The sequence below is a fragment of the Anabrus simplex genome, chromosome 6, assembly GCF_040414725.1.
Source record: "Anabrus simplex isolate iqAnaSimp1 chromosome 6, ASM4041472v1, whole genome shotgun sequence".
In the NCBI taxonomy this organism is placed as follows: Eukaryota; Metazoa; Arthropoda; class Insecta; order Orthoptera; family Tettigoniidae; genus Anabrus; species Anabrus simplex.
The window spans coordinates 82,365,307-82,437,395 of record NC_090270.1 but is presented as its reverse complement, the minus strand read 5'-3'; positions in this window follow the sequence as shown (position 1 = coordinate 82,437,395).

The window sequence follows — 72,089 nt, the reverse complement described above, 5'->3', positions numbered from 1 at the left end:
GAGATTTTCATTGAGGACTCGGAAGAGAAAATCTAGGCAGGAAGTCGATCTTTCTACAGCTTAAAACAACTACATCGCTCTAAAGGTCTCTCAAAAAAGTTCAAGATTCGGCTGTACAAGACCCTAATCCAGCCCATTGTACTATATGGCTGTGAAACGTTGAGTATCCAAAAGCAGGACTTTCATGAACTCCTCGTTTTTGACGCAGACATAGTGAATGGAGGATCTGACACAATCGTGAGCTGGAGGCTCTGTGCCAAGATGCCAACATAGCAGGGAACATCAGAAGCAAGCGACTGCAGTGGGCTGGACATGTGGCTAGCATGGAAGACCACAGATGGCCGCGGAAGCTCTTGGATTTCATCCCCACAGGAAGGAGACCCCTGGGTACGCCAAGGAAGAGGTGAAGCGATGGTCTCCATGAGGACTCCGACAGTCAGCGATAGATATAGATTGATGGCGATTGGCAGCGATGGGTAGACCCGATGAAGAAGCAGACTAGTAGTGGTGCGCAGTCCGTTGGGCCTTATCATGTAAAATAAATAAATAAATAAATAAATAAATAAATAAATAAATAAATAAATAAATAAATAAATAAATAAATAGGCCCACAAAACACAGCAGAAGGTTGGAGATTACGAAGTAATGCTGAAATATATAAAAAATAGAAAATATATCAGATGTAATGAGGAAAAGGAGACTTATGTTTTTTGGACATTTATATCGAATGCAAGATAGTAGATTAACCAGTAAGATTTTCAGATATTTGTGGGGTAAGAAATCAACGACAAGCTGGGTCAATGAAGTAAGAAAGGATTTAGAAAAAAACAATATAACAACAGAAGAAATAAATAATAGAGAAGGCTTTCGGGAAAAAGTATTGAAAATAGAAGGATTCCAAGGTAGGAAAGTAAAAAAGACTGGTTCAAAGTGGTCTGAAGACAGAAAGAAGAAACATAGTGAACAGATGAAAGCGTACTGGAAGAAAAGGAAAGAACGAAGAAGAAGGAATTGAAATTGGCACGTGGTCCTCTGGTGGCCCATTCGAAAGAATAATAAATAAATAAATAAATAAATAAATAAATAAATAAATAAATAAATAAATAAATAAATAAATAAATAAATAAATAAATAAATAAATAAATAAATAAATAAATAAATCATTTTAACGTGAACAGCAGAAGAGTAACTGACAAATATTAATTTTAGCAATGCATTGTAATAATAAACAATCACAGTTAATCGACAGACATTTATAACTCCTTTTGTTATAAATGAGTTTTTAACACACTAATTTGTGACCACTTGAGCCGTTTATATTTCCTGTAATGGAAATATTGCAAAAAACGTAATATTTGCCACGAAAAGGTCGGAATGGACTGTATGTCAAAGATAACATGCGTGTTGCCTTGTCAAAGACAATTCTTCGGTTTCATATTCGTATTCATGCCAATAAACAATAACAATTCCAACTCTGTAGGGCTTCTCAGTCGTTAAATTACCAGCATCACGAGCCAGTGTGACAGTGGGCTCGTCAGTTGGATTGCCACACCTTTCCAAGATGCTGACAGTTTGTACACTAGAGCGTGAATGTTTTAACATTATTGCACTCGATGAAACTAAATTATGGTTCCCATTGAATGACCTTTAGAACTTATTTAAATATTGTTTCGTTTTGTTCACTTAATGATTGTATTATTATTATTATTATCATCATCATCATCATCTGTTTACCCTCCAGGTTCGGTTTTTCCCTCGGACTGAGCGAGGGATCCCACCTCTACCGCCTCAAAGGCAGTGTCCTGGAGCTTCAGACTCTTGGTCTGGGATACAACTGGGGAGTATGACCAGTACCTCGCCCAGGCGGCCTCACCTGCTATGCTGAACAGGGGCCTTGTGGAGGGATGGGAAGATTGGAAGGGATAGGCAAGGAAGAGGGAAGGAAGCGGCCGTGGCCTTAAGTTAGGTACCATCCCGGCATTCGCCTGGAGAAGAAGTGGGAAACCACGGAAAACCACTTCCAGGATGGCTGAGGTGGGAATCGAACCCACCTCTACTCAGTTGACCTCCCGAGGCTGAGTGGACCCCGTTCCAGCCCTCGTACCACTTTTCAAATTTCGTGGCAGAGCCGGGAATCGAACCCGAGCCTCCGGGGGTGGCAGCTAATCACGCTAACCACTACACCACAGAGGCGGACTATTATTATTATTATTATTATTATTATTATTATTATTATTATTATTATTATTATTATTATTATTTAAAGTTGGCTTTACGTCGCACCAACACAGATAGGTCTTACGGTGACGATGAGATAGGAAAGGACTAGGAGTGGGAAGGAAGCGACCGTGGCCTTAATTTAGGTGGTTCGAAAATGGGAAACCACGGAAAACCATCTTCACGGCTGCAGAGAGTGGTGTTCGAACCTACTATTTCTCGAATGCAAACTCACAAACCGCACGACCAACCCGCTCTACCCTTGTCTTTAATTTTTGCATGCTCAAGACTGAAAAAATTTAATTTTGATTTAAGAAACCTTACTTTATTTATACTTCGCGTATGCTATACGCTGTATGGGGCAGTCAGTTTTCAATAAAGTATATGCATTGCCTGCAAAGTTGTGTTCATGCGCTTATGTTCATTTTGATGGGGATGGGACCCGTAAGCTTAATCGGATTTTCAAATATGTCCACAATTTCAAATTAAGAACCCCTCTTCCATATGCCATTATTTTCACCTATTACCACGTTCCATTAAGAAGGAAACTTACAGTGCTCCCTGATGTGTTTTATATGTCGTAAGCTGTAACAGTCATACTTTTGTACTCACAGTCAGTAAATTACACCCATGGCACAGAAGAGCTTATACGTCTCCGTCTGAGGCATTGACCATAAAACGCTCATTAGCTTTAATAGCCTGCTATTATTCAGCATTAAAGCACAATGATATCTGGAAAGTAATGTCATTTTGGAATGACGCAACATAGACTTCCGTGCAATTCAGAAGAACCCGAAAATACTGATGTCAGCTTTTCATTGGTACATATTATTATCATCTTCTTTTCTGGCTGATTTATGGCTGTTGTTGGATGGGAAAGGGATAGTTCTGGGAAGATTTTGTCCTTAATTAAAATAAAGTCGCAGTATTTGTCTTGCGTAACTATGAGCTTTCATTCGTCAGATGGTGGGCTCGAATCCCAGCACTGAAAATGGTTTTTCATGGTTTCCCATTATCACACCAGGCAAATGTTGAGGATGTACCTTAATTAATGCCACGGCTGCTTGCTTCCCACTCCTAGCCCTTTCCTGCCCCATCGTCGCCATAAGACCTATCGGTGTCGGTGCGACGCAAAAAAACAAAAACAAAAAAAAAAAACCGAGGGGACGTGATTGCCAAGTGACATTGTTACTGAATTCTCACCAATGTGGTCAGGATTTAAATCCCGACCAGTATACGTGGAAATTTAACATGCATGTCCCTGTGGTTGGGTTTCTACCTAAAACTGGACGTCTCGAGGCTATAAGCACTGTATCAATAGTCACATAGAATTACAGCTTGCTTTCTCATGTAATAATTAACATTCCAAGTATCTTGTACGAAATGCCTTCACAACAACAAAACATCAACCCCACAAATAAAGCATAATTTAAATTTTTCAGCTCACTTTTTTTTCCTACCCAGATTAATGCATTTCTTATACATACAATCCCTATGATGAATGGTATAACAGTGTCATTCGCAGAGTTTGTCAGTGCATATTGGTTAGAAGAGGAAATAAGTACGTCTTTCGATGGGCTTGGAATATAGATACGTAATAGTATCTTCTGATCTTTCGAGGAAAGCAACAGGAAAGTATTTCACTCCCAATTTCTCCTGTACGTCCCTCCACTGGCACTTGAGCTCTCTGTATATAACATATTATGTTGGATATTTTGGCGATTCAATCAGCCTTCGTGCTGATAAATCTATAATCAAATATACAGTAGTTACTCTCAGATGGAGGAAGTACTTCAGAATATAAATTGCTGAGTTCGATACCGGTGGTATTTGAAAGTGCTCAGATAGGTCAACCTCGTGTCAATACATGCACGGAAATGTAAAAGAACTACTTCGGGACAAAATTTCTACACGTTAATGGGCCTCACTGTGTCCCATGAAAACATCGCCCAGATCAACACGCCGTTGCATGACCATGCAACTGCGTGCCATAGCGTCCGATGGAAATAGGCGTACATGTGCTCGGCCGTCGCCGTGGTGGATCAGGAACGTGGATTCATCAGGCCAGGCGAGCTTTTTTCCAGTTATCCACAGTCCAGTGGCGGTAATTTTCTGCCCACCTCAATGCGCTGCTTTCGGTTGTCGACTCCGCAGTTTCATGTGAAGCACTGTTCTCGGAAACACTGGCCGGCCCACCACCGTTGTACTTGCTGGCGATTTCTCGAACTATGGCCTCGCGGTCGCTCTGAAAAATGCGCGATGGCCTCTGGAATCAATGAGCCACCGTCGACACACGGCTGGACAACGTGTCGTTATTTGCCCAACGTTGCACCACGTTTGATACGTGCTCACAACCGCGGCACGAGAACAGCCTGCAAGCCACGCCGTGTCAGAGATCCTGGTACCAAGGAGCCGTGGCATCACTATTTGTGCTCTATCAAACGCGGAGACATCGGTCGCTTTTCCCATTCTGTCGCCGGAGATACTACTAACAGCAAACCTGTAGACCTGCGCTGTATACACCACGGTAACCAGCATGCCACATGTTATTCTCTCCGCTCCAGGCGAGCTAAATGTTCTTGGGTCGGTTTGGTCATAACGCAATGGTACATGTGTTTTTTTTACTGAAACATATAATTGTTTACACAAATCATCAATACAAGTTCATTTTTAACAAACTCAGCAAATTAAATGAAATACACATTTGTGTGAAAAATATGCACATTAATTAATTACAGATAAACACAGTAGTTCACTAACTCCGCAATTTTTTGTGTTGTTTTGGTTTTTACATAATGCAATTCAGTTCAATGATTCAAGAAATATTGTAAGTGTATAGAACTTGAGGTAACTATCTGTGTTTTAAGTTGGTCAGTATAATTTCATGTTCCCAACAACCTTCAGGGTCACTCGCACACGCTCACTGTATGGGATATACTTGGTAACATTAATGCATTTTCACTGAAAACCTAGAACTGATGTTCAGAATTGATTGAGACACCTATCAAAGGCCGGGATTAAACGTTTACTTTGTATCAAGGACCAGCGTTCCCGCCTGATATAAGAGAGGAATCCAGTGACTGTTGTCTGTGTGGGCTGGTTCCTCTGATGAAAGATGTAGTACACACTTGCTGCTGTCATCCATACTATGGTGTTGTTTGTGGTGCTGGGGGTAAAGGAAAAGTCCAACGTCAGGATCCGTTCTTGTAAGGTTGGTTGCGGTGTGATGTGCAATAGACGACAGATCCTTGAAAAAGTCCATCTCCATACATCTGCGGCTCTGGTGCAGGATGTGATGCGATGATAGAGGGTATCCGTTTGTGTGCAGTATTCGCAGACGTTGGTGTTAGCTCGCCCAAGTCGATATAGTTTGTCCCGAGTGGGCTGTATTTCATTGACTAAGAAATATAATGTCTCCTTCCAGTGCAAGGGTAGCCACTTGTTATGCACGTTACGCCATATCATATTCCATCGCCGTAAGGGGTACTTAGCCTTATAGCAGGTGGCCTTGTGTGTTGGGTCATTACGTATGCGTATAATTCCCTCGTTGTTTCTGATTCGCAAGCCTGGTGGTTGTTTGAAGGAAGTCCTTCTATGAAGGCGATAATTCGTCTGAGAGGCGCCGTTGTTTGACCAGCATTATCATTATCACTCAGGATCAAAGTCAAGACTGATTTTGCGTAGTTATTGCTGGGTGATGTCTTGCATAGAATTAAGTTGCGTGCTAGTAAGGCAGTGCATTTAGATTCGATGCAGACAAGACCTAGTCCGCCTTGCAAGTTCTCTAGGTATAGTTGCGTTCTTGCTATTCTGTAGGGTTGTTCTTTCCATAAATAATACCCCATACTCAACGTCATTTGCTTCAAAATAACCGTGGGTGCTGGAAGAATTTGAGCGAGGTACCACAATTTACTGAGTATGAAGGTGTTAATAACCCACACCTTTTGTATTACATTTAGATGTCGGAGATGGTATGCATTTATCGCCGTCCGCACTATGTGTAGCTGTCTGCTCCAATTCTCCGTGATCATGACTTGGAAGTTGTTGCAAAAAGTAATGCCTAGTATTTTGATCCTGTCGACGGTGGGTATCCATGTTGTTACTCGTGGCCAGGCGGCAAATGGCAACAGTGCTGATTTTCGCACATTTAACTGGGCACAAGAGTATAGTTCATAAGTATGGATGCTATTTTTTAGTGTGTCGATCTGAGATGCGGTACTTAGTATAACGGATACGTCATCTGCATACACTTGTGCACTGATCTTTGACTGTCCTAGCTGTATTCCTGGAAGTTGATCCACTAGTTGTCGTATGAAGGGTTCGATGCTTAGTGCAAATAAAATGGTTAACAGCGGACATCCTTGTCGTATGGAGTTCTTAATTTGTATCGGTTTGGTTAAGTAACCATTTACTTGTATTCTAGAAGTAGCTCCTTGATACAGACTTTGCAGTGTTGCTGTTAGTCTGAGGGGGAAGGCGAATTTGTGGAGTACTGACCACAAGTATTTATGTGAAACTCTATGAAATGCCTGGGCGAAGTCTAAGTTGAGAAGCGCGGCTTGTGTTGTAGGTTCTATGCCCATGTGTAAGATGAAATTCCGTAGATTGTTAAGCCCAGTGACAATGTTAGATTTCTCCATGACGCTGTGTTGCTCAGGACCCAGAATGTTCGGTAGTACTGCTTTGATGCGCATGGCTAATATTTTTGTAAGAAGCTTATAGTCTGTATTAATAAGAGTGAGTGGTCTGTAGTCGGATAGGGATTTAGGGAATTTAATTTTTGGCATCATGACGACGATTCCCTGTGCGAATTCCAAACACTGAATATCTCTCGTAAACAGTTCCTGAAAAAGCGATAGCAAATCAGTAGATCATAATACTGTTTATAAAATTCAAATGATACCCCATCTGGACCTGAGGATTTTTATTTCTACTGGCTGCGAAAACTAAGTGCCGCAATTCTTCTTCTGTGATATCAGCTTCTAGACGCTCGGCGTCTTGGAGGCTAAGGTGTAGATGGATAGCTTTGAGAAAAGGGGAAGTGTCGGCTGGGGGCGACTCGTTATTCTGGGCGAAGATATTTGTATAGTGGGTAGTAACTTCGCGAAGGATTTGTGTTGTTCCACTGACAATCCCACTTGCTGTTTGTAATTGAACAATGAATTTCTTTTTATGGCAGTTGGCGTCTTTGGCGATATGGTAGAGAGATGTGCGTTCTTCATCGGTGATCGATGGGTGTTGTGTTCGGATTTTAATACCTTCTAGTATCTGTTGCTGTTTTGTGCAGATGATATGTTTGATTTCTGTCAGTCGGTGATGGACAACGTGGCCTTGTTGTTGTAGTCGACTGTAATTGTGTAACGCTTATTGGTAGAACTGCGATGTGTATCGTTGTTCTTCTGACTTGGTGAATGATAAGTTGCGGAAAAACTGACGTATACCGGGTTTTGCTGCTTGGATCCACCACTGCAAGAGTGTTGGATAGTAGTTTTTCCGCCTGGTTATTTGGGCCCATTTTCGGGGAAATTCTTCCATTGCTTCTGGCGAGGTAATAAGTCTGTTATTCAGTTTCCAGTAACCTCGTCCCAGTAATGGGATAGACGTGTGAGATTTTAGTGTGAGGACGACCATGTGATGGTCCGTAAAAGGAACAGGAAGAACACTAATAGTATGAGTACTGGAGTATAAAGTTTGAGAAAGGTATACCCTATCCAGTCTGGATGCAGATGTGGATCTATGAAATGTAAATTCGACGTAGTCTTTGTGTTTGCATTCCCATGCGTCTACCATATGCAAGCGTTTGACTATCTCGGATAGTGTTGGAGACAAGTTGGGTGTTTGTCCTTGTTGGTCTTTCAGGTGTAACACACAATTGAAATCACCACCTAATACTACATCGGTTCCACGTGTAAAATGGATAGTTAGTTCCTCCATAAAAAAATTCTCTCTCTCCGTTCGGTTTTGTGAGCCTGAAGGACTGTAGACATTAATGTAAACTGTATTGTCACATAAGGCTGAAATGACTCGACCACTGGGGTTCGCTATGAATTCAGTCATTGTTAATCCTGGTCGGTAAACGATCGCTGTTCCCCTTGGGACCTGCCCTATGTTAACAAAATACTCATATGTATGGAGGATATCCAAATTTGTTAAACAAACCTCTTGTAAGAAAAGTATGTCTATGTCATTCTCGTTTATAAACTTCTTAAGGAGGGTTAACTTGCTAGGACTGGTTATTCCATTTATATTAGCTGTAGAAATAGTGCGTAAAGGCATAAGTATGTACAGTAGTAGATACAGTCCCCACTGTAGCAAGAGATGATGATTCCAGATTATCATGTTTGGGATATAGCATATGGGGGTAAGGCGTCCCTATTAAAACATCTATAAATTCCTGTGAGCTGTTTTCATAAATTGTAATTTAGTTCCTTCAGTACAGATATTAACTGCGTTTCGAACATCTGTAGAGATTCTGGTGAATGTGTGTTGTACTTGGCACGCATGATATTTAGAAATTCAGGAACGTACTAATGCAATTCTGTTCGATGGCACGCCCTCAGAACAGAGAAAATCGGGCCATGGCTGGGCGCTGTGTTCATGTGGCAGAGATCGTTCATTATTCGACGAACTTCTTCACCATTGGCATCCTGTAGTTGGACCTGATCACAGGTCGCAGTCTTTTGGGTTCTCGATCTAGAGTCCTTGGCACTGTTTGTAGTCTGAGACTGTTTACGTGTTTTAGTGCGTTTCTTGGGGTGTTGTGTCAAACTTTCCGGAGCTGATGACGTATCAGAGTCCTCGGCTGAGGGACTGATCATTTCTTGAATGTCTTTTTCAGACAGTTTCGGTTTCTTACGGTTAGCAATTTGGCTCGTGTCTGTGCTGCCAGTTATGGGCAAGTTCGGTCCTGATGTACTAAGAACCTGTTGTTCACTTGCTACGTCATCTGGTGTAGTGTTTTCCTGCACGGGCACGGAAGCGGGTGGTACACTCGACTGGCCTTGGCCTTCGTCGCTGCTAGGGTTAGTCTGCCTTGCTAGGGGCGGGTACTCCGCATTGTACTGTAGCTGTTGTACTTCTGGCGTGTTTACGGCTGGCTGTTCGCCGGGCTCTGTGCCGATATTGGTCTGTAGCGACGCGGACAATCAATTCTGAGATGGTCACTAGAATTACAAACAGCGCAGGTTTTTTCTTGACCGTCATATACAACTTGTCCCTTAAACCCTTCTATGACGATAAAAGATGGAATTTGATTTTGGAGGTCTATTTGTATTTGCCTAATCCCGTTTGCAACTGGTAACTTATAATAATGTGACCAGTATTCATTCGTAACCGATTTAACGGTACCATATTTTGCGAAGTATGTCCGTATTCTTTCATCTGGTACTTCCGGGGGAATGTTAAATAGCCTTACTCTTGTTGCCTCAATGCCAGCTGCGGTAATTTCGACTGGGATGCGTTCGCCAGTAAATAGCGTGACACAGTTTTGTCCAGAAAAGTCAGTCAATAGCTTATCAAAAATATTGCGTGAAATTACCTTAATGTAGACAGAATTCGTTGAGGCGTCTAGCTGCAGGGCTTCCAATTGGTACAAAGTGATCTTCAATATGTCTGCTACCCATGTGTGGATTTCAGCGGCTGAGGGTCGAGTTGTATTTCGTTGGAAGGAGCACTTCAAGGTATTTTTCCTGGTATGTTGCATGTTTCTTTCTTGTGTTTCCTTAATTACTGATACATAAACACAGCACTTTAAAAGTGAGCGGCGCACTTAACTGGATTTACCGTTGGTTAATTTCACTAAACACGTTCAGTAAGCGAGTGAGCTGTATCGGACAACCTTCTCCGGCCGGTGCTTGGACGGAACTGTAAAGTTTAGGAACAGCACATAATAATAATAATAATAATAATAATAATAATAATAATAATAATAATAATAATAATAATAATAATAATATACCCAGGAATGCAAAGTTAAGGCATTACAAGACTGTAATCAAGCCTGAAACACTATATGCATCTGAAACACTGATCATTGGGAGCAGGTCATTGATTCAAGATGTAGAAAAGCAAGAAAGAAAAATCTTAAGGAAACTTTTTGGACCAGTCTATATAGGGGGAAGCTGAATGACGAGGAAATAGCATGACCTGTACCAACACCCAGAGAAAATCTCAGACACATTTAGGAAAAGACGTTTGATATTTTATGTACATATTCTCAGAATGAGTAATCAGAGATTGACTAAACGAATTCTGAACCTTGCCCTATCAATAAAAAAAATGCAATTGGCTGCTCGAAGTTGGAAAATATCTTCAGGAAATAGGCATCACAGATGACATTGTGTTAGACAGATCTAAGATCAGAAAATTAGTCTACAATAACCGCTTTAAACACCATCTAAGCACTTCTTATTCTTATTTTCCTACCGCTTTTTCCCACACCTGTTGGGTGTCGGGTGCGAACTGCGTCGCACATATGAATTTGGCCCTGTTTTACGGCCGGATGCCCTTCCTGATGCCAACCCTATATGGAGGGATGTAATCACTATTGCGTGTTTCTGTGGTGGTTGGTAGTGTAGACACACCATCCAAGCACTACCACCAGTAAAACCTAGTCAGAAAATCGCAGGAAAAACCACAGCGAGAAGATGAAGAGATTTTGGGGGAAGAAAAAGGCAACGACATCAGTTAAGTAATTTCAATAGCGCTCCTTAGTCGGGCATAACGAAATAATAATAATAATAATAATAATAATAATAATAATAATAATAATAATAATAATAATAAATATAATAATAATAATAATAATACTTTTACGATGCACTAACTACTTTTGGCGGTTTCTGGAGATGCCGGAATTTTGTCCCGCAGGAGTTCTTTTACGTGCCAATAAATCTACCGATACGAGGCTGACGTACTTGAGCACCTTCAAATACCACCGGACTGAGCCAGGATCGTACCTACCAAGTTGGAGTCAGAAGGCCAGCACCTCAACTGTTTGAACCACACAACCAGGCTAGGGAAGAAATAATTTATATAACTATCTTATTTAATGCATTTTCAACCTTTAATATGAAAGACGCGATGAACCTGAACCACCCATTTATTTGTCGTCTCTATAGCTTTTATAGGTTTTCAGCCTTGCGTCCTGCGTTTGATTCTTTCTCGGATCGAAGGAATTTAATCGTGAGCAGTTAATTCCCTTGGCTAGCGGACAGTGCGTTTGTGGTATACCGGCAGACGTCACCCAGCCTCGTCGCAGAGTCTGCCTTGCAGGGGCCGCGTCATGCTAGAAATAGCCTCAGCAATTACCTGTTTATTATTATTACTATTATGTAATACAGTCCATTCCATTGGTATATGAATTTATTGTTGAGTATTCTTAAAATTCAATGCGATTTCTTCGGATAACAAAGCAGTGGAGTGCACCGGCGTTTAAATTAATTGTTTTGTAAGATTTTTCTTTTACAAGCTGCTTTACGTCGCCCCGACACAGTAGGTCTTATGGCGACGATGGGATAGGAGGGGCCTAGGAATGGGAAGGACGTGGCCGTGGCCTTAATTAAGGTACAGCCCCAGCATTTGCCTGGTATGAAAATGGGAAACCACGGAAAACCATCTTCAGGGCTGCCGACAGTGGGGTTCGAACCCATAATCTCCCTAATACTGGATACTGGCCGCACTTAAGCGACTGCAGCTATCGAGCTGTTTTGTAAGAACAGTGAAAATCACACTTAGTGACTTATGTATCTACTCTGACAAAACTGGGCAGGAATACCGGATTAACGGTGTCGAGTAAAGGAGATACATTATCTTCACACACATTCTTCCAGATATCTTCTCCATTTGAATTGCTCTATCGTGAATTTATTTATTTCCCCCCTCTTCTTTACTCTCTGTTTTTTCTTCCTTAATTTCTATCAGCACCGAAATATATTTCCTCTTCATTTTATTTGAGAACTTAAACATGTTTTACTACTGCTTTAAAGTAATTTACAATTGCTCTTTTAATTGGCGGAGTCTGTGGTCCCTTTACGTTCATCACTCGGGGCTATTTCTTGTTTTCTTTCTTGTCAGGGACAAAGGAAGCCCTGAACGCAATTATCTCGTTATTTTCTCTCTTTCCCTTTGAGGAGTTATATGTCGGAATTACGAAGCAAAGTGTTTCCGGCTTGGATGGATATTTGCTTTTCATAATGTTATTTCCCTCTAATTTAAACTCCTCAGCAACGGAATGTCAAATAACTTCACAATTTATTAGAGAGACAGACTAAATTACCGAGCAAGTGTCTGCACAGTTTGGGTCACCTGGATGGCAGATTGCATTGGAGAGATAGTCAGTTCAATCCCCACCGCCGGCAGTTCTGAATATGTTTTTCCGTGGTTTCCCAGATATGCGGATATAGGGAGATACCAGTTGAAATAATAGAAAAAATAGACAAGACTCAATCCTTTGAATTTTAAAGGAAATCAGAAAGAAGAAAGAAGGAACCGCGAGGTATACGTTTTGAAAAAGTAATTTCTAGGAATATTTTTATTTATTTCAGACGAATACTTGTTTGAGATGAAATGATGTAGGATTTACTCTCGTTGTATGTATTATGTTCCGATGGAGAAATATGCATTTATCTTATGTATGTTTAGAACGTAGGCCTATGTCAAAATAATATTGAATGTTAATGTATTCACCATATTATTCTCTTTTCTACCATGATGTACATCCATAAATTATAGTCTTTAGGAAGACGAACACTTTTCTGATCCACTGTATTCTGTACTTTGAATAGGGTCTCCAAAATATAGGGACATTATTTTATCTATTCAGGGGATTCTCATTCGCCCGGTCGCCTGCGCTGCGAGCTTGTCTCTCGCCAAGCACTTTGTCGTAATGCGGTTCTCGGCGCCACGAGCTCCTCTTCTATGCAGTCTGCTGAGAGCTTTATCAGCATAAGGTTCAGTTTAGTCAAGTGTTCACGCGTTTAGTTATCAGTGTGTTGTTCCAATGCCATTTTCATTACGTGAGTGTGTGTATATACTTAATACTTCCATAAAGTACAGGAAATCTTGTGCGAAAACTCACGCTGGCCGCATTACGGCAAAGTGCTTGGCGGGAGACAGATTCACAGTGCAGGCGACCGGGCGGGTGAGAATCCCCCGAATAGATAAAATAACGTCCCTGTATATACTGTTGCAATGGCTTACATTATAATACACAATAGGTTGTTTGTTATGTAATACTGTCGGTACTTCGTTTGTCATTTGTTTAGTGGACCTCTTTTGACAGTTTGAAAAGCATGATAGTCGATCTGGGATGTTTAATGGAAATGTTGCGAAATAATCGTGTTAATAAGTGAAGTTTGTTACTGGTGTAATTTTCCAGTTAGAGTGAAAATGAAAGAGTTACATGTTTTGTAAATTATCGAGAAACATGCAGTGCATGATTCCAAACGCCAGGTATATGGTGGGTATTGCAATGACATTTAATTGGTCTTTATATGGTTTAGTAATACTACACTTAAAGTCGAGTCGTATTTGACAATATTACCTAAAAGAACGTCAAATGAGGATGCTTGGCGGTGAATGTGCATGGCACCAATAGTAAAAAAAGTGAAGGAAGCGAGGCACGTTGTTTCGAGTCCGACGGATCCGGTGGTCATAGAAATTTGTTGCGCAGACGTTGCACATGTGCGTATTCAACTATCAAGCTGGAATAACGCCAAGAAAGATATATAAGGGAATGTTTTGAAACATGAAAGTTGGTTCTGTTTAAGACATATAGAGGATTATTCTTATTTTTGTACCCATTGATTCCCTGACCTTGTGTAATCTGTATTCATTATTTACTTTTAATGGTTTGTTATTCACATGTGACTCTCAAAATGCAAAAATGGCCTTCCCTATCAGGTTGCTTGTCTTTATGAATCATTCGAGATTTATAATATCTGAATTGCATTCATTTGTGCAAGTTGCTCCATGTTAATACACACTGTTTACTTTTCAGTGTTTGGGATCCTATTAACTGTCATGATCCCCGCTTGGGGATTCCTTTGTTGCAGAAATATGGAAGCAGTTTGGTTTGCAGTGTTGATTTTTTTCTTTCCGTTGTTGCCCACCAACAACATGAACAACTTGTTCTAGCCTGTGCATGAAGCAATTGTTGAATTGTTTAAAACATGTTAGTTTTGGAGTGTTACTTGTAGGAAGAACACAGCTCTTTTTAAGTTGTCTTCCTAAAAATACTGTTAAGTTTAATTATAGACTGTTAAAACAATGATATAAGGATATTATTTTGTTTCTTGTAGGTTATAGGTTACATCTAATACCGTAGTATTTTCTTTTCGCATCTGGTTTCCCATTGTTATGTTGAGGTACATGATCATTGATCCCATTGTTATGTTGAGGTACATGATCATTGATCCCATTGTTATGTTGAGGTACATGATCATTGATCCCATTGTTATGTTGAGGTACATGATCATTGATCCCATTGTTATGTTGAGGTACATGATCATTGATTCCATTGTTATGTTGAGGTACATGATCATTGATCCCATTGCGGATCTCGCGATAATGGTAGTTATTCAAAGTGTGTACTTGGTGTACTTAGGAAACTTAGGAAACAAGTTAAACAAGTTAAATTTCAGAAATAAAATTTGCACTTAATGAGTTAATAGTATGCACGCTGTTCAAATTTGTCTTAAATGTAAATAAATAAATAAATAAATAAATAAATAAATAAATAAATAAATAAATAAATAAATAAATAAATAAATAAATAAATAAATATACATATTTCTACAATTACATTCAGTTTGATCTTCAATTTAATTTATATTCTTCCACTCTGTTTGTAAGAGCATCTCTCCCAAATTGTACTTGAGTCATACCTTGTTTCATTTTTCCAGGTCCTCGGCTTGGGCCCGGGCGTTCTGTGTTACAGCCAGCCCTAAGTTGTACAGACCTGTATAATCACTTTCGGTCCCGGACTTACGGTAAGTGCTCAGTTTTGTTCAATAATTTCTCTTGTTAATATTAAGCTGATTTCTAGATACTAATACTGTGGAATACAAAGTGAAAATATGAAACTAAATACTCAACTAAACAAACATAGTACGAAAGTTTAATACAGCAAAATAAAATTTCGTAAGAAATCATTTAGATCAAATCTCTCAAGAAGTTACGAGCAAAATCAACTTACAGGTATATAAAAACAACTAATATGTCAACGTCTGACTGAGCATGGTCTATGATTTGTACACTTACAGCATTCCAGTGAATAAAAACACAATTCCTTAAATTTTCTGCTGTAGATTTTGCGTTGATATTTTCCTATACAGAGGGCTGTGAGCATCAGATATTTAATACTGAAAAATACTAGAGAGAAATAGACAGGTATGCTTCTGTTTCGTAGATCTAGGAAGGATGTGTGGCAGAATGGTAACGGAAAGTATTTTTGGTCGTATTTAGACATTATGAGGGAGGAGGTGGAAGCGACAGCTTGTTACAGTCAGTTAAGTTCATCTATAATGGCTATCAAGCAGAAATGAGAACTGAAATTAGAAGGAGTTCTCGGTTCAATGCAGTTGCTGAGGATAGACAGTACTGTAATATTTTACACTTATTGTTCAAATTTAAACGGAGTTTCTTGAGAAAGAAAAAATGGCTGCGAGGTATTCAGTTTGATGGAAATGTATTCAGCAGTTTGGCCTACGCTGGCGACTTGATGCTGAAAGATGTGGTTCGGATCCTACTGGTGTTTAGTTGGCCATTTTTGTTCTGAACTTAATTATTTTTATTATGTACTTGACACGACCTGTTAGCTGAAAGCCCATTTTGCAATGCTCGTATATATCCTAAACGAAATAGATAGTAACGAATGCATTTAGCAAAAACTATAATATTAATGATATTATTATTATTATTATTATTATTATTATTATTATTATTATTATTATTATTATTATTATTATTATTATTATACAACACGTCATCTCTGGCTGCCCACACTTGGCCAACGCCGATTATAAGCACCGACATGATCAAGTAGCTAAAATCATTCACCTGAAACTTTCTGTAAAATGTGGCTTTCTTCAGTCATCAAGTGAATACTGGAAATATACACCACCCGCTCTCGAAAACTCTTCATACATGCTACTATGGGACCGACAAGTCATAAACGATGTCACGCTCAGCAACAATAGGCCAGATATTATTCTAATCGATAAACCAAAAACATCCGCATCTCTTAATAGAAACTGCTTGTCCAACCACCTTCAATCTGCAAACAACAATACCCACAAAGATATCAAAATACACAGAACTGGCAATAGCAATTCAACGCATGCGGAAACTAGAATCAGTCCCCACAGTTCCAGTAGTAATATCGTGTATCGGTGTTATACCTGCCACATTGTGAGAAAGTTTCTAGGAACGACTTTTCCTCTGACTTACGCCAAACAGCATGAAGTTCCAGGCCGCAGTTCCAGTAATACTGAAGAACAGATTCCCAAAACGGGGGGATAAGAAGTTGTTTAGCGACATCGTCTGTGCATATTTATTGTATAAATGTGTATGTTGTAATTATTTGTGTTGTAAATATTTGTAAATATGTGTACCTATAGCATCATAATCAAGATGGTGACTCCTTGTTTAGGCCTAGTCAGCCCATTATGTTACCAGCACAAGCCGAGCCTTCCTAAATTGATGTAATAATAATAAACGAAGCAAGTAGTTGTGTGGTTTGGTTCACATAGCTATCTGCTTGTATTCGGGAGATAGTTGGCTCGAACCCCACTGTCGGCAGCCCTGAAGATGGTTTTCTGTGGTTTCACGCCAGGCAAATGCTACAGCTGTACCTTAATTAAGGCTACGGCCGCTTCCTTCCCACTCCTAATCCTTTCCTGTCCCATCGTCGCCGTAAGACCTAGCTGTGTCGGTGCGACGTAAAGCAAATTGTAAAAAGAACAACAACTTTGATTTGAAAGGCTGCGCGTCCCGTTTTAGGAGACGCTGATGTACCAGAATTGTATCCCCGGAAATTGTTTCACAAGCTAGTACAGTAAATCTACCGACATGATGTTGGCTTATTTGAGCACCTTTAAGTACTGTCAGGCTCAGCCAGGATCGAACCTGTCATCTGAGTTACTTAACCGGGCTTTATTATAACAAGACTGTTTACATCCCCAGTTGTTGCTATGTAATGTGTAGCCTACGATAAACAAATACATAATGGCTTTTTATTTGGTTGCTTCTGGAATCGGATTATTAACCCCTAGATGCATGGCGTACCTCATTTATACCATGAGTTAATACTAATGTGTACACCACCGGAGATAATTTTGAGAACTAATATTAGTTTAGAAAATTCAGCAAGATGTTTTTTAGAACTTCGTATGTCATTGGTAGTCCATCAGTTAGAGCGTTGCGAACTTACAGGTGTGTACCGAAGTTGATGAGCGGGATGTGGCCGCACCATTTTGTATTGAGCTGAAGTTTGCATTTGATTTTGCACTATTTAAAGCTAATTTTCAACGAAAGAATTATAACTACTAAGCAAGCTATTTCGTGACATATTTATGAAAATTGTGTGCATATACATGATGTATATGCTATAAAAGAAAAGTCTTCTCCGTACAGGCCATGAAGGCCCTTGGAGGGGTGGAAGGTAAAGGCTTCCACTATCCGTAACCTCAGCACATGATGGAGTAAAGTGGTTAGCTCTACGCCCGGCCGCCTTTGCCCCCAGAAATTAACCGGGTACTCATTTTTACTGTAGGCTGAGTGAACCTCAGGGCCATATGCACCTCGGAAGTGGAAATCTCATTTCTTAAATGTTACGGCTTCCTGACGGGGATTCGAACCCACGTCCTTCCGGGCGAACCGAGCATGCCTTTACCACCTCGGCCAGGCAGCCCCTGATGTACACTGACTTAGCAAATGTCATGGGATAGTCACCTGATAGCGTGTGGGGTCTCCTCTGGCCCTGCGAACTGCAGTGAGACGCCGTGGAAGTAAGTCGACAAGTCCCTGGTAGTCCTCTGGACGCAGCTGACACCAAATCGTTTGCAGAGTGGCCGCCAATGCTGGTCTGTTCGTGGGTGCAGAATCCATGGTACGGAGCCTGCGTTGCAGGACATCCCAGGTATGCTCGATAGGGTTCATATCGGGGCTCCTGGGTGGCCATGGCAGTCGTTGGACCTCCGCTGCATGTTCCTGGATCCATTCCCGGGCGACGTGAGAGCGATGTGGCGGCGCGTTATCATCTTGAAACATCGCAGAACCGTCTGGGCACTGGATAGCCAAAAATGGGTGGAGATGGTCTCTGAGCAGCTCAACATACCGCGTACCATTCAAAGTCTCTTCCAGAACAACTAGGGGGCCCATTCCATACCAGGAAAATGCACCCCAGACCATAACAGAGACACCAGCGCCCTGGACCACACCTTCGAGGCAGGCGGGATCCATCGCTTCATGTGGTCTGCACCATACACGGTGCCTCCCATCGGCATGGTGCAGTTGAAATCGTGATTCGTCCGACCATATCACGTTACGCCATTGTTCCAGTGTCCATCCCTGGTGACTGGCGACAAATGCGCTTCGTTGTGCCCGATGACGTTGGGTTAACAGTGGCACCCCTGTGCGGTGCCGGCTCCCATACCCCATAGAACCCATGTTCCTACGGATTGTCCACTGGGAGACGTGTCTAGCACGGCCTGTGTTGAATTGAGCCGTGATTTGTTGCACGGTTGCCCGTTTGTCACTATTGACAATCCGTCTCAGATGTCGCCGGTCACGGTCATCGAAGGTGGCTGGACGGCCGGTCGTTCGTCTGTTGTGGACGGTGACACCCGCATTAAACCATTCACGATACACCCTGGACACGGTTGATCGTGTGAAGCCGAATTCCCGCACCACTTCCGAAATCGCACTTCCCATCCGTCGGGCACCGACCACCATACCCCGTTCGAACGGTGTCAGCTCATGACGACGTTCCATGTTACACCTGTCACATGCACAGCCACTGCTTACAAGGTCTCCTATACAAGTGCCGCTGGCACAGGGGGCGTGTAGTGCGCAGACAACACACCTGCGCATCAGTGCTCCGCTATCCCATGACATTTGCTCAGTCAGTGTATATGCTATAGGCAACATACAGAAACATAAAGAACTATTAATAAGGAATTATTTAATTTTTGCATTCCTGGAAAACTTCAACAGAATTAAAAATACGATACTGAAATTTTAAAAGTCAGTAACCTTGAAGGTTTTACTTACTTAGGAAACAAAATAAAAACTGATAGCAGAATTTTTTTTTACAATGGGCTTTACGTCGCACCGAAACAGATGTCTTATGGCGACAATGCAACAGGAAATGGCTCGGAGTGGGAAGGAAGCAGCCATGGCCTTGACTAATGTACAGCCCCGGCGTTCGCCTGGTGTGAAAATGGCATACCACGGAAAACCATCTTCTGGGCTGCCGGCAATGGGTTTAGAAGCCACTATTTCCCGAATGCAGGCTCACAGCTTTGCGCTCCTAACCGCACGGCCATCTCGTTGGATGTTAGAAGAACTGATGATGATGATGATGCTTGTTGTTTAAAGGGGCTTAACATCTAAGGTCATCGGCCCGCTAGCAAAAGTTAACCCAAATAAAGTCGTCCTTCAAAACGAAAGTTAAGCTCTTTACGTCTAACATCAACTCGAGGCTACGGTAACAAATGCTCAAGACATTTGTGGAGCGTGTTACTCTATGGAAATGAGACCTGGACACTAGACGTAACAGGCAGAAGAAGGGTCGAATCATTCGAGTTACGGTGTAACACAAGAATGCTCAAGATATCCTGGACAGACAGAGTTAACAACCAAGAATTCTTGAGAAGAATAGGAGAGGTGCAGTGAACACGAGGAAAAGAAGGAACATCTTGTTTGGACACATAATCAGGCATCAGTTTTGATTTAAAAAACACTCATGGGGCGATGGGTAATATTCTGATCGGCGTTAGGAGTCCATTCATCAGAAGGTCTTCAATGAGCCTGTGTTTTCCTCACTTCAGCATCTACATGCCATCAATGATGGAGAGCTCAGCTAGTCTGCAAATAAATTTGAAATATCTAATCTCGTTACCTGATTATCATCAGAGAACCAGGTTTAACAATGTATTCGAGAAAATCTTTGCATCTACGGTGGAGAGCTACTAATCAGTTTTTGTTTCCAGGCCATATCGATATGGTAGTTATATCTGCTAGGTCCTTAGCTGTCCTGTTTCGAGGTTTTCGAAGCGAACAACCAAAGCCTAAAAGGTAAAGGCAGCCATATATTCCTCGTGATCTCCTGTCTTAATGACGTTACTGTGAACACAACGCAGCGTAGCAGATCACTAGTTACAATAACAGTCGGCAGAGTTGGAGTAAGATTTCCTCAGAGTAAATTACATTATAGCGAAGATAAACGAATGGAAATCTTACTTGTAGAGCAGTGATGTGCACATCATGAATGCGAGTGACCCGCCAACCTACCCAAGAAGTATAGGCTATTTACTTTTATAATAATCAAGCATGATCTTCCATATTTCCTGCGGCTGCTACCACTGTCATTGGGTGGAATTTTTTCAATATAATGTCACTGTCGGAAAGAGAACTAGATGTCGTTAACAAATAGCGCGCAAGAAAATATTCTAAACAATATGGGCAAGTGGCTGATTCGAAACTGAACCTCGCATTGCGGGAGCTCATTTCCTTCGTGGGGCTTTCTCCGAAACACTCCCAACGTGTTAGACCGATGGTTTTTGTCACTAGCGAGGACGTGCGCAGACCAATGAAGAAAAGCTGCTGATGAAGACACAATCATAAACTAGGTGGGCAATTGGCTGACGCGAAACAGAACCCCGTTACGGGGAGCTCACATACTTCGAATGTTGGAACAATGGTCTTTTGTCACTAGCTAGGATGTGCGCAGATCAGTAAAGAATACCTGTGCCATACATTATAGTACTGTAAATAGTCTGGCAGTGATCAGATAGTACTGAAGTCGGAAGCTTGCGACCACCACCATCTTATGTCACTACACTCTTTCGATGCATTAATGTAAAATCACAGCCGATATACGCCGGCCCCGTGATGTAGGGGTAGCGTGCCTGCCTCTTACCTGGAGGCCCCGGGTTCGATTCCCGGCCAGGTCAGGGATTTTTACCTGGACCTGAGGGCTGGTCCGAGGTCCACTCAGCCTACGTTATTAGAATTGAGGAGCTATCTGACGGTGAGATAGCGGCCCTGGTCTAGAAAGTCAAGAATAACAGCCGAGAGGATTCATTGTGCTGACCACACGACACCTCGTAATCTGCAGGCCTTCGGGATGAGCAGCGGTCGCTTGGCAGGCCAAGGCCCTTCAAGGGCTGTAGTGCCATGGGGGTTTTGGTACAGCCGATATACGAACATTGGACGGAAAATAATGAAATACACTTCTAAATTAGAGCAATAATACTGATTATAGAGTCTCTGTTCGGGCAATGCTCTTCCTATCCATTATTTTCCTTGAGACTAGTCACGCCTCCCAGCCATATATGGATATTTAGTCCATCAGAACAATATTCGTTGCGTTCATTTTCCTATGCTTACGTGTAAAAGAAGATGAACCTTACCGTACCGCACTCTAGGAATGTATGTTTGCATGACATACGCACTCTTACAGTATAATGTAGGTACTAAAGGTTCATTTTCCTTTACACGTTAGCATACGAAAATGTACACAACGAACATTGTTGTGATGGAATGCATATCAATATGTGGTTGGGAGGCGTGACCAGTCTTAAGGAAAATAATGGAAAGGAAGAGCATTGTGAGATATGACCTTCTTCCCGAACAGCGACGATATATGTCAATTATGCCTTGTATCTTAAAATAATATTTAGAAAACGCGACTGATACATCAATGCACAAATGCTTTAAAATAGCTAGGCCTAACCTGTTGACCGATCTACAGTGACATCTGTTTCATCTCTCCAACAGGATGATTCACACGAATTTTCTATGTCACTGGTGAAATTACGTTAATAAGGCGATAAATGTGTATGTCCATTGAGCTTATACCTAGGGCATGAGTGGTAAAACTTAAAAGGATACCGGTATCTATTTCATACAGTTGAAGTGTGACTTTAGTAGTTATGTTATGTTTCATGCCTGCTCTTAAACCACATCTTCTCTCTGAAATACATCTCACAAGAGGACTTCAGGTAGATGGGTCTCATACAGTTTTTCATTTTCATAGTAACCGTACGTGAAAGTGATTTTGGTATATAAATGTCCCAAAGGTATTGGGCCAGATATTCAGGCAATCTCCAGAAAATCGGCTTTGACATATTTCAAGTGCCTTAAATCAACTAAACTTTAGCAAAGTGGCACAAGAGTACGTTAATTAGTGAAATCGTATGTGAACGCTACAGGTGGAGCATCTATGAACTATCAACAACAGCCAGTGGGGCATCTAAGAATTATCGACTGAAAACGATGATTTGCATGCGCTTTAGGTGGAAGGTCTAGCAACTAGCCTGAGAGATCGCTATTCCACCAGTGATCAGTCTATTTTAGTGATGATGTGGAATTGTTTCGTGCAGGTGTAATTAATGATTTTACCAGAAGAAGTGAATGAAGTCGTTCTAAAGAATACTATATCATTGTTTGAAATGTCAATAGTGTATTTTATTATTTTAGTGAATATAGAAACGAAAGTAATGCTGTGGGGAATGGATAGAGTTGAAATGTTGATCTCTAATACAGATGAAGCTAATTGGAAGGAAGTGTACTAGACCTGGAGGACAGTTTTTAAATCCCACACGCAATGAATTAGAGTATAATGAAATTAAATTAAATTGACTTAAAAATAAATGAGACTCGTATACGAAGGAATTTTATCTCTTTTAATTCTAAAATCCGGTCGCAATCCAACGAATGGAATATGCAGAATTAGTGCCGGCCTACCAGATTAAAAATACAATAACTGAAATCTCCTCCGAGAACTGGTGCAGCAAACACAGTGTGGGCACAGTTCGGCTCAGTGAGCTGCGTTCCAGTTCAGGCTGGTAGAGGAGCACAGTATGCGCTCTGATGGAAGGTACAGCCTAGCAGCTGCTTGCACGGATCTCAGTTACAACTAGTGAAGAGGCGCGAGTAGATTTAAACTTTTAACAGTTTTTGCCTAATGTCTCATTCTATTCAAGTATATTAGATTATGATGAGGAAACAAAATAGGTCGAATAGAATATGACCTCTAAGAGAAGGTGACTGTGGTGGTGATTGCATTAAAGAGAATACACCAGATATTCATCCTCTTTCAGTTGTTAATCAGAGGAGACTGAGCAAGATATCCGCCACTTAGGAGAAATAAATGGAAGGCGTGAACATATGAAACTCCTAAATGTTTGACAAACCCTGTGTTCCGTGATCATCTCAAAATGACAAAGCTGTACTTAAAATACGGTGCTGATGGTACCCAATAAAATAACGAAATAAAAAACACAATCCACATCAGCAAAACTCGCATTCCTTTGTTAGAACCTGTATTAGAAAATTATATACGACCATTAGTTATACATTATTTATTTGAATTATGGTGCAGCATACCTGAACATAGCAGGACATGTTATTGCGAGTCGGCGTTTCTATCGTCATGTTTGTAAGTGGCACGTGATTGTAATTAATTTAATAGTTTTACAGGATTTTTTTGTGGCAAGAAATATTTGCATAATTTTACGAAAGTTTAATTCTAATTCATAATTACCTTTAAAACATTTTTCCATGTCTTTTTAGCCAGGTACGTTGCTGTGGCTTTGCTTGCGCCTTGACACCGTATATCGCCATCTAGTTTTTACAGCACAAACTATTAGAATTCAGCTGCTCTCGGCTCTTCCTCGCAGTCATGCCGTTAGCTCAAGGAGCGGAGCTCTCTCATTGCCCACTTATGGTGCAGATCAGAGGTGCTCACGCTGCCCATTTCGTCCCGCGGGCACACAGCACTGTAAGCGGGCGGGCTGGCAGGCGGTGAGCGTATGTTATTCAAGGTTATGTGAACGAATGTGATTCACGAAATGTCACTGTAATATTTGTCTCAAACGGAAGATAATAATTGCTCTCACTCAAACAAAATCTAAAATATGAGTTAAATAAACAAATACTGTCGTTACTAGAGAAATCTCTAGAGAAATATGTATACGTACTTAGGGGCTGTAGACAGGGCTCCATTATGTTGCATTCCGCTGCTCGCGCCTTCTTTTGTTTCTTTCTTGAGGTTCAGGGCTAGCATCAACTAATGGGAGTGGTATGTCTGTGAATTATCATTATCCTTGTCCACATTACTTGCGTGGGCAGTTCAAGCAGAAAACTAGCACGATCCCTGGACCAATAAATATATTACTATTATGTTGAAAGGAAAATAGCATGATCCCTGGACCAATAATAATTAATGAGTTAGGGCACAAAACGAATGAGCAACATGAAGAAAACAACACCTAATTAATTCAAACAACTTCACTGAGCAAAGACATTACACACGGCAGTGTTAGACAAACAAAACACTTACGGAAGTGCTGCGACGTGGCAGAAATAGTAGTTGTAAGACAGTGAAGTGTGTATTCTCTACAAATAAAATATTTCGTATTTTTTCTTAATTTACCTCTTTTTTAGACTTTATTTGAGTAAAAGCAATTATTATCTTCCATTTGGGACAAATAACACCGTGACATTTCGTGGATCAGGTTCGTTCACATAACCGCTATTCAAACACAGAGACGTTGTGGCTACGTCGCATACCGTGAAGTTCTCCCATTCACTCCCGATCACTGCGGTGATACCCGAGTTTGAAATGGAGGCAGAGAATAATGAAAGAAAGAGGGCAGAAATCCACATCACTTTCAATTTACGTTGTAAAAAATAAGTTATTTATGTTCATTGCAGTTTATGTACTTAGACCGGATACAATAAGGAGTTAGGCCAACAACCTCAAATATTTTTGTACTGTACGTAATAAATTACAATATTCAATATTATATTTTAAGAGGTGCGAAAAGTGTAACACAAAAATTATAACGTGTCAGTTTTCATTGAATGTATACATATAAGAAAATACAGTTGATTGTTTATATCAAGGGAAGTATAAATGAAACCGGAATATATTGAAAAGGTAGGTTTTCTTTCGGTTATAGCGTTTTATTTATTTTTAATACTGTACCTGTATCAACATTTCGATAAGTAGTGGAGGAGAGCTTCGTAGTCACAATCCAACGACACTGCTTCATTTCCCTGCCAAGTGTGTTCACTCTCCCACTTCACTGTGACGTATGCATGCTACGTAAGCTGCCCGCATTTACGTCATGCCCGCCCGGCCGCACTGGGCTAGCCTCAACGGGCGCCCAGCTCAGCACCTCTGGTGTAGACACTGTGTTCCATACATGCCATGGAAGGAATTTAAATATCTTTTTGTCCGGCCGTGCTGAGTTACTCAGACGGTTGAAGTGCTCGCCTTTCGAATCCAAGTTGTCTGGTTCGATCCCGGCTCATTCTGGTTGTATTTGAATGTGTTGACATACACTATCCTCGTGTCAGTAGGCCTACTGTCACGTTAAACAACTCCTACGGGACAAAATACAGGCACATCGGCGTATACGAAAACCATACAAGTAGTTAATGGTTAACGTTCGTGACGCTGGGTGGGAAAAGGTTAGAACTGGAAACGGAGCGAGAGTTATCTTAATTAAAGTACAGACCAAGTATTTGCCTCGCGTGAAAACGAGAAACCAAGGAAAGTAATCTCACGATTGCAAATTTGCTGCTACATGCCTCGCACTCGCTCAGGGAAATTAAACCTTCTCGTCATCTGGTTAATATACTAATGGAATGTTTCGGAATCGATCACGCAAACTTCTGCACGGTGATGCGGGCGGCTAACCCTACGTCACTCAACTGGCCAAAGAGAGCAAGTAAGACTGAAGTTTCGGAAGATTATGCGACACAACTCCTTAGATAAATGGTCAATGTAGCGAACTTAAATTCAGAGGATCCCAGGTTCGATTCCTGGTCGGGCCAGAAATTTTAGTCGCGGCTGATTAATTCTTCTGGCTCGAGGGAGTGGAAGTTCGTATTTGTACAGAGGTGTGAAAATAATTAGACTCAAAGGACAAGATACAAATTGAAACTGCTCTGGTTTTAAATTTTGCCTTCACTTGTCCTAATTTGTACGAAGGACCTCCGTCTTTCAGTAATATACTAATCCGACTGAATAAAATTTGTGAAATACTGCATTATTCATAATTTTTAAAAATATTACGTTGAGATTATATCTTTCTGTTTGGTCTATTGACAATTGTACATATTTTTTCCGAGAATTTTGATGGTAAATAGAATAAAGCACAGTGAATCGTATCAGCACTGAAGTAAAGGAAAATATCACACAACCATCTCATATGATTCCATTTTATCTAATTACACTCAAAAGAGGAATTAAAAATCCTCAGTATTGGACTTTAATATTGACTAGCAAATGTGCCCGTGCTTCGCTACGTTTTTTTTACATCGTATACGGAATTCTAAATAAATTACTTTACACGCCGTAATTCAGATTTCATTAAATTGATTAAAGTGCAGACCTCTACTTCGATATTCACTACTCCTAAACGGTACATGATATTAACAAACGGTTTGCGCCACCAGATGTCTCTTTTTTTGCTCTATATGTTTGTTCGTAAACCATTTCCTCGTATCTCACAAATTTAGGGGGTAAATTGAGTTCGAAAATTCGAGTAGGGCGAAATTTGGGTACAGTTTTAATTAACGCTTTACATTATTTTTTTTGCATATGTATAAGCCAGAATCATGAAACTTGGTCCACGTATGGCTTTTGATCATGCCAATGTGTGTACCAAGCTTGATGATCCTATCTTTCCTATAAGTGTGTCAAACAATGAAATAAACTTGTAAAAATCACCAAATTTACGAACAGTCCAGAAATACGGCCAAATCCAACGTATACGGGAGAGAGATACGACAAAAAGTCATAGGAACAAAGTTTTAGATGACTCCAAATTGAACGGAGACTGTTCCATCCGTTTTGTGATACGACTTACCGTTTAGCCAAAAAAAAATGCCTCAAAAGGAATGTCTGCGCAGTCATTAAAATTGCCTCCATATTTCGATATTTTGGGGTGTAAAAAGTGAAAAATTTGAACATCATGGAATTTTTTCGTCGGTTACAGGCTAAAGGCTATAATTTTATACCTCGTCTGGCAGGTTGTGCCACCATCTTGATTTGGAGGGACGGGGGATAAAAATTAGGAAATTCCTGAAAATTTTTAAGCTCACGAAACCTATAGGTTGTCGCTTTGGATAAATTATACGACTGTGTTCTTATGCTGAGCCCAAAATTTGCGGCCCCCCCAGCATGCCCCCTTCAGGGAATTTTGAGAATTTTCGATTTTTCTAGGAATCCTTGAGTCATCAGCTTTTCCCGTACCAAGTTTCAAATTTCTGAGATTTTTGGAAGTGCCTCATTAATTCACGTCTATTTTCATTTTTAAATATTTATATATACATCGCTCCAGACCGACTTGCTTTTATATATATATACAGTTACAGGAATATAAACTGGCTATAAATCATCACTAATGTAATTTGAAGAAAACATAACTTGTTTTCTATAATGTATTTGAAACAGACAAATAATACGTAAAAATAGTCCCTCTGCAGCAGAAAAAGGTTTACGTTGCTTTTTTATGGGCAGGTAGTAATAAGTTATGCGACAACGTAAAGAATAAAAAATAGTGTTGAGTATAATAATATTCACACTTCTGTATTACAACACGCGAGTCCATATATACACGGAACATCACACTACCAACCACCTCAGAGGCGTAATAATGAATACATCCCTCCACATAGGATTGACATCAAGAAGGGCATCTGGTCGTAACATTGAGCCAAGCTGTCATCATACCAACCGCAAATAAATATACTGGCCGAAAAATATCCAAACACCATGAAATAAGGAATGTAGAAAGCGGAAATTTTGGCAATATATTTGTCGAGGTAACATATTTAATTGATTAGAGGTACAAGTCTACACGTTAATATCCGCGCGAGAAAAGCCATCGCAAATGTGCCATGTTGGTTCATTAATAACCAGTGTAATCGCCTGACTGTTGAATTCAGGCATGCAAACGTGCATGCACTGTGTCATACAGGTGCCGTATGTCACCTTGTGGGATGGAGTTCCATGCCTGTTGCACTTGGTCGGTCAATACAGGGACGGTTAATGCCGGTTGTGGATAACGCTGGAGTTGTCGTCCGATGATGTCCCATACGTGCTCGATTAGGGACAGATCGGGGGGATCGAGCAGGCCAAGGTAACATGCCGAAACTCTGTAGATCACGTTGGGTTACAATATCGGCGTGGGGGCGTGCATTATCCTGTTGGAAAACACCCCCGGGTATGCTGTTCATGAATGGAAGCACAACAGGTCGAATCACCAGACGGACGTACACATCTGCAGTCAAGGTTCGTAGGATAACCACGAGAGTGCTCCCCATACCGGAACTTCCGGTGTAGGTCCAGTGTGTCGGCGCCGCAGGCAGACTGAATGCAGGCGCTCACCTGGCCTCCTCCTATCCAACATACGGCCATCACTGGCACCAAGGCAGACCTGGCTTTCATCGGAAAACACAACGGACCTCCACTCAATCCTCCAATGAGCTCTCGTTTGACACCAGTGAAGTTGTAGACGGCGGTGATTTGGAGTAAGTGGAATGCACGCCGCAGGGCGTCTGGTTCAGCGCTGTAACCGATTTCGAACAGTTCCTTGTGTCACTGTGGTGCCAACTGCCGCTCAAATTGCTGCTGCAGACGCAGTCTGCCGCGTCACAGCCATACGGCGAATACGATGGACTTCCCTCTCGGTGGTGGCACGGCGACGTCCGGAGCCCGTTCTTCCGAGCGTAACTTCTCGCGCCCACTGCTGCCAGCACGCATGTACAGTGGATACATTCCTGCCAAGTCGTTCTGCAATAGTGCGGAAGGAAATTCCATCTTCACGTAGTTCTTTATACGGCCTCGTTCAACCGCAGAGAGCTGTTGATACTGGTCTGTTCGTCGTCCTAAACGCATTCTTGACCCACTCACAGTCACTCGTCCAATCTCACAGGTAACTAACGCTCTCACACAGTACAGCCTGTATTTAAAACAAACCTGATGTGTAACGTCATGGGGCCGCTACTACCGCCACGCTAAAGCGATTTGCGGGAAATTTGTATCAGCGTAATCTTTCAGATGTATAAACACGCCTACTAACGTTCTTTAAACTAGCACAACCCCTTCTTGGTGTTTGAATTTTTTCCGCCAGTGTAATTGGGAAATGACGAGGAAAAAAAGAAACAAGAATAAGTCGTTTTAAAAGACTGTAAATAATGTGACTGTTAGCCACGGGATTTCTATTTTCACGCGGAATCCAAGTAAAAGGGACTGTGTAGGAATTTCCATTTCATATTGATTGGTCCGAATCGAACTTCAGTCCATCTGGTAAGCTTACTTCGGTCGCATCCTCGGCAATGAGTTAATAATAATTCACAGCCTGTTTCGAGTCATTCGACCGCGTCAGGAATGGAATGAATGAAACCCTCATCTAGAAGCGAGGATCAAGGGAAATGTTCGATAAATTTTCAAGTTCTTTGAAAACACTTAAGAAAAGGCTAGGTAGACGATTGATATGGAATCTGCTACCTGGGCGACTGCTCTAAATGCAGATCATTGATGACTTGTACTATCTGTGCCGGCTGCCGAAGCCTGTTGCACCCCTGGGGCAATGATTAGTGACTGGCGGATGAAATGATATTGGAGAGTGTTGTCGGAATGAAAGATGACAGAGAAAAACGGAGTCCCGCAGAAAATCCTGTCCCGTTTCCGCTTTTTCCAGCGCAAATCTCACATGGAGTGGCCGGGATTTGAACCACAGAATCTGGCGGTGAGAGGCCGACGCACTACTGCCTCAGTCAAGGAGGCTCAAGAATAATAGTAATACAAATTTGAAGTAAGCGCAAAGACATTGCTTGTTGCGACGGGGAATGAAGGAGGCATTTACTTCGTTAACAGAGGCTTGAGGACTGAACTGTAGGCCTCTAGGGATAGCGAGCCTGCCTCTCTGGTGGAGCGGAGTTAGATTTACAACTAGGTTGTATATTTTTACTTGGGTCTAAGGTCTAGTGTGTCACGTGATCATCTCAATATGACAAAGCTGTACTTAAAATACGGTGCTAATGGTACCCAATACAATAACGAAATAAAAAAAACCACAATCCACATCAGCAAAAATCGCATTCCTTTGTTAGAACCTGCATTAGAAAATTGTACACCACCATTAGTTATACATTATTTCTTTGAATTGTGGTACAGCATACCTGAAAATAGCAGGACATGTTATTGCGAGTCGGCGTTTCCATCGTCATGTTTTTAAACGGCACGTGATTTAAATGCCATGTTAGAATTTTAAATATAATATTTTCAGCTATTAATTAATAGTTTTACAGGATGTTTTTTGTGCCAAGAAATATTTGCATATTTTTCCGAAAGTTTAATTCTAATTCATTTCCATGTCTTTTTCGATTCCATTCACATTATGGTTATTATTATAGATGTATTTTGCAAATGCGGAACATTTATTGTATTGAACGGCTTTTAAATGTTCTGAACATCGCTGAGGTAATGTCCGGTCGTCCGCCTCTGTGGTTTAGTGGTTAGTGTGATTAACTGCCACCTTCAGAGGCCAGGTTTCGATTCCTGTCTCTACCACGAAATTTGAAAAGTGGTACGAGGACTGGAACGGGGTCTACTCAGCCTCGGGAAATTAACTGACTAGAGGGGGGTTCGATTCCTGCGCAAGCCATCCTCGAGGTGGTTTTCCGTTGCTTCTTCCTTTCGGCCCTCTACATTACATTACTAGCGTGAAGAAGATTGTTCTCACTGACCGGCAACGGCACAGAGCATACTCGGTGCCGGTTTGCTGCCGGCCATTGCCACTGCAGATGCTCCGCTTCCGGGCCGTTCCAAGGAGACCGTAGGGTACGTGACCTTATGCACGCTTTTACACAGAGTGACTTTTGTCGGTCGTCCAGTACCCCAGCGCACTCGCCCAGTTAAGTTTTTTGTGTTCGTGTGTTGTGTTTTGTACTTTCGTTTTATAATGGCAGACGACATTGACAATGACGTTTTTATTTCTTTAGCGATGACCAGACCTATATTATGAGATAAAACTCTTGATTATTGTATTCAAAGACGCAGTCGCAGCTAGAAATGCTTGACAGAAAACAGCCCCTTGCCTTAGCATCAACACCCCGCGAGTCAAACAATTCTCCACCACGTTATAAATATTCAAACTCCACTTATTTAGAATCTCCACAATCGTCCATTTATAACCACATGGACGTTGCTAATTTATAATGCAGTAATTACTGCCCAGTGTTTGTGTCACAAGTAAAGAATTTAAGTTCTATTTAGTTCACTTTTTCTCTAGTTGTTATCATTTCAGTGGTAAGAGAATAGTAGTCAAGTGTGTTTATAACATATTTAGCTATTATTCCATTAGGTGTGGATAATGATAACATATTATCAAGATTTTTCTATTTTAGAAATAAACATCAAGTTCACGTTGTAACCGAAGCATTTATTAACATTCTTTTTTTACTGACCTTTAATGTCACAGCTAAAATTTCAACAGTTGGATGCAGTTTCACATCTTCGTATTCTGAAGTTGAAAAAATCCTTGAGTATTCTGTGTAGCTCATCAAATGAAGGAATGGACACTCGAAAATGAAGAATTTACTTTAATAATTTCTCAGATCTTCAATCAACGGGCATAATAATCCAATTTGTTCTCTTCTTTTGTTGATAGGATGAACCCAATGAAGGCGATCACGTCCTTTTTTACGGCGATAGGACAACCACACTGCGAATTTGTTTACACGATCCATTACAAAGCAGTGTTTACTTCCTGATGTCAAGAAGAGACCTGATGTACAACACCGGAAAAAGAATGGACTGTGTGAAAAGTATCGATGTTGCGGTAAAATATCGGCGGATCTTTTACCGCCGTCCAGAAACCGTGTGTGTGCAAGTGGCCTTATAGTGATCCTTGGCTGGCGTACAACTTCCCTTAAAGCACGGACATAGGTCGGAGTAGGGGCCAGGGCGCGTAGATGCCTCTCGATAGCATCTAAGGCGCCTTGAATAGGACTGACGTCGGAGAACTTCGGCACTAAGCAAGGCAAGCATCTTCTTGTCCTTGGAGTATTTATTGAACCAATCGGCCACAAGCCGGGAACGATGAACCGGTGCATTGTCTTGCCTCAGAAAAAGGTTTCCTGCAGGTCGCTGGAGGGGACAGCTGGTTCCTGTACCGTTCACCGGTGAGGGACGTTGACAAATATACCAGGTATCCAATTTCATCGCACATGACCGGTTCTGATACGATGATATCGCCACACCGTCTGATTTTACAATTGGCTTTACGTCTCACCGACACAGATTGGTCTTTTGGCGATGATGGGACAGGAAGGATGCGACCGTAGACTTAATTAATGTACATCCCCTGCATTTTCCTGGTGTGAAAATGGTCTTCACTCATGGTGCCTTCTTACGTGCTGTGAACGGAGATACCCCTGTGGGATGGTGACTCATGCACCCTATTGCGATGATATGGTTCTGGTTGGCATAGCTGCTTACACTTTGGTGTTGTCCAGCATCGAATTCACTGGTGCAATCTAGACCCGTCTCTTTGGACCATTGAGGAAGCACTTGGGTGGTAAGCGATACAACGACGATATGGCAGCTTAGCGTTCCGTCATGACAGGGACTAGATGCGAGTTTCTTCCATGCCGGCATCGATGCCTTGGCGAACCTCTGGAACATGTGATTGGGCAAGAAGGTGACTATATTTAAGAATAGCGCGTATCAGTGCTGTGCTAAAAAAAACAGAGTTTCTTCGTGTGAGTCCTTATTAACCCATTTTTTGAAGCTGCCTTGTACGTGAATAGGTATCCTAGACTCCATAACTTAGTTGAAGTCTAGGAATTATTTCAAAGATCGAAGTCTGTCTAATTATTAAAGGTGCAAGAAATTTTTATAAGGTTTGTATAGGTAAAAATAAAAATATACAACCTGCTTCCAGTCATTCGACCGGTTCATGAATGGAATGAATGAAGTCCGCATCTAGCGGCGGGGATGGGAATTGTGCCTGCTGCCGAAGTCTGTCGCACTCCTCTGGGGCAATGATTAATGACTGAAAGATAAATTGAAATGAATTTTTGGATTATCGTGAGTATTTTGCGTTGTTAGTGAAGTATTACAAATGATGACAATAAATTATTAATCTCTCTGCAGCTGTTAGTCATCCGTGATTTGGAGAGAGGAGTATTCTATTAATTAATTATTTCATTCATTCAATATTTCATAAAAGATTTCTGAAAATAAAGGTTGTTTTTCTGTGCGATCATAGGAGAGATTGTAGTCAGTGGCGATGGCTGGGGTAGGGGAGAGAGAACGAAGTTACCTTTACAGCATTGTATTCCCGTCATAGACAAGCTCACAACTAATAAAGGAGGTTGATTAGTATCTTCATTTATATATGAGAGGCTAGTTACAAAGTAATGAAATTATTCGGAGCATGAGTAGTCTTTTGATGAGACAATGCAATATTCTCTTCTCATCGTGGGTTGTCCTTTTGAAGTGGGTCATACGTAAAGAGCACGCGAAGTGAGAATTAAGTAACCCCTTTCTCTAATAATCTTGTATGCACACTGCAGTGGGCGGATAGCTGAATAAGAATGAGATGAGGGTCAGTAAAATGCAATGCTAGTAAAAGTAATATTTGAGACGTGCTTGATGACAGCGAGACTTCAACTGAGATTGTCACTTCTCTCTGTTATTTTTGCTAGACTTCTCTTATTTTTCTTTCCTGTCCGATCTCTACAGGAAAATTACGCAAAATGAAGCTTTGTGAGATGCTGATGTCAGAATCTCAGGCGAGTATCGAATTTCGAAACCAGTGACGTAAACTTATCACTTTAGTGGCTATTGTGTACAATATTTTATTTCATACTATGGTGATTTTTTTTTCAATTTGCTCTACGTCACACGGACACAGATTGCTCTTCTGGCGACGATGGGATTCGGAAGGGCTAGGAGCAGGAATGAAGCGACTGTGGCCTTAATTGAGGTACAGCCCCAGCATTTGTCTGGTGTGAAAATGGAAAACCACGGAAAACCACCTTCAAGACTGCCGACAGAAGGGTTCGAACCCACTATCTCTCCAATGCAGGCTGACGGCTACATGACGCAAACCACGCAGCCACTCGCTCGGTCTATTTATTTTAAATTAAATAATTGTAAACAAGTAGAGCCTCCGTGGCTCAGACGGCAGCGCGTCGGCCTCTCACCTCTGGATACCGTGGTTCAAATCCCGGTGACTCCATGTGAGATTTGTGCTGGACAAAGCGGAGGCGGGACAGGTTTTTCTCCGGGTACTCTGGTTTTCCCTGTCATCTTTCATTCCAGCAATACTCTCCATTATCATTTCATAGCATTTATCACTCATTAATAAATCACCTTGCAAGTGGCGACCCCATTGTAATAACAGCCTATATATGTTTCGTTCATTACATCCCTGACCCGGTCAATGACTGGAAAACAGGTTGTAGGTTTTCATTTTCAATTGTAAACAAATTTGACACGTCGCCACGCAAATCATCGTTGTCTGTCTCATGCATGAGACTCCGTGGCTGAGGCGGCAGCGCGCCGGCCTCCGTCCATTGGGGTTCGTGATTGGTTTAAATCCCTGTCACTCCATGTGAGATCTGTGCTGGACAAAGCGTATGCGGAGCAGGCTTTTCTCCGGGTACTCCGATTTTCCCTATCATAATTCATTCCAGCAACACTCTCTAATATCATTTCATCAGTCAGTCATTAATCATTGCCCCAGAGGAGTGCGACAGGCTTCGGTAGCCGGGACAATTGCTATCCTCGCCGCTAGATGGGGGCTTCATTCATTCCATCCCCGACCCGTTCGAATGACTGAAAACAGGCTGTAGATTTTGTCTCATGCAGTGGCGTTTTCTTGTTATGTGTGTGTTGCTATGAAAGATAAGAGAGGAGTGTACGTGGTCATATATGGTAACAAAACATGAACATTAATGTTATTTGAAAGAGTGAACTAAGCTACCGGAGTCGTAAACTTGGTCGTCTGGTCCTGGATTTATGGAGGTAATACAAACTTTATGATATACTGTGATATATTATGGGATATCTATGTGTCGAAAATTCATTAACCTGTACAATAGCGAAGATGGTTATGGCGGCAGAGTAGGCTACTCGAGCTGAGAATGCGGCTCATGCAATGCAGTGATGTAGTCAGGCGGCGAAACAATTCAAGAAGGTTAAATTTGGTGTTCACTGATTCAAAAATCCATGTTCACATTAGTCTGAAGCGGATATCAACCAGTCAGAGACGTTTTTAACAATAGAGTGTGGAAAGTTATTAATATATTCTAAGGTGGCATTTTTCGTCATTCACTGTCTACACCGGGCACAGTGCACAGTGCGATACAGTTGTGCTAAATTAATGGAGATATTCACGATCGAGCGAATTGTCCGTGCGGTTGCCCAAAACGTCATGCTTCATAATATTTTAGCTTTCATTATAAACGATGCAGGGGTATTAACACCCTAATATTTTGATATTTTCGTATACTGTACATGTTAGTAAAGCTTAAAGTAAATACAAAATTTTAATATTCCACCTTCTCAATACTAAAAAAATCATTTGATGTTTTACAAAAACATTACAATGATATTAATAGGTACTAGTTTCGGTCCACTGTGCAACGCAATTATGCAACACAGGAGTAACTGTCAACCAAAGACTATCTCATCAAGAGTTTTTACGTGACTTCACTAAGATTTTACTTGTCAATGTGATCACATCTGTTACTTTTATAATAATTAGCATATACGGTTTTTCACTTTTGTCTGTCATTCCACCACCATCCCTTCCTCCTAGATCCTCTCTCATTTCTCCACATTATTTTACTTTATTTTATCACTATGTCTTTTACTGTTGTAATTTGGCTAGGCTGATGATGGTCCACAATGGACCGAAACTAGTACCTATTAATATCATTGTAATGTTTTTGTAAACATCAAATTATTTTTTTGTATTGAGAAGGTGGAATATTAAAATTTTGTATTTACTTTAAGCATAGTCTTAACTCAATACGGAACATAACAATGAAGTTTATTATTTTGAATGTTAGTAAAGCTGTCGGAATTTTATCAATTAGACCTTTTAGGGTCTATGTAGCGATAAATCTCACGACAAGGGGCTGACGTATTTGAGCGTTGAGGAAGAAATACTGGGTCTGTCGTATAAACTAAGACCGAACGCACGCTGTTTGTACTCTACTCTACACTCCTGAGGCCTGGTGTCCTTTTAAAAGGAGACTGTTTGAAAATGGAATATCCCGTAAAAGAAATATTTTAAAAATAAAATAAATAAAAATTGATCTTTTGTTGGAGTTCCATTTATTTAAGAATTCATTTACATTTACATTTTTATAACATTTGACCAAAAGAGAAATGTTCTGGGCCTCAGGAGGCTACGGCAGATACCTCAACCGAACTCACATCGCGCGCGGCCGTCCTGCTTTGAGCGTGTATACAATCTTATATGAAATTTTACCTTGTAAAAGATGCTGGAATGTCGTCCTTCCTGGGTTATACAGGCACTGTATCTGCTAACCACATTCTGGCTGACGTGAGTTAGTTCTGCCACTGTAATGTTTCCGATTTCACTCGTAATGCTTCCTTTCAGTTCTTCCAATGTATGAGGATATGTTTGATATACCTTTTATTTCAGTTTACCCCATAAGTAAAAATTCACACTATGTTAGATCTGGAGGATGAGTGGGGAAAATAGACCAGCACTGATCACTCTGTCCGCAAACAGTTCCGAGATTGTAAGAAGAGAATCTTCTGCTGTATGAGCAGGAGAACGGCGTCAAAATGTCATCTTGCATTTACTGTCATCTGTAAAAAATAGGCCCAATTCTTCGACTTTCACTAACAGCACACCAAACATCATATCATAATATCCTATCATAATGAGGGAATTCATAAATGCCATTTGGATTTTCAGCACACCAATAGCGAGAGTTATGACTGTTCACATGGCCATTAAGATGAAACCAGAACTTTTACACGCGAAAATGTGGTGTTGCAATGATAAATGTCTCACCATGTTAACAGCTGAGATTCAGACTGGCGACTGATGCTTGCCAGGTCGAACACGTGCAGGCTGTTTGCAATGTCAAGAATTATGCGCGCGCCTCCCATACTGAAGCTTACGTATGGGAGAGGAACAACGGCGCTTCGATGGTCTTAGTTTAAATAACAGACCCTGTAGATGATGAGTTCATTGATTTCTCACCAAGACAGTCCCAAGTCCAATCTCAGGAATAAATCGTCGTTGCGCCTAGAAAAACCGCTATGTGTTTAATATTTCAACTTAGAGCTCTCACCAGAAAGGTCCTGTCATCTAAAGTTAAGTATTGCATGAAATATATCAATGATTTTTCGTTCTGAGTGAAACTGTGTTGCGGGTCAGTATTTGTTCCCTCGACATTTCCAGGCGCAGCGAGGAAATGTTGGATTTTTGAACGAAGTCATGTCGCTGTGGTTCTGATTACATGTACACCTGGAGTTTCCATCCACCTAAAATTACAAGTTTAATTCACTAACATTCTGTTCTACTTTAAATTTTAAAAAAATAGAATGAAGACTGATACTGGTTCCTGCTATGTTTAACGGGGCCTTATAGCCGACTACTTCTATCACTGGCTTCTCATTAATACGGGTGCGGTTTGAAACCCAGCGAGTGCATATGGTGGTTTTTAAATGAAAGTTCACATTCCTGTGATTCGGATAGCACGTTAAACTGTAGGTACCGCCACCATAGTCACGATATCAACAGTTATGTTGTACCGAGCTCGATAGCTGCAGTCGCTTAAGTGCGACCAGTATCCAGTAATCGGGAGATAGTGGGTTCGAGCCCCACTATCGGCAGCCCTGAAGATGGTTTTCCGTGGTTTCCCATTTTCACACCAGGCAAATGCCGGGGCTGTACCTTAATTAAGGCTACGGCCGCGTCCTTCCACTTCCTAGACCTTTCCTATCCCATCGTCGCCATAAGACATATCTGTGCCGGTGCGACGTAAAAAAATAGCAAATAATAAAGTTACGTAAAACTACAAGCTTGCATGATTGATATATTCAAAAATAACTCAAATATAACAAAAATGAAACTATCCTCGTACAATTGTTTTAGCTTTGTAGAAGTTAAAAGTAATGTAGGAAAGTGACAAATTACATTACTTCATCTGAGGGTACTGGCAACTGTCCTCTGGACTATGGTAGTGCGGCTGATGGCTCAGTATCAAAATCTACTTTGAGCCTTTTAGACAGTATTCACCATAGTGGACTTAGGCTGGCAACGGGAGCTTTCCGTACTAGCCCCATTCCCAGCCTACTCGTTGAAGTGGAAGTTCCATCTTTACGGATAAGGAGGCAGCAGTTGCTCTTCACGTACGCTGCCAACATTCGTGAAATGCCGCTACATCCAAGCTATCAATGCATCTTCAGTATCCAATACCACCAGAGGTACCAAGACCGGCCGATTGGCACACGCCCGTCGGGTTTCGAATTGATAGCTTGTGTCGTGAATTAAATATAGATATCGGTGGTTGTCTTGAATTAAATATAGATATCGGTGGTTGTCTTGAATTAAATATAGATATCGGTGGTTGTCGTGAATTAAATATAGATATCGGTGGTTGTCTTGAACAGACTTTTAGCGAGGTACCTCCGTGGTTAGTTCCGCGACCGGATATACGTCTATATCTACTCCATGGACCCAAGGTGAACACGGATTCCTCCGTTTATCGGAGGTATTTCCAGGACTTCGTTCACCAGTACCCGGCCACGAACATATCTTCACGGATGGTTCTAAAATCGGAGAAAATGTTGGTTGCTCTTTCGTCACTGATGATATGAGCATGAAGATCTCGCTTCCTAGTGCATGTAGCGTGTATACTGCGGAGCTTTACGCCATCTTAGAAGCTCTGCAGTTTGCACTGGGTGACGAAAGAAACCATTTTCTTTTGTGCATCGACTCGTTAAGTTTTCTGCAGTCTTCCGAAACCTGTTTCTCGCAACACCCACTGGTACAGCAGATTCATGATCTTCTAGCCATTTTAAGTGATTCTGGCACCAGAATCACTTTCGCGTGGCTTCCAAGCGGTACTTTTACCTCCAAGACCTATTAATGTACCTGATAAAGATATGTGTTCTCATCTACGTCGAACCATCTTGCCGTCCTGTGAATCGGAGTGGCTAGCTATCCGAACTCCCAACCAGCTGAGAGCAATTAAGAAGACAACTACCGTGTGGCGGTCCTCTTTCCGGCCTTCACGGAGAGAGACCATAGTATTTTGTAGGCTGAGGATAGGTCATGGACGATCTACGCAATCTTATCTCCTAAAGAGAGAAGACCCCCCCCCCCAGCGTGTTCTTGTGGTGCCGACTTCACCGTGGCCCACAACCTCACAGAGTGCGCCGATTTCTCTGGCCTGAGATGGAGCCTCGGTCTGCAGGAAACACTCGAACGCATGTTAGCCGATGACGCGACTACTGCTGATCTCGTCATCCGCTTTATGTGCGACATTGGATTAATCAAGGGTATATAAATTACAAGTGTACTGTTACTCAGGAAACGCACGTTCCCTTTTAATTCGTTAGTAATTTTTCGGCCGAATTCAATATTTTTTTGTTTTATTTTGTACTGCGTTTCCAAACTCCATTGAATAAATAATTTTGTTTTATTTTAAATTTTTGTTCCACTAATTCGTTTATAGAGGATGATTACTAACCTCTTAAAACAATAATCACCACCACCACCATTGCTCCAAAGAGATTAGCTCACCTGTGATGAGAAAAAGGCCATGATACGAACCATATTGTGTGGAGCTTAAGGATAGATACAGAGTACAAAATTGGGATGTGGTTGTTCTGACAATAAGTGCCAGGGAAACTACGCCTAAAGTAACTCTAGACTTCTTAAAATACCTGAGTCCACTATCCATGGTATGGCAGACTGGGTGCTAAAACACTCGTTATCAGTTATCAGGCATTAATAGGGTATACCATAAACGAGTAAACTGATGTGCCAACGGCAGGCGTGAAGCGATGTGTGCAATACACCATACCTCATTTAAAACTGCAGTGACGATTTACTATTTTTTTTAAGCATCTACATGGGATGATATTTTAATTGTGGCAACTATGCTGTAACAATGCCAATATGATATTATTTTAATTGACAGGCCAAGTCACTTAATAAACTGTATGTCCACAGTGTTTGATTTGGTTCAACTACTTTCTCCGCTGTACGACCACACGCGAAGTTTTATCGATATTTGATTAGCTTTTATGAGTTAAATCAAACAAATACTGGGCTGCTAATAATGTTGTTTTACATCTTAAAACAACAGCCACCTCCGCCACACTCTCCCCTGTTTAAACAGTTCGCAGCGCCACGGCCGCTTCCTCCCCACTCCTAGTTCTTTCCTCTGCCATCCTCGCCATAAGACCTATCCGTGTCGATGCGGCGTACAAGCCAATTGTGTCTATTTATTTATTTATTTATTTATTTATTTATTTATTTATTTATTTATTTATTTATTTATTTATTCATTCATTCATCTATTTGTTAATCTATCTACTAACATTGTTATCTTGGACCTAACTGCATGACTGAACTATTGAACAGATTCAAACAATTTTTGCTATTTGCTTTACGTCGCACCGACACAGATAGGTATGGCGACGATGAGACAGGAGAGGCCTGGGAATGGGAAGGAAGTGGCCGTGGCCTTAATTAAGGTACAGCCTCAGCATTTGCCCGGTGTGAAAATTGGAAATCACGGAAAACCATCTTCACGTAGGCAGGCAATATAATGTACAGTATATCTGAGGTAGCTTAGACACTCACCATTACCCAGCGTAAATGAACTCGCCCTCCACACGTCATGCACGTGTGCAGCGACAACAAGAACGCAGTTTTGAGCGTGCGCTCGTGGAGTACAGCTGTAATGATGTTGAAGCAAGATCAGAGGAGCTGGTTGAAAGTTGAATGCGCTAGAGGTCGCAGTGCAAGGCACTGTTACGAAAGATTGCAAGAGGTTTGCGGTGAAAGTGCATTACCTTACCATACTGTGGCACGGAGAGTCAAGTCCTTAAAAGACGGATGACAAAATGTGACGGACATGCCGCGGCCTGGTCATACTGCATTAAGTGATGACGATGTGCAGAATGTGAACGCGTTAGTACTGGCGGATCGGAACACCTTCGTTCGTGAACTGGCCAACGATATAGGGCCGTGCTGAAAATCCTGAAGAAGGGAAGCTGCTGGAAATGCGGAAGATCGCCTCCAAATGGGTTCCACATGATTTGACCGAACATAAAAATGTCTGCAATATGATGCAGCTCGTACGCGAAGGTGAGGCCTTCTTACTGCTGATAATCACAATTGATGAGACCTGGGCCAGAGCTTATGAACCGCAGCTGAAACGTCAATCAAATGAGTGGCGTCATCACGGGTCACCGCAAAAAGTAACGGTTCGGCCGACCGGAACCATTGTGAAGGCCATGCTAATCGTTCCCTACGACTGGTATGGTGTTACCATAAAGCATACCCTTCCTCGAGGACGTACCAATAATGCGAAGTATTACTGTGCATTTTTCCAAACGAACCTGTCAGCAGCTCTAAGAAGAACACGAGAACACTTCTTGAATAACCCACCCATCATTCTGCATAACAATGCAAGGCAACATGCAGCAGGAGCTGTGACTTAGTTGTTCAATCGCTGGGGCTGGGAAGTGCTGTAACGGTTCAAATCCCGTTACAAGATGATATGTGTATTTTTATTATTGTATGATTTTATCTGTATTTTATTATTATTATTATTATTATTATTATTATGTCAGTATTATTATTATTTTATCTGTGATATTGTTACTATTATTGTAATTATCCGTTTTATTCAATTCGATTTTGCAATTGCCTGTTGCTTGCAAGATTGCACTTAGATGTATACATATATACGTATGTGTAGAATAACACTCAATACCTGTACAGTGAGAATTGTTGTATATATCAGAGATTGGAAGTGACGTTGTTATATTGCGACACCACTGGCGATTCTGCCAAGTCATCGCCACTCCATGGCTACGGCATCGTATTTATTTAGATATGCGCTCAGAGAGTCGGCCGGCCCGGGGCTATTTCACCACTGAATGTAATATCTGTCGCGTAGGTGGGAGTATGTCATTGTTATTTCTGGAGATTACGTAGCTGTGTCAACCAACGTCTATAAAAGGTGGGTGCGTATTGTAGCGTCAGTCATTAGTTATACGGATGCAGTACAGTGAAGAAGTCTACTAGATCAAGAGACCTTAGTTGGTCAGAGAACGAGTGTGAACGAGAGATGGTGAAGACTCAGTGAGCCATTAATTATTGGTCATTGAGAGAGTGAGACCAAATGGTTGGTCCGTCACTTAGTGGAAGACACGGACGCAAGGGATTACCATGAAGTCAGAGAGGGCAACCCTGGACCTGCCAAGAGGTCATACCATATTGACTTACAAAGAAGTCAGATGATATGGAGAAGAAGCAGTCACAAGGATGTATCACCAAGTTAGGCGTGACACATCTACAGTAAACACCAGATCAAAGGAATACGTCGTAATTACACTAAAAGTGTTGAAGGTACAGTCAAGTGAATCAGTGAGGGAAATATTTCGTATAAATTGTTAAATGTCCGGTCAAGAAGAATTCAAATTCATGCCTAGTTTCTTTCAGTTGCAATGTCATAATTTCATATTCTCATCTGTTTTATCGCAACAAGACTCACTATTTTTTGATATATTATTTAAAGAATATATATTGTTCTATCAAACGAATTCATAGTTTCATTTCATTGACAGTAAAATATCTTAACCTCAAAATTAATGGGGAAACCGAACGCCAATCTCCTTTTCCCAGAACTTATATGGTATGTTGTCAAAAGTAAGCTTATTACCCCACACCCTAGAGATAGTCAAGAGTGTCATTCTATTATTGCTGCACTGAGTGGCAGCTGGCGCCCTTCAAATAACGTATGTGTAAGTAAGTAGGTAACAAGTAAGTGTGAGTACAAGGTTCGACGAGTGTGTATTTTATTTAATGAATGTTAATTTTCATAATTTCCATTTTAAATGCAGATATTCAGATTTTTCAATATAAATGCAGACTTATATAATATTTGTAAATTTAGTCAAACAGTTAGGAAACTTACAGTGCTTTACAACCCCCTCCCCCTATTCTGCAGATCTCAGACCCTGCAACTACGATCTCACCCTAAAATGAAAGCACCACTTCGAGGGGTCTGCTTCCGCACAGTGGATGACGTTCAACAGGCCACCGATCGCTCCGTCCGCTACCTCCTGAGATCAGGCGATCTCAACGGCATCCAACGGCTTCGACAACACTGGGAACAAATCCTACATAACGATGGTGATTACTTCGGAGGCCTAACGTTCTAAGTATGCTATGTATCTAAATACAAATAGTTGCCACTATTCAAAAATCAACCCATGTAGAATAATAATACGGCAGAATGGTCATTGCCATGATGTTTTAATTCATAATTCTACCCAGTTCCATTTCAATTTCTCTGGTACGACCGAAACCGTTCCATTATAAGAGTAGTGCATAGTTCAACAAGAGACAGTCTTGCCGGGCTGAGTGGCTCAGACTGTTGAGACGCTGGCCTTCTGACCCCAACTTGGCAGGTTCGATCCTGGCTCAGTACGGTGGTATTTGAAGGTGCTCAAATACGTCAGCCTCGTGACGGTAGATTTACTGACACGTAAAAGACCTCCTGCGGGACTAAATTCCGGCACCTCGGCGTCTCCGAAAACCGTAACAGTAGTTAGTTGGACGTAAAGCAAATAACATTATTATTATTATTTAGAGACAGTCTGTATTTTTCCAGTAATCTCAGACGGTTCTAAAAGGCGATATCATTGTGATATTATTTTAATTGAGAGGCCAAGTCACTTAATAAACTGTATGTCCACAGTGTTTGAGTTAGTTCAACTACTTTCTCCGCTGTACGACCACACGTGAAGTTTGATCGATATTTGATTAACTTTTATGAGTTAAATCAAACAAATACTGGGCTGCTAACAATGTTGTTTTACACCTTAAAACAACAGCCACCTCCGCCACAGTCTCCCCTGTCTAAACAATTCGCAGCGCCACGGCCGCTTCCTTCCCACTCCTAGCTCTTTCCTGTGCCATCGTCGCCATAAGACCTATCCGTGTCGATGCGACGTAAAAGCTAATTGTGTCTATTTATTTAATTATCTATTTATTTATTTATTTATTTATCTATTTACTAACATTGTTATCATAGACCTAACTGCATTACTAAAATATTGAACAGATTCAAACTACTAAGCGAAGGGCTACGTGGTTTGCTGTCAGCTTGCATTCGGAAGGTAGTGGGTTCGAATCCCACTGTTGGGAGATCTGAAGATCGCTTTCCGTGGTTTCGCTTTTCACACCGGGGAAATGTTGTTTTACACCTGAAACAACAGCAACCTCCGGCTGTACATTAATAAATTCCACGGACGCTTCCCTCCTACTCCTAGTCTTTCCTTATTCTATTGTCCTATAAAACCTTTCTGTGTCGGTGCGACGTAAAGCAGATTGTAAACAGAAACAGATTCAAACAAAAACCTAATTCAGAACTCGAGCATGCTGTGGATTCTTATAAGAGTCTTGAGACACAAAGTCGTTGAGTTATACAGGTTGTATCAGAGCTATGCCGACAAAAAATCAGTGATGCTCTTCGTGTTATGTTAAGAACGATCGCGTAATCGGATTGGCAAAAATATATTTTAGATAATATGTGGTTTTTAAAATGATATTTGTTCGGGGCGTCGACTTAGAAAGATCTTTTGCCCCTAGTTGCACAATATGTGAAGAACCTGCGTGTAGTTTGTCAATGGCGGATGTGTAAAGTGTTGAATGTGAGGAAATGAACGTTAAGGACGACACAAACACCCAGTCCCCAGGCCAGGGATATTAATCATTTACAATTAAAAACCCCTGGCCCGGCCGCGAATCGAACCCGGGACCGCCGGGTGACAGGCGGACGCGTTGCCCGCTACACCGCGGGGCCGGACTAATATGAGGTTACTATGTTACTTCCGGGCGCGCGATTCAAATTGACGAACTTGTATTTGGTATGCCAGAGAGCCAGCCACTGCCTGCGCTGTCCGTCAGAAGAGGGGGAAGGGAAGGGAGGGGAAATGGGGAAAGGGGAGACAGAGGTAATGCTTGGTGCGAATCACAGTAGTCAGTGTACAGTTTGTTTTGCACAAACTCCGTAGAAAGAGAAGATGAACTCGTACCAAGAATACAGACAGCTTTCCAGGTCGTTCGCGACAAAACACACATCCCGAACAGAGTACAAAGGTCACTACTACACCGTTTTGAACTGTGCATCCAAGTACGAGAGGGGTTCATTACAAATTTACTGTAATAAAACCATTAGGCGTATTGTTTCCTTCATTCAGTATTTAATTCTATTTACAATGTTGTGAGTGAAAGAATACACAATTGTAGGGTAGCAGCGATGCATTTACCACTACTACAATGTTTTCATTCATCCCCTGAAGGGGAGGCGGGGCTCTGTGACGTAGTCTCTCAGGTCGGGAGATTTGTTACGGTGAAGGAAAAGGTGAGGGGGTTGGCGACCGTGGTCTATACTAGGAACTGTCCCGGCGCTCGCCTTAGTACAGGAGAATGGAAAACCACGGAAAGCCATTTTCAGGATCGCCGACGGTGGGGGCCAGCCGTGAGGTCCAGCCTTGTCTCGTCTCCCGAATGCACAGGTGCAGAGCCACGGTAAAGCCGTGGCCACCCCTCCTCTGCTCGGTTGGCCAGTCAGAGTGCAGAGCTGTTGGACCATGGAGCAGCCGTGGCCAGTTACGGGCCGAGACCCACTCTGCATCTACCGACTGTGTTGCATTTTCCAGCATGTTAAATAATAAGGAACGTTACTGCGACCAACAGACAAGAGGAGAAATGATCTAGTGCATTCTTTGACTGACAAGTGTGTTTTAATTACTTCTGTTCTTGTACTCTGTAGGTAGTTACGGCTGTTCAGTAAACGAACTGTTGGTATTGCCCTTAAGAGGTAAGGGCAGTTTTGTGCGAGTCGAACGAGGAAACTTGTGCACGCTGTACCAGTAAAATAGAGCCCGGATTTACTATTTAATTTATAATCGCGCGAGTTATGTCTCAGGGCAGTTCCAGGTAAATTATAGCTAGGGTTTGGTACGAGGGGAAGGGTCCTATCTAAAGAAAACTGCAAAGTTCTTTTATAGAATGAAGTTTATTCAAATAAATGCATGTTGAATTGCATATCACCTTAGTGTAGATTTTCGTCGTCTTCAACATCGCCTATCAGGTAACGCGTACTCCCATGTCACCATGCTGAACTGGACTGGAACTCGTTCTGTAGGCCTCGTTCGTCACTATGGAATGGAGCTGGAACACCCAGGTTGGTCCGATAGGGGATCAGACTCGTACCTCTGAAGTTATAGACAGTCTCCGACGTTCTCCGACGATCTTGCAGGGTAATCACTCGTTTTATTACTCACACGAGTATCCACAGTTGCACAGTCCTCCGACACACGTATTTGATACCAACGTTTGACGTCGATCTTCACTAGTTCCTTGTAGATAAAATTTAAATGTTATTTCAAGATGAAGATGCGGATAGCATCGAATTAAGAAAAATAAAACCACAGTTTATGAACATAAGTTTAGAAACAACGAAACAGAAGACTGTTCATATATTATGCACAGTTCGTGGTTGCTTTCCACTGAAATATGGTCGCACTTGACACTAGAATAAATATACGACTGCACATGAGTTTATCCAACGGACAATGCTGTCAGTAATGCACTAATAAATTATTAAACACTGTGAGGAAATAATAACGTTAGCAATTATTATGCACAGTTCAAAATTCAACTCGGTTTGAATTAAGTATCGGTCACTTCAACCCAGAACATGAAGAAATAATAAAGTTAGCAATTATAATACACACTCGTGAATTCAATTCATTTTCAACTGAGTGTTGTTCACTTCTATCCAGAGTTAATCACTTGTGTCGAAGTACATTAAATTGCGTAAAAGGCAATCACTAGTATTTATGGTAGTGAAAAAGTTTAAACACTTTCATGATCACTTCTACTTAATAAATGAAAGAAAATAAGCTGACTGAGTTTTAAGAAATTCCACAGTTAATAATATAATGTAGCGGTGTGTCACTTTGAAATTCGGGACACTTGTTGGTAAGAAACTAAATTTCAAAATTATAAAGTGGTAAGAAACTAAGTTCCACAATTATAAAGACTTGTTACATGTCGAAGTTCCTATACGCGCACAATTTCTAAGTTCCAATTAACTGTTAGAACCTAAGTCCACTGTAAAGACTTATCGCATATCGGAGTTTCCACTCGCGCACAGATTCTAAGTTCCAATTAACTGACAGTATCTAAGTCCACTATAAAGACTTGTAGAATTCGAAGATAAATTTGGTCAGCATTTTGTCTCGACGAACAGAGTAATGGTGTTGCGTGGTGAGTCAGACTGGACTCCCAGCTATGACTGACTGACTTGGTTGGGTTGAGCTCGTCTTATATACGATTTGTGCTTCTACGTCATCAGACATCATGATTTCTCTGAAGTGGAATAACGAGAATCTCTCGATGGATTTACTTGAAACTTATACGTATCAGAGACGTTTACATGATTCTCTACAAAATGACGTATCCCTCGAGTTAATACGATCATTATAACAGGAGTTTTGAACATTTCCTATTCGAACATTCGGGAAGGTGTGACGTTTCTTCTAGAAAACGCCAGTCCTCGCAGGGCAGCACGTGGCAGAACAGGCGGGTAGCCTATCTTGCTCCTGCGTCTACGTCACTCGTGCAGCTGTAACTGTCTCAGGCGGGCTCGCTCTTCCGAGCATAGACAGACCAAGCTCGCAGTAAATGTCTTGCGTGATGATTAAATATTATTGATCTAAAAATATACGGCATGTACTGCGCATTACTGGTACAATACGCGGGGAGCATTACCTCTGTCTCCATCATATACTTCACTTCCCCTCTCTCCCCTTCTCTTCCCTGAAGCACAGCAGCGGCTTGTGCTCTGGCACAGTAAACACGGCACGTTCGTCAGTTTGAATCGCGCGCCCGGAAGTAACGAAGTAATTTCGTTTTCTCAAAAACAAAATTTTCTCCGCCAATCCGATTGCACGGTCGTTCTTAACATAACACGAAGAGTATCCGTGAATTCTTTTATTGGTATAGTTCTGATACACCTTGTATGCTACATTTAGTGGGCATAAGTATAGTGCTAGTTTTACTAGTATCAAGAAGGATCAATTCGGTATAAATAAACTTATATGTACTATTTTTAAATTGTCCTTACTTCCAGGTTTACGTTATAAACTCCATAAGCAGGTAAAGTTGAAAAGAAGTATGCATTACTACCTTGTATGTAGACTATGTAGATTATCCCGCAACATTCTTAACATTATTATACCTGAAGGTTACATGAACTTCAAGGACAGTTAAATATTTGTGCTTCTGATTTCATAAGAAGAGGTATTTTGTTCACAGTGACGTGTGATGGAAATATATTGAACCAACTAAAAAGACACTCAGTTTGTCTCTTGTTTGCTCTACTGCGATAGCTAGTCCTGAGGCTAATATGGTTTGGTACAGACTGGTGACGATGAATGTGAGCAAGTACATTGCCTACGACTGCTTCGCATAAAACAGGCAGGGTAATAACATATTGAAAGCAAGTTTCTTACCGGACTGTACCACATTTGTAACTCCGACAAATGTGTCTGTGCTTGGTTGTTTACTGAACCGGGGTGAACGGTCCATACTGGCGGCATTGTGTCATGCCATTCTTTTCTCGGAAGTGGCTCTTGTGTGGTAAGTGAATCATTAGACGCAAACAGTGTCAATGTTTGTTCGAGCTACTAAGGGCATCGGACTAGGAAAAGAAGTGATCATTCTTACGTATCGGGTTTCGATAATGCCCTGGGGAAAGCTATTCTTCCACTTCGTATATGTTTCGTAACTTAAAACTTCCCTACAAAAATAGTGACGTGTATGTCCAGTTGATTTCCTTGGCAGCTATTTTAGACTTGCCTTACGCATTTTATAAGGTGGGTGACATCACCAAACGAAACAAAACAGTAAAGAAAAAACACACAAACAACTTGCTCACCATAACGTCTTGCAACAACGCAAAAGATACTTTTTTATGAAAGTTAGTATTTGGTACAAATTTTAAACTCTATAGAAAAATAAATTTATAAATCTCTGCTTTAGTATCGAAATACGCGATTGAAAATTTACAGATTGAGAATATTTCAAAATTTCTGCCACATGCAATTTTGTAGGAAAGAAGTGTGTCAACAAACGAAGTTATTTTCATCATTCCGTTATCATACATTGCTGTTCGGGAGTTCCTAAGCTGGGAGAAAACATGAAGATTGGGAGACAGGTAGCTGGCATGCACAGTACAAAATTATAGGCGAGTACCTGTAATGAGACAGTAGGGCTAAGTTAACAATGAAAATGTTGGCCGAAGGTTTTGAGGAAGAAACGGCATTGAAGACAGGGTCGTGTGAAGCGAATAGAAAATAATTTTAACCAGCAGAAAGAACATAATTGGAAAGGGGCTCAGGGACTCCGAATACCTATCTGCCCCTTAATGCAGCTCTGTTTTCTTTGTGAAAGTTGATATTCAATATATTTATAAATTTTCTCTTTGCACCGAGCGAGTTGGCCAGGCGGTTAGGAGCGCGCAGGTATGAGGTTGCATTCGGAGATAGTGAGTTCGAACCCCACTGTCGACAGCCCTGAAGATCGTTTTCCGTGGTTTTTCCAAATGTTAAACCAGGCAAATGCTGGGACTGTTTCTTAATTAAGGCTACGGCCGCTTCCTTCCCACTCCTAGCTCTTTCCTATCCCAGCGCCTCCATAAGACTAATATATGTCGGTTCAACGTAAAGCAGATTGTAAAAAGAAAAAAAAAGACATTTTCTTTGGAAGATAAAGCTAAAGCTCAACATCCAGTCTATATACTCATATAACCAGGTATAATAGACAGCATTTAATTTAAATGCCGATAGCGATTTAGAAATTTAATTTGAATTTATGGTGGCAGCCTAGAGAAAGCTGTTTAGTGCTTCTTTTCTTTTGTTACTGTGACTAGGGGATCGTTCAGAAAGTAGAAACTTTATGGAATGGAAAATTTACTGCACTGCTAACTTTAGACCTAGTCGGTCTACACACTTAAGAAATAATAATAATAATAATAATAATAATAATAATAATAATAATAATAATAATAATAATAATGATAAAATAAAAATGATAAGAAAAATTCAAGGCTCAAATATAAAAAAATGGAGAGAGGAGACAAAAGTCTAACAAAGAATTGTATAAAAAGCAGAAGGTATGGCTGAATTGATGAGGAAGAGAAGGTTACAGTTCTATAGAGACTTGTTCAGGATGAGCAACAACACACTAACGAAGATAATCTTTGAATTTTTCAGCAAGAGGAAGACAGACCTGAAATGGTTTCGAGAAGTGAGGTTGGACTTGACGAAGATGGAAGTTACGGAAGACGTTATAATGGACAGAAATCGATTTAGACGACTAGTTAGAAAGTTCGACGGTTTTCAGGAGACTGGAGAAACATGAGTGAGAAAAGGAATATCCTATACAGAAGAAGGAAGTAGGAGAAAGGACAAAAAGATTCTGGTAGAGAGTGAAGGCGGGCGAGGCTAAAAACGCTGCAAAGATTGTCAAACGTGGCCATAGATGGCCGCGACGGAAGAGATAATAATAATAATAATAATAATGATAATAATAATAATAATAATAATAATAATAATAATAATAATAATAATAATAATAATAATATGTTCAATCATTGGTGTTTTGTGTGTCTCATCACTTATAGGTTCACTTGTTCATTCGTTCGAGTGGTCTGTTGTACGTATCTCAGAAGTGAGTGGTTTGGCAACTCCAAGCAACATGAGCCGGCCAGCAGGCTTATCTCCATGGCAATCGCAATGGGTCCGCCCACGTTTTCATGGTAACCATACCCCCTACCCCTTTATCCTCACCCAGGCAGTCAGTAAATAGACCTCCCGATAAGAACTGTCAGAACTTTTCTTTCAATACTATGACTATAGGAGACAATGCCACTCTGCCATCACGCTCTGAATTCGTTAAGCAAACCATAACACACACTCGCTTAAGAGTAAAATTAATGCGATAACTCCCCAGGAAATTTAAAATTAAAGTCATTGGAGATCTTTGTAGTCTTCCAGATCGTTTCCATTTCTACTGTAGATTCAAGGACTTGATAGTAATTTCTTCACCATTTTTGAGCATCTCCTCTATTATCGGATCTTCCCCGACAGCTTTGTTCTTCTGCAGTTCCTTGACTCACTTCCGAATTTCTTCTCGATTCGGTCTCAACTTCTTCTTCTTATTGTGTGTTCAACCCTTATCTCGTTTCTCTACGGGGGGGGGGGGGGGGAGGTTTCCAATTGAATCCAGGCTTTTAGCACTCAATCTGGTGATTATAAATTGTATACCACCACCTCTGCTACCCTGCCGGCCAACGTTCTGATGGCGAAATTTGTTTCGGCCAACGGGACTCGAACCGGCTAACCACAGTGTCACACCATATTGACTTGGCACCTAAACGATCATGACCATCAGACAGGCTATTATTATTATTATTATTATTATTATTATTTCTTGATTCGTTATGCCCAACTAAGAAGCGCCTTTGAAATTAGAACTTTCTTGGTTTTTCTTCTTCTTTTCCCATTATATCTTCATCCTCTCGCTGTGTTCCTTTTTACCTTGTTCATTCAATCCTGAATTTAGTTGGGTGGGCTTTACAGAAAATTCGTGTTTGTGAATTAAGGTTCTGAATTTTATTCTATCTTGATTGGTTTCTTCATTATTGTCGATTTCATTTAAGTCTTCACTAATTTCTTTTAGCCAAGTATTGTGATTTTTCATTGATAAGCCAAAGTTTTCAATTTTCTTTTTATCCATTCTATATATAAAATTATCATCGCCGTTTCCTGATTGAATATGTGATTATTACTGTAAGTTGATTTATTTCATGTGACTTCTTTTTCATTCAAATTCCATTTTCCCATTTTGGCCCTAAGATTATCCTCAGGAATTTTCTTTCTTGTTTTTCGATCAACTTTATTCGAGACCTGCCACCAATAATTATAATATTTTCAGATGCATAAAGTGCTTATGTTTTAACTATGTATTATAATGTCGTAAATTTGCCTTTTCGATATAGTTATTTCATTGTATCTGTTCCAAATAATTTTGTATGCTCTTTGAAGTTTTGCAATTCCTTCTTTTTTAGCTTTCTGATTTAACCCTGTTGGTTGAATAATTTCTCCTAGATAATTACATTTGTCTACTTGAGTGATATTTCCATATTTGGTGATGAATAGTTGATGGTTAAAACCTGATCTAGGCCCTTCCATATACTTTGTATTTTTAGAAGAAATTTGGAGTCCTATTTTGGTTGCTATTTCTGTAGAAAATACAGACTGGATTGCTGCCTGTCTGTTGTTAGGAACGATAGCAATGTCATCAGCAAATGCTAGGCAATTAAGGTGAAGTTTGTTCTGGATACATCTACCAATATTTATACCTTTAGTTTAATTTTGCCATATCCTAATCACCTTTTCCAGAACTAAATTAAACAGTAAGGGAGATGAAATGTCGCATGGCTTTTAGTGCCGGGATATCCCAGAACGGGTTCGGCTCGCCAGGTGCAGGTCTTTCTAATTGACTCCCGTAGGCGACCTGCGCGTCATGATGAGGATAAAATGATGATGAAGACGACACATACACCCAGCCCCCGTGCCATTGGAATTAACCAATTAAGGTTAAAATCCCCGATCCGGCCGGGAATCGAACCCGGGATCCTCTGAACCGAAGGCCAGTACGCTGACCGTTCAGCCAGCGAGTCGGACAGTAAGGGAGATAATCCATCCCCTTGTATGACTCCTGTTTTGGTTTCAAATGGTTAAACAATTATCTTGAAATTTTTACTTTCGATGTTGTGTCGGTTAATGTTTGCTTGATCAATCCTCTTGTTTTCTTATCAATTTGGAAAACCTGTAGCACTTTAAACACTGTCTGTCGGTCTACGGAGTCCTATGCCTTTTTGAAGTCAATAAATGTGACTACTGTTTGTCTGGCTTTTCAAACTATTATTATTATTATTATTATCATTAATAAATCTGGTTTTAAATACTAGCATGGTTTTCATTCGTAATGTTTTACTTTCTTTATCATCTAAATATTAAATGAAATGAAATGGCGTGTGGCATTTAGTGCCGGGAGTGTCCGAGGACAAGTTCGGCTCGCCAGATGCAGGTCTTTCGATTTGACTCCCGTAGGCAACCTACGTGTCGTGATGAGGACGAAATGATGATGAAGACGACACATGCACCCAGCCCCCGAGGCAATGGAATTAACCAATCATGGTTAAAATTCCCGACCCTGCCGGGAATCTAACCCGGGACCCCGGTGACCAAAGGCCAGCACGCTAACCATTTAGCCATGGAGCTGGACTAAATATTAGATAATTAAAATGAATGAAAGGTCATACCGTCGAGGATCAAACTGTGGGTGATACTTGATATATACTTGATATATATGTCCCTGAAAAGCTTTATCTGTGTGACATGAAGCGAAATAATAGAGTATTAAACAAGGTGTGAGTGAAGCTACTGTGTTGTTTATCAGAAAGTGTGGACTAATATGACATGATGCTGCTTTGGTCGGCGCAATCAGCAGTTTTGTAGCCTGAAGTATTGTTCCAGTGTTATCATGAGGTACTCTGCAACACTTCCTTGATAAAGCTGTGTAATGCGAACATTGTGTCCTGGCTATTATCAAGTGAATACTGTATGTGTCGGGGAGCACAATACCTCAACCGCGACACCAGACTGTATACAGCACAGCAAATTACATTGTTTGCCGGCTTGTCCTCCCAGTGCGAGGTGACATTGTCAACACTTCTCCGAGCACTGCATCGAATGTGTCAGCAATGAAACAGTAAATAGAACAGCCTAGATAATTGTTGTTGTGGATACGGTAGTTTCATTTATAAACTAAGCTAGTATTGATTCTAGGATGAAAATGAAGAAATCGTGGTCACCCTCGGAGCTCGAACAAGTATCCCCCCGTTTCCAGACGGATTACCGATTCCTCTAGGATAGTCAGTATATGGGAGATGTAAATTCAAAAGGGGACTCTATTGTGTGACGGACACCGATTTTGTCGAGCTTCCGCGAGGTAAATCTTCATGGGTAAAAAATATATTTCTGTTTGGAAATTCTCTGGAATGGACTTCAATTTTCGAGATTTTAGCGTTTTACTTTTCAAACACCCTTGGAACTTTTCTACTCAGCTGGAGGATGTGACAGCCTTATATGGTATAAATCTGTCTACATCACAAGAAGTCAATGTTGCCTGAACGAATCATGCAGAATGATCACAGGGTGTCTAAAACCAACCCCTATACCTATGTACAGGAAAAGCTTCTCACGTTTAATTACTACGTTGATGACATGAAACTTCCTTATCGGGATCGTTGTCCGACTCGTTGGCTGAATGGTCAGCGTACTGGCGTTCAGAGGGTCCGGGGTTCGATTCCCGGCCGGGCCGGGGATTTTAACCTTCATTGGTTAATTCCAATGGTTCGGTGGCTAGTTGTTTGTACTGTTCCCAATATTCCTGCAACTCAGACACTACACATAACACTACCCTCGACCACAATAACACGCAGTTACCGACACATGGCAGACGCTACCCACCCTCATCGGAGGGTCTGCCTTACAAGGGCTGCACTTGGCTAGAAATAGCCACACGAAATGATTATATCGGGATCACTGCAAGTACCTACGTGTTAATATATAACGGGATTGTAAATTAAGATAGAGATCTCTGCACGTGGTTATGAGAGAATTTAGGGGATCAGTAAGGATGTAAAAGAGAGGGCATATAAGTCTCTGGTAAGACCCCAACTAAAGTATGATTCCAGTGTATGGGATCCTTACCAGGATTACTTGTTTCAAGAACTGGAAAAAATCAAAGAAAATCGGCTCGATTTGTTCTGGGTGATTTCTGACAAAAGAGTAGCGTTACGAAAATGCTACGAAATTTAAGCTGGGAAGACTCGGGAGAAAGGAGACGAGCTGCTCGACTAAGTGGTATGTTCCGAGCTGTCAGTGGAGGGGAGGCTTGGAATAACATTAGTAGACGAATAAGTTTGAGTGTTTTTTAAAATAGGAAAGATCACAATATGAAGATAAAGTTGGAATTCAGAAGAACAAATTGGGGCAAGTATTCATTTACTAAGGGAGATGTTCAATATATTTCCACATTCTTAAAAAGTGTGTAAGAAAAGACTCGGTAAACAACAGACAGGCGATCTGCCACCTGGGCGACTGCCCTAAACGCAGATCAGTGGTGACTGATTGAATGATTGATATATCATACTCCCTTAATAATAATAATAATAATAATAATAATAATAATAATAATAATAATAATATAATGTTATTGATTTTACGTCCTACGAATTACTTTTACGGTTTTCGGAGTCCCCATATTTTTTACAATTTGTTTTACGTCGCACCGACACAGATGGGTCTTATGGCGACGATGGGATAGGAAAGAGGTAGGAGTGGGAAGGAAGCGGACGTGGCCTTAATTAAGGTACAGCACCAGCATTTTCCTGGTGTGAAAATGAGAAACCACGGGAAAAACCATCTTCCGGGCTGCCGGCAGTGGGGTTCGAACCCACTATCTCCCGGATGCAAGCTCACAGCTGTGCGGCCCTAACCGCACGACCAATTCGCCCGGTTCGGAGACCTCGAGGTACCGGAGATTGGTCCAGGAGTTCTTTTACGTGTCAGTAAATCTACCGACACGAGGTTCACGTATTTGAGCACCTTCAAATACCACCGGACTGAGCAACGATCGAACCTGCCAAGTTGGGGTCAGAAGGCCGGCTCTCTACCGTCTGAGCTACTCAGCTTAGCGTGGACATGAAACTACTACTACAAAACGGGTTACGCTCTTTGGAGTGTATACTGTGTGTTGTCAGACGACGTCAAACTGAATGGCGCATGCAAACCGAGGGCGAAATGTCGTCTGCTGGTGAAAAGACCGTGTATTGTCGCGGTGAGAATTGCGTCACTCGGGGCAGTGCGGTTGCTTTGGAGTCCTGATCCCGTACACACGTGCGAAGGTCATTTAATACAATACCACAATTTTGTGTCAAATGTGTCCTGAACGAAACAATGTTTCATTATGGGTACTTCCCATGCTACCCTTTATTTTCATTGGGACTGTGATGATGGTGATGATTATGATGATGGTGATGATTATGATGATGGTTGTTTACAGACCTAACGTCTAGGTCACTGGCTCCTGTTCATTCAGAATACCATCAAAAATTTTGGAAGCGTACCTAGTGTCGTTTCGAGTGCCTGTTCGTATGTTCGATGCTTTTATTAATATCCCTATTGAGATCATAAAGTGAAATTTTGAACAAATGATATTTGTGAAATATAATGGTGTGCAAAATTTTCAAAATGGGAAGAAAGTGGCTCGAATTTTACAAATAAATAAATAAATAAATAAATAAATAAATAAATAAATAAATAAATAAATAAATAAATAAATAAATAAATAAATAAATAAATAGTCCACCTCTGTGATGTAGTGATTAGTATTTTATGTGTTACGTTATTATTGTAATGTGGTCAATCGTAAGAGAAGATCGCGAGACCTAACTTCACCACTGGTAGGTAAGGGTTATTCTGCCCGAAGGCAGATCCGAGCCTCCACCGAGGTTTGCCTGAGTCGGAGTTTACGTACGGTAGGGTGGCCAGTTCCTTTCCGCTCCTCCATTCCCTTACCACCTACCAACAGCGCGTGGCAACCCATCCAAATCTTGACCACGCCCAATGTTGCTTAACTTCGGAGATCTCACGGGATTCGGTGTTTCAACACGGCTACGGCCGTTGAATACGTTTCCTGTGGCAGAGTCTTGGTCTCCATGGGTTGAAACCCGACAGAGGTAGTCAAATTTTTGAAAAGTGGAAGAAAGCCCATACGGTTCTCCATGTGGTATGGCGTCTCTGGTGACATATTCGGGGTTCATGAGAGAGAAAATAAATTACACCTCACCCACAGATCGCCGGACTGAAATTAGTTTTCCTGCCATCTGGTGGAGTAAAGTGCAACGTCAAAACTGACGCGTAAGCAGCCTAAATGGCACCAAATCAAAATGCCTGGGCATAGTAGATAAGGCTATTGAGTATAATAATGGCTGAATAAATAAAATAAATAAATAAATAAATAAATAAATAAATAAATAAATAAATAAATAAATAAATAAGAAAGAAAGAATGGCTGCGGTGTATTTATTTATCAGCTAGGCTTCTCAGGCTGTAACTACGTGGGGATGTTGACACCACCTTCACCACTCCGACCGCGTGAAGGTCAGCTATTGATTCCAATAATGTTTGTCATAGTGAATGTTGATGAGAAGTGGCCTCTCTTATGGCTTATTCAAAAAGATACATCTCTTTCTTTGGTCTTAAGACCCGGTATTAAAGTCCTCTTTTCTCTAGGGAGATTTATCTTACATTTAGTGGATGAATGAAATAACACTTTTATGATCTGAATTTTTATATGGAATGGAAACGAAAACATTTAAGGCATTCCTTTATGCTGTCGCTTTCTCCCGAGCACAGGGTGCCGAAGGAGGGCTTATTTTGCTAGGGAAAGTGATTTAGAATCCACTTTGCTGGATTTATTGTATAATCTCGCCATCCTCTTGCCTACCCTCCGTCTACTTTGCTCTAGTCTGCGGAGAAAGTAATGTCACCTCGTTTGGCGTGCGGTTCTGAAAATAAATAAACCAGAGCACTTCTCTTAGTGGAGGAAGACTTCTCGACACAACACACTGGTACTTGATTGTCAACTTCAATGAATAAAGACACCTGCTTGCTATTAGTAGTCGAGAAACGTGTCTTGGAATACACCGATTTTCAATCTTGGAACATTAAGTTCATGATACGCTTGTGTACACAGTACCGACGCAAGAGAGCAGTTAACATGTTTGTTAAGGGTGCAGCAGCTTCTGCTAAGGAGCTAGGCAAGGCTACGTACTTTCTCCAGGGCTGTTCAATGTTTTCCATGAAATATTATAAAAATGTAATAAATTTAAAAAAATAGTTGTAAATTATGTCCAATAATACAATAAAAAATCTGTAAATTATGTTCAATAATGCAATAAGAAATCTGTAAATTATGTTCAATAATACAATCAGAAAACTATAAATTATGTTCAAGAATACAATAAGAAATCTGTAAATTATGTTCAATAATACAATAAGAAATCTGTAAATTTGTGAACAAAACTCGGATATTATGTGTTTTGTAAAGTTAGAAGCATTGTACGCCGCCGACACATTGGATCTAATCGGCAGTTGATTGCTAGAACAACTGGAAAGGAAGGGAGGACAGATTTTGATTAAGGTTCTAGGACATAGATACGTTGACGGACAATGGAGAGACCAAACCATGGGTTATACAAGAAAGCGGAAAAAAATGACTTTCGTCTAGCGACTGACACTCAGGAACCATCATCGGGTATATTCGCTGTCACTCGGCTCAGAGTACCGTACGCATCATATCGTCACAAGTCCCGCTCATCTTTGATTTTTCGAGAATCTTGGGAGTGAAATGATTAATAAGGCTAGTTTATTATTTAATTATAAAATAGCCGCGGATAATTAAATGTGCTTAGTATGTTCTACATCCTTTAATTATAGAAAAAACTTAAATCGTCATTTTAAGACGAAACATTCAGGTGAAGCATTGATATTTACATGTGACTTCTGCATCTGCAATATTATATGGGCCTTTATCGTAGCGATGTGATAATATGAATATTTGTAGGTAGATGTATGTCTTCCATAATCATACTAGCCCCTTACTTTCCCTTTAAAATATTAGAAATGATGGATGTGTACCAAGTATCATTATAACCGTTTAAACTGGCCACGTAATAGCATTGTGAACGTTTCAATTATATCACTAAAGCCCGGATTTTTATGCAGTAACAGGTTAGACTGCAAACAAATTTGGTTAGTAGGAAGTGTCGGCGACCGCTCTTCCACAATGTAGCAAGAGTAACATAAATTATAGGGGTTCTGATGGGCCGTACCCCTAATGTTTATGCATACCCCATAGTATAGTCGTTGTGAAGGTAGACTATACTTGCTACTCGCTTCAGTAACTTTGCATTCTATCCTATTAATGCATAAAAACCCGGGCTCTATATCACTAAGCGTATACTTCTGTTCAGAATACAATGAGCTCGAGAAAAGTGAAAGTCCTTAGATTTTAAAAGCTCAAGCAGAGGGTGGGTGTGGCTAAATATCCTGCCACGATGATCGTGCACGAACTTAGCCGATGACGGCTCCTGAATGTCAGGCGCTACAACCAAGTAAGGAATTGTGGAATCGATGAGAAAGAGACGAGCCGTCTTTTATGGACACATCCTCAATATTAATTAAGAAAGTCACGCGAAAGATCATGACACATTTTGAGGGAAAAACGTTGTCTCGCTCACGGAAATCAGTTTATTTCTCTTCAAGTACCATCACGCAGGGAAACGACCGTGGTGTTAATATGTATAGCTCCAACAATTTTTTCATTTGAAAACGGGAACCACGTAAAACCTTCGGGGCTGCTGCCAGCCAGTTCGAACCTAATCTTCCGAACGCAACCCAAGCTACTACTAAATTGTTTTCATTCCTTCCCTGAAGAGGGAGACAGGTCTCTTAGGCTGTGACGTTGTCTCTCTGGCCAGGAGATTCGTTACTATGAAGGAGACATTCGGAGAAGTGGTTGGGGGGATTTTACGGGCGTGGCTTATACTAGGAACTGTCCCGACATTCGCAGGGGAATGGAAAACCATGGAAAACCATGGAAAACCACTCTCAGGACAGCTGACTGTGGAGACTAGCTCCTATCCGTCCCCCGGATACAGAGGCCTGGAGCCACGGTAGAGCCGTGGTCACCCCTTCTCAGCTCCGTTGGTCGGAGTGCAGAGCTGTCGGACCACGGACCAGCCGTGTACTTGTAGGCCAAAGCCTATTCTACAACCGCCAACCTCACAGCAACGTGACGCGAACTTCGCAGCCAACTCGCTGGGTTGGAAATTTCTTGTCAGGCATGTGCATGACGCAGTCAAATGAAAACTGGTCAGCTGCCTAAAAGTATAGTAATGTTTCATGCCTCAAAAGTAATCACCAGAACATGACGTTTATCCAAACAGGGCGATAAGACGGTCAGTCCCATTCTTAAAAAAAACTGTCGGGCTGTCGACAGAACCACATCTGTACCCAGTCACACATGTCGTCGTTCGATGCAAACCGATGTCCACAAATGTCTTTCGTAGACGTAAAAATAACATGGGGAGTGATCTGGGCTGAAGGGAGATTGTTGAATAGATTTTCACCCAAATTTCGACGTGTATTCCTCACACAATGTGGGGGCGGGCGTTATCATGAAGAAGTATACTGTCGTTCGATATAGCATGACCACGTGTCTTCATTGCACTATGCGTTGATTGTGGCCTCATCCTCCAGCTGAAGAAAAACACTAATTGACATCGGTTTGGATCGGACGAAGACGAATGTGACTGGGTAGAGATGTGGTTCCGTCGACAGCCCGCCAGCTTATTTTTTAAGAATGGGACTGACTTTCTTATCGCCCACTTGTCATTAGTTTTGAGGTGCGAAATGTTCTGCTATACCCTTTGGCACGTGACCCGTATTTATTTGACTTCCCCTTATAATTTTCTTCCCTAGAAATCAATCAATCAATCAATCAATCAATCAATCAATCAATCAATCAATCAATCAATCAATCAATCAATCAATCAATCAATCAATCAATCAATCAATCAATCAATCAATCAATCAATCAATCAATCAATCAATCAATCAATCAATCAATCAATCAATCAATCAATCAATCAATCAATCAATCAATCAATCAATCAATCAATCAATCAATCAATCAATCAATCAATCAATCAATCAATCAATCAATCAATCAATCAATCAATCAATCAATCAATCAATCAATCAATCAATCAATCAATCAACACTAATCTGCATTTAGGGCAGTCGCCCAGGTGGCAGATTCCGAATCTGTTGTTTTCCTAGCCTTTTCTTAAATGATTGCAAAGAATTTGGAAATGTATTGAACATCTCTCTTGGTAAATTATTCCAATCCCTAACACCTCTTCCCACAAACGAATATTTGCCCCAGTTTGTTCTCTTGAATTCCAACTTTATCTTCATATTGTGATTTTTCCTACTTTTAAAAACACCACTCAAATTTATTGGTCTACTAATGTCATTCCACACAATCTCTCCACTGACAGCTCGGAACATACCACTTAGTCGAGCAGTTCGTCTCCTTTCTCCCAAGACTTTCCAGCCCAAATTTTGCAACACTTTCGTAACTCTACTCTCTTGTCGAAAATCACTCAGAACAAGTCGAGCTGCATTTCTTTGGATTTTTTCCAGTTCTCGAATCAAGTAATCCTGGTGAGGGTTCTATACACTGGAACCATATTCTAGTTGGGGTCTTACCAGAGATTTGTATGCCCTCTCCTTTACATCCTTACTACAACCCCTAATTACCCTTATAATCATGTGCAGAGATCTGTACCTTTTACTGTACTTACAGTCTCATTTATGTGATTACTCCAATGAAGATCTTTCCTTATATTAACACCTAGGTACTTACAATGATCCCCATAAGGAACTTTCACCCCACCAACGCAGTAATTCGAACTGAAAGGACTTTTCCTATTTGTGAAACTCACAACCTGACTTTTAACCCCATTTATCATCATACCATTGCCTGCTGTCCATCCCAGTAATATTATCTTGTGAAACTACAGTCGTTTCTCATACCTTGGCAGCAAATAATATTTCTCTTAACTTATACGGACTGTTGCTTCAGGATATAGTACACTTGTCTTTTGCCGCATGAACCTCGCCTGTACTAGCTGGACAATGGAAGGTGATTGATATCACCGTCTGCTCTCTATTGTTTCCATATCGGAGTAACGTGAAGTCGTTGGGATACGGGAGCATTGTTTAGTGGAGCGTATCGGTATATAACTTCGCTTTGCTTTCGTGAAATAATCTGTACGGCTCAGAACTCCATGAAATGTTGTGATAAGATTGAAGCGATTGTGAGAGAGTCTGCAAACCTACAGATCAAGCCATTTCATTGGAATGGTTTATCAAGTCCATTTGTTTCTCCAGTTTCTCAAACGAACCATAAATTGTAAGTGAAGTGCCTTGAATATTCAGATGCCATTTATTACCTGTTGTTTGAAGTATGCCATTTCAAATATGAAGGGACTGAACTATTCCAAATATATTGATATGAACGTAAGAGAATAAGGTGGTGTTTACAGGAACTAGTTCTAATGGATACTTCTTTTATACCTCAGCGCAATTGACCTGGGCATTACAAGTTTAAGTGGACAAGCTCTACTCAGGAGTCTTGTTTTTATGTGTGCCTAGCTTATTGCGCAAATAAATGCTGTGAAATTTTAAATAATTAATGTAGACCGAGGCATGGATCCATGTACTTCCTACTTCCCGACATGTATATCCTGGGTTAGAAATACATTGAATGTATAAGCGACATTCAAAAAGAAACGAGCCAGAGGCAATGAAAAAACCCTGTACCGTTATTTCAAAAGTATTGCCCAGCACTGTTGAGGCACTTGTTCCACAAGGCGGTGAATGGCGTCCGACTCCATGGTTATTTGCTATTTTGCTTTACGTCGCAACAACACAGATAGGTCTTATGGCGACGATGGGAGAGGAAAGGGCTAGGAATGGAAAGGAAGCGACCGTGGCCCCAACATTTGCATGGTGTGAAAATGGGAAACGACGGAAAACCATTTTCAGGGCTGCCGGCAGTGGGATTCGAACCAACTATCTCCCGGATGCGAGCTCACAGCTACGTGCCCCTAACCGCTCGGCCAACTCGCCCGGTGCTCCATGGATAACTGGCTAGCGTGCTGGCCTTTGGTTCAAGGGGCCTCGGGTTTGATTCCCGGTCGGGTTGGGGATTTTAGCCTTAATTGGTTATTTCCACTGGCTTGGGGACTGGGTGTGTGCGTCGCTCTTAAATAAATAGGAAATAAAAGGAAAAGAAGGAAATATTGAGACAAATAAGAAAGCAAATCAGTAATAAAAAAGAGAAGTAGTATTAAAAATGGCCGTCTCGTAAAATTCCCGGGGCTGCGTTGTGTGAATCAGTTCCGAACGTACTGCTTGACGTCGGTGTCCGAGGTAAATCGTTTGCCTCTCAGAGCCTTCTTTAGCTGATAATGGTTTTTTTTTCTTTTTTGGGCGGCGACGACCTGCGTGCTTCAACTCGAAATTTTGTCGTTTTGACTCGGGTTCGAAGTGTTGGCACCATGTCTCGTCTCCAGCGACCACTCATGACAGGAACTCATTCCCGTCCTTGGCACAGCGCAGCAGATGTTCAAGAGAGAGATCCACTCGACATGCTTCCTGTGCTGGTTGAATACTGACCCATTGGGCACACTTTTAGCGAAAGGTCAATCTGACCTTAATGATGGCGTGAACACTACTGATGCTCCCTCCGACCTCTGCGGCAATGGCTGCTACCGTAACTCGCTCGTCTTACATAATGAGGCATGCACCTGCTGGACAATGGCAACGGTAATGTGGTGTAGCGTTCCAGACCGTGCATCATCGGCCAACGACATGCGTCCTTCCCTGAATCACTTGTGCTATGCCTTGACCCTTGTAATGAACATGCAGTACTCTCCGTGTATTTGTGCCATTTTTCGACGAATTTTCGTTCCCTTCATTCTTTCTACTGTCAGGAAACGCTCTACACCCCTTTGCTCTTCTTTTGAAGCCTCCGTTCCACTGTTTTCAGCACGACTGGGTGCAATGGACGATCAACGCGTGCGCGTGCTAGCTCCGACGTCACGTGGTGTGCATCTATGGCGTTCCAGCGGTGAGATTAGAACCTCAATGCTCTTATAGGGACCGCACCTTTTTCCACAGGCAATTGCATTACGATCCTTTCAGCACTTTACATTTTATAGCATCCGGCTTATTTCTTTTTTGAATGGCCCTCGTGCTTCATGTAACGGGTTGCCAAAAATTGCCACGCATTTATGCACAAGTTTCTTGTATGTATTACTGTTTATAAAAAAAAAGTAAAAGGAAAAACAAACGAGTCCATTGTTGACATTTTTGCGAATCAGGTGTTATTTCAATTTGAATTGGCTTGAACTCTACACAAACGGCGATTGTTAAGTGTTGGTTGGCAGCTGTTGAAGGGTAAAGCCATTCTGTTTTGTGATTTGGTAACTGAAATAAGGGTAGTTTGGTTTTCTAATGCGTTTCGACTGATATAATGGCTCCTTAATGAAAGTTCAGTGATAAGCTACAAAATAAGTGTCCGCCCTTAAGGAAGCGCGAGGACGACGACAATGAAACGGTTGTGTATTTAAAGTGTAGTTCAGTGTTTTCGGTGGCTCATGACGGACGATCAGACATCTGCAGATCATATGAAGTCTCAAAACATAAATTATCCCTTCAATCAGCTTTGACATTTTGTACTCATTAATCCTGACAACATTTGTTACGATTTAGCAGCGAATGGGGGTTTTTCTTTTATTATTATTATTATTATTATTATTATTATTATTATTATTATTTATTTATTTATTTATTTATTTATTTATTTATTTATTTATTTATTTTATGACGCACCTACTCAGACAGGTGATATGGCGACGAAGGAATAGGAAAGAGTGGGAAGGAAGCGACCGTGGTCTTAATTAAGGTGTAGCCTCTGTATTTGCCCGGTGTGAAAATGGGAAACCTCGGAAAATCATCTTCGGGACTGCCAACTGAGGGGTTCGGTGGAGGTGGTGATTATTGTTTTAAGAAGTACAACTAGGAAACATTCTCTATATCCGACACTTCGATAAATGAAGGTATCGGCCAAAGAAAGACAAGGGCACGAAGGGCGTGAAAATGAAAGACTCCCTAAGGCTCTAAAGCTCTAATACCGTCGGGGTCAGAAAATAACAAGAGTTGACCAAGGGAGGTCGGATAGGTTAGATGAAAGTGAGGAGCCTGCCACAAGTAAGTGGGAGCAATGCCAGGACTCAGCTAAGGGCCCCGCGATCGCCAACCCACGCTCCCAAGTTGAGAGCCCCTGGGGCTGTGGGGTTCAAACCCACCATCTCCGGAATGCAAGCTGACAGCTACGTGACCTAAACCACGTAGGCACTCGCTAGATTGTTAGTATTACGATGAGGCCTGCTGGGGGTAACATGCCAATTTCAGTTCCTCCTTCCTTGTAGTTTCCTCTTCCGTTCTTGCATTATGCTTTATTCTTCTCTACTCAGGCCACTTTGGGCCAGGTTTCCTTTTGATTCTTCCTTGAAATCCTTCCATTTTAAAAATCTCTCTTTCCATTGTTTCCTCTTCTCTTATTTTATTTCTTTCTAAATATTTCTTGATCTATTGTATCCATCTCGTCAGGTTGAATGTTTCTCCAGCGGGAGAGTTGGCCGTGCGGTTAGAGGCGCTCAACTGTGAGATTGCATCCGGGAGATAGTGGGTTCGAATCCCACTGTCGGCAGGCTGTACCTGAATTAAGGCCACGGCCGCTTCCTTCCCAGTCCTAGCCATTCCCTATCTCGTCGTCGCCCTAAGACCTACCTGTGTCGGTGCGACGTAAAGCAAATTAAAAAAATGTTTCTCCCAAAGGTACTTGAATATCTGTTTTGTCAGTCTGTTATCATCCATTCTATAGATACGTCTAAAAATATAGGAATCTCCTTTTTCTTATTTTTTTCCGTTATCTTTTCTGGGTTGTGGTATATTTCCTTAAAAGGCCTACTTCTTAGTTTCCAATGTTCTGTTGTATTCATTGGACCTACAATTTTTCTCATGATTCTTCTTTCTAATACTTCCGCTTTATGTAAGTTATAGTTCAAAATTAGTCATTCACTTGCGTAAAGATATTATTATTATTATTATTATTATTATTATTATTATTATTATTATTATTATTATTATTATTATTATTATTATTATTTCTCCATTAGGGTCTTCCAGGGACCACGTGACAATTTCATTGCTTCATCCTTTGTTGTTCCTATTTCCTCCTCCAATACTCCTTCATCTGCTCACTAAGCTTCCTTTTCCTCTTCTCAGACTATTTTGAGTCTGTTTTCTTTCCTACCCCATATTGCAATCCTTCCATTTTTAACACTTTCTTTCTAAAAATCTCCCTCTCCGTTGCTTCTTCTTCCCTTATGCTATTTTTTTCCAAATCTTTCTTTACTTCATGGATCCAGGTTATTGTGGACTTCTTGATCCAAAGATATTTGAAGATCTGTTTGGTTAACCTGTTGTCATCCATTCTGTATACATTTCCAAAAAAATATAGATCTTTTCTTCCACATTGTATCTGTTATTATTATTATTATTATTATTATTATTATTATTATTATTATTATTATTATTATTATTACTATTATTATTGTACACCTCTGTGGTGTAGTGGTTAGCGTGATTAACTGCTACCCCCGAAGGCCCGGGTTCGATTCCGGGCTCTGCCACAAAATTTGAAAGGTGGTACGAGGGCTGGAACGGGGTCCAGTCAGCCTTGGGAGGTCAACTGAGTAGACGTGGGTTCGATTCCCACCTCAGCCATCCTGGAAGTGGTTTTCCGTGGTTTCCCACTTCTCCACCAGGAAAATGCGGGAATGGTACACAACTTAAGGCCATGGCTGATTCCTTCCCTGTTCCTTGTCTATCCCTTCCAATCTGTACATCCCCCTACAAGGCTCCTGCTCAGCATAGCAGGTGAGGCCGCCTGGCCGAAGTACTGGTCCTCCTCCCCAGCTGTATCTCCTGACCCACTGTCTCAAGTTCCAGGACACTGCCCTTGGGCCGGTGGAGGTGGGATCCCTCGCTGAATCCGAGGGAAAAACCAACCCTGGAGGGTAAACAGACTAGGAAAGTAAGAAATAATAATAATAATAATAATAATAATAATAATAATAATAATAATAATAATAATAATAATAATAATAACCAAACCCCACGGCACTTAATGCCCTTGAAAGGGCCTTCGCCTCCCCAGCGACCGCTGCTCAGCCCGAAGGCCTGTCGATTACGAGGGGTCGTGTGGTCAGCACGACACATCCTCTCGGCCGTTATTCTGGGCTTTCGAGACCGGAACCGCCATCTCACTGTCAATAGCTCCTCAATTCTAATCACGTAGGCTGAGTGGACCTCGAACCAGCCCTCAGGTAGTGAGAAAAATTCCTGACCTGGCCGGGAATCGAACCCGTGGCTTCCGGGCGAGAAGCAGGCACGCTACCCCTACACCACGGGGCCGGCAATAATAATAATAATAATAATAATAATAATAATAATAATAATAATAATAATGTAAGGCTGAAGTTACTTTATTTTGTTTTTAATTTGTAGAATTAAATTGACTCTAGGATCCTAAAAAGGTATCTGTTTCACTTTACACACGTTTTACCTGGAAGTATTTTTATTACATGTCACAAGTCTTGACCTTTTTTAGCAACCCTAATTCTGAATTCTCACTTAGAAGAGTAAAATAGATGACGATTGGAAAGAGACATTCCCAGCGACTTTCAGTCCACGTCTCGAAACCTAGTTAGAAGGAAGACACCTGCCACGTACTGAGTTAAAGAAGGGAAATCTACGTGACTCAGTGCTTCTTGTTCTCACACTGAGAGTTTCCAAGAATTCCTTTCCTGGATGCCTTTCCTTTCTTTTCTGGAAACTTGTGCTTAATAATTGATCAGCCATCGTTCAATGGTGGACGAACGACAGAGCCTTCATGCATTCGTACATGGTAACTTCCGTCATTTCTTCGACTGACATACTTTCGGAGATCTATTTTTGTCGAGTTCCAAGGATCTAGTGTGCGGAGTATTGCTAACTTTCCGAACCATGTACTGGTACTGTGTATGATAATATGGTCTCGGCGCTGAACTATTACCGTGCTCGCACACTTGAGCACGCTGCTGACGTAATACAGAGAATAAATAATTCATAACAAGAGAAACTACAAGGCCTGCTCATGGAATAATAGCTCTCTGTCTGACTTTGGTCCCCATCGCAGTCTAATTATCTACTGCAAATTTGATTATTTAGAGTATGGGACCAAAAATTTTACTTTTAATAGAATGCATGTGTATTAAAAACCCAACTATACTTACACTTATATCTGTAATAAAGACGGTGAGTCGGCTAAGATCTCAAACAACTCGCACAACCGTTACAAACACTATGATAGCACTGCATGATTTAACACGTGATATTTAACCAATGTCCCGGAATGTTTGAAATGAATAATAATAATAATAATAATAATAATAATAATAATAATAATAATAATAATAATAATAATAATAATAATAATAATAATAAAGGGCCGGGCTGAGTGGCTCAGACGGTTGAGGCGCTGGTCTTCTGACCCCACTTGGCAGGTTCAATCCAGGCCCAGTCCGATGGTATTTGAAGGTCCTCAAATAGGTCAGCCTCGTGTTGGTAGATTTACTGACACGTAAAAGAACTCATGCGGGATTAAATTCCGGCACCTCGGCGATTCCAAACACTGTTAAAAAGTAGTTAGGCCTAGTGGTACGTAAAGCAAATATCATCATCAGTAATTAAGGGGAGGATTTCAGTGACATATTTTGTTTTAAGAGCTTTATTTTGATTTCTGACTATTTAAAAACGTATGTAAGTCTTCTGAAGGAAACTGCGGGATATTAATTTGTCTTAAAAGTATAATTTGGACTTTTTAAGATATTGATCATATTTCTGATTAATATAGTTCTTTTTTGTCATATACATAGACATTTATTTTACCGATACGTGAGTTTCTGTGGCGAACGTTCATATATTACTACGGCAACAAGTAGGTGTTTTCTTTCTGTGAAAGGATTATTACTCAGCTTCAGTCTGTTTTTAGGAGGTAGCAGAAAAAACATGAAGAAAGGAGGCCTATAAATTCCTAATGAGCCAAACCTTGACAGTAAAATATTGTATTGTCAAAAAGGCAGCTTAGGTTGGGACGTCTTAATCTCACCCTTATCTGAATGGTTACCTTGCCAGGATGTTTTCTCGCTGGCAAAGCGAGGGCAACTGAAATAACCTCCGGTCCACCTTTCAAGTGTCCTTGGTTTGAGTTCGCAACTTGAGCCTTTCAGTGTGATTTCAACATGTCTAAAGAGAAGTTAACGTGGTTTCCCATTTTCACACCAGGCAAATGCTGGGGCTGTACCTTAATTAAGGCCACGGCCGCTTCCTTCCAACTCCTAGGCCTTTCCTATCCCATCGTCGCCATAAGACCTATCTGTGTCGGTGCGACGTAAAGCCCCTAGCAAAAAAAAAAAAAAAAAAAAAAAAAAAGAGAAGTTTACAGAGAGTGCGAAAACAAGGCATTTCGTTCAAGAGTTTGAAGAACATTTTTTAAATAGTGATGGTGTTTTTTAAACTGTAAACTCTGTAAAATTAAGGTATCTTATCAAAACTGTTTTAATGCACAACAAAATTGTAATACTGGTAAGAATCAGAGGTGTTTAAAAAGATTCCCCGCCACACAAAAAAGGCAGCGTCTGCTTTCTGAGGAAGCTTCTTCAAATACAGTCTTGTTAGGTAACACTTCGTAATTATGTAAATATCTCTGCATGATGATGGCTACTTCCAAAATTCTTATAAAAAATTGATGGTACCAACTTCGGATTCTTCTTAGAGCAGTACATCAGTCAGCCAATTCCTAATGAATCAACACTTAGAAAAATACTCCTTTGCTATGAAGTTGGTACAATTATTATTATTATTATTATTATTATTATTATTATTATTATTATTATTATTATTATTATTATTATTAAATATCGCCTCTACGTAACTGTAAATTACTAAAATGATTGCATCTCATTATAAAAGACCTTTTAATATCTTCAGACGAGGCCGGAAAAAAACCCTCATTCTTGGACATTCCAGTACCAGCGTTACCAGTACCGATGACTTTCTCAAGTTTACAGGTTTCGATCTCGATTGAGATCACTGGTTCTTTAGGTTGTCAAAATATGACAACTCCATGTCGATATCTTCCGGCATAGTACAGAATTCTTGAAGATCAAATTCTTGGCACTCCGGCGTCTGCTAACACCGTCAGCAATTAGAACGGACATTAAAAACAAGTTATGTAAATTTCTCCGCTGCACAGAAAGCCATTAAATAATGGATAGGTTTTTGGGTTTGGAAGGCGAGAGAGCGAATACAGGATCTTTCGTTACTCCCCTCTTAGTAGCCTTTTACGACATGCAGTGGGGTAAAGATAATGCATCCTTTCACTCCACCCACGGGGAAGATGAAATGGAAATGGCGTATGGCTTTTAGTGCCGGGAGTATCCGAGGACATGTTCAGCTCGCCAGGCGCAGGTCTTTTGATTTGACACCCATAGGCGACCTGCGCATCAGGATGAGGATGAAATGATGATAAAGACGACACATACACCCAGCCCCTGTGCCAACTAAATTAACAAATGATGGTTAAAATTCTCGGCCCTACCGGGAATCGAACCCGGGAACCCTGTGACCAAAGGCCAGCCCGCTAACCATTTAGCCACGGAGCCGGACACGGGGAAGATAAAGAGTTCCGGTAAATTGGAAATATGTAGCATCATGATCTACTTCCAACAATATGGCAGCTGATCCAGAACACAACATTCCCAGGCCATGTCGCAAGATAGCTCCACCTATCAAGGTCTACGCCCAACAAAATGGTCGCTGATTTAGCAATGCCTTTGCTATTAAGACCTAGTGTTTACAGTGCACTATGTCTTCTGGTGTGGGCTAGAACGAATTTGTTACTTTCATTGACCTACCTCAGTCTCATCCTTGGCTTTAACGATATGAAAGTGACCGAGCTATGAGTGATGCTAGTAATGTCATTCCTTATGCAGCCAGTCCCTGTTATGAATGGTATGAAAATGTTGGTCATAGGGTCGGTTGGTGCGGGAATTTCAGTGGGCTTGGCAGACTGAGATGTAAAAGAAACATGCGGCTTAGTGAGGATAACAACGGGAAAATACCTCACTCCTCATTTCCCTAGTATGCCTCTTGTAATGTCCCATCCCGTGCTACTATTGTTTACGACACGCTCATATATGAACATAACTTGTTCACTGGTTCTCCCGGCCATCTCTTCTCGGCGTCAGCTGCTGTACAGGCGAGCATCAGCTTGCTCCGGACCGCCTGTTACGTCACATCGCCAATCTACACTTCGTTATACTTCCAGCATACGCCAACTCTCTCTGCTATACAAACTCGCATTATT